This window comes from Myodes glareolus, chromosome 12 (assembly GCF_982192425.1).
Source record: "Myodes glareolus chromosome 12, mMyoGla1.1, whole genome shotgun sequence".
Classification (NCBI taxonomy): Eukaryota; Metazoa; Chordata; class Mammalia; order Rodentia; family Cricetidae; genus Myodes; species Myodes glareolus.
In genome coordinates this window covers 39,643,202-39,715,290 of record NC_142037.1, presented here as the reverse complement: position 1 = coordinate 39,715,290, position 72,089 = coordinate 39,643,202, and the positions used below count along the sequence as shown (strand labels likewise).

The 72,089-nt window shown below is 40.6% G+C and overlaps 1 pseudogene; it reads right to left on the bottom strand.

The window, feature by feature from the left end:
• Positions 1–28,851: 28,851 nt before the first annotated feature.
• Positions 28,852–29,157, bottom strand: LOC125392317 (large ribosomal subunit protein eL29 pseudogene; annotated as a pseudogene).
• Between the last annotated feature and the right edge of the window lie 42,932 nt (positions 29,158–72,089).

Genomic DNA, 72,089 nt, shown 5'->3' with positions numbered 1-72,089 from the left:
GGTGTGCATTTGTGTGTAGGTGTGCATTTGTGTGTAGGTGTGTATTTGTGTATAGCTGTGCATTTGTGTGTAGGTGTGTGCCGGTTCTGGTCACTCTCCTTTTTATGTATTCTCAATATTCAATTGTGGAAACTTCTAAGATCACACTGATTTCTAATCACTATCCCATGGCCTCACCTCTAAAGACTACAGTCAGGTTAAATTTCTACCCTCTCAATACCTTTTAGTGGAGATTAAAATCCAGCATCGGGTTCAGAGGTAAAAAACCATATTCATGCTAGAGCTTGAATGTGTGAAATCTTATCTCCAGTGTGAAGATGAGCCTTGGCTTACAGGTGAGAAACATGAGCAGCCATTACGTTGAGAAAGAGAAGAGATTATCATTCAGGTGCCTTTACACCCTCTTAAAGCCTATGTCGTGTTTCCAGTACGGTCTCCCACACCCAGAGTCAGGTGTGTGGATATCAAGAGAACTCAGGGTTTGTTTCTCCTTCTATGTACCTGGTTCCACAGAGAGGTCATGACTGACCTACGCATAGAACAGCACTGGGACTGGCAGTCACTTTTGGAGTGAATGTGGGACTACTGGTAAGGTCACTTGTAAGCGGGATGTTGGGGGATACTCTAAGAGTGTAGAGTAAGGGAGAGGAATATGAAGCCCTTTGAAGGTGTGGCAAGGCATTTTGCAACTACGTGGGTGGAAGACATTTCTGGCATAAAGAAGATGGCTGACTGAAAGGTTAAAAAGCATCTGGAACCATGCTAGCTAGCACCAGAGAACTTCAATTATATCTACTCCTGAACGTCTCTTAAAATTATTATTATTATTATTATTATTATTATTATTGTATGTGTAGATGAGAAGACAACCCCTACTCCCAGCCCTACCTCCCACCTTCAGTGAGTTCTCTCCTTTTACCCTGGCTTCCAGGAGTAGAGCTGAAGACATCAGGTCTGCCTAGCAAGTTTTTACCTGCCTCTCTGGACGTTTTGTTGGATGGAACATGCTTTTATGTTTTAAGTGTACCTGTTCAATTCTTGAGACACCAATGAATACACCATCCATGGGGCTTGGGACTTGTCAGGTTAAGGATTTGTTTTATCTTGAAGACTGCCCTGGGCCTGATGGCGCTAGCTCAAAGAATATCTCTAATACTCTCTGTGAAGGGTGTCTAACTTACCTGAGGCATCACCTGTCTGGCCCTGCCCTTCCCTCCATTTCAGTGTCTAAGCATCAATGCTTTTCAGCCCTTCAATCTCTTTACATGACCTTTTTTCCACTAGTGTTTTCTTCCCTCTTGGTCTATGATTACTTCTATCTTTAACCTTGGTCATCCTTCATTTCTTACACATGTATCTATTCGGTGATGGCTGTTGATGAATGACTTTGCCCTGGCGGCTTATATGAGAAGGTGAGGACATGACATATGCTAAGTGACAGTGAGGGAGTTGACTACGTTTAACCCTTAAATGAAATTTGTGGAATGAATGCTTTCGCTATTTTCTATCAGAAAAAAATTGCTTGGAATGAGGGAAATTATCCAGAATTGAACCTGTAGAAGCGATGTACTCAGAAGACTAACTCAGTGATTTGGACACTAAATTCCTTGTTTCCTACTATACCTGTATGCATAATAAATCTTGTCTTTATTTTATTCCTCTTAATCTTCTATGACTATTTCTCTTATACTGTTTATGACTACAATTTTTTTCTTCTGAATCTAGACTAGCCGTGAATTACTTCATAGCAAGGATACATACTGAGGCAATTTAATCACTATATGAATACTAAAACTTAAATGGACTAGCCTACTTCATCTTTAGATCATTCATAGACTAAAACCTCATAAAGTCTGCCCTATAAATGAAGCGGAAGGAAATGATAACATACAGCAAACAGTAGACACCTCAGCATAGGAAAGGAAGGACATAGGTGCAGTATGAAAGGTGAGCCATACTGGCACATCTGCCCAGGGTGCCTGCTGTGAATGGAGCTTCTTTAGTGGTGAGTTCTTCTAGGTGAGTCATTGGGTTGGTGGTGAGTAAGTGAGAAGGCAAGACATAACTGTTCCTAACTATACACTTTAAAGCTCTCTCCACTTAGGCTAGACTGAATTTAATACTCTTCTATCTTCAAAAAAAAAAGCAGTTTATTGTAGTAGCCTTTTTTTTAAGATTTTATTTATTTATTATGTCTACAGTATTCTCAGTATTCTGTCTGAATGTATGCCTGCAGGCCAGAAGAGGGCACCAGATCTCATTACAGATGGTTGTGAACCACCATGTGATTGCTGGGAATTGAACTCAGGACCTTTGGAAGAGCAGGCAGTGCTCTTAACCACTGAGCCATCTCTCCAGCCCCTTTTTGTAGTATTCTTACAAACTATTTTTGTCTCTTAATAACAGCTTAAAGCATAAACACAATGTACAACTATACAATGCATTTTCTTTAAAAAAAATTGCTGCTTGTAATCATTAGGAGATGGTCTCATTCTGTAGTTCTGGGTGACCTGGTACTCACTATGCAGTATCTTCCTGCCTTGGACACTCAAATGTTGGGATTACAGGCATGTTATAACACGCCAGGCTTCCTACGTCTACTTTTTAACTCTCTCTTACTTCATTTTCAAACCCTTTTAGTTAAGAACTAAGAGGCAATAATTTCAGTGTAGCCCAGGTCCACACAAGATAACAACTATCAATATCACTGTTTTCTACCTCAGTGTCTTATCTTTCTTAAGTCGTAAAGGGGTGGTAATGGGGGGGAGGGTGTCTTCTGTGATGACATGGATTTTTAGAGTAGTTCCTGAAGGATCTCTAAAGTTACCTTTCCTTTTCTAAGTCTGAAATACCAGTGAATAGTATAGAACTGCCAATACATAAGCCAGTAGTGTAATCTTTTATCCTTATCAGCTAGTGTGCTGGTTGGTCTTTTTTCAGTTTCTACAGGCCAGAGTTATCCGGGAAAAGCAACAACAGTGGAGAAAATGCCTCTATCGGGTGGCCTGTAGGCACGGGTGCAGGGCATTTACATGATTAATGATTGATGTGGGAGGGCCCAGCCCACTAAGGATGATGCTGCCCCTGGGCAGGTGGTTCCGGGCCGTATAAGAAAGCAGACAGAGTAAGCCACGGAGAACAAGCTGGTAAGCAGGATTCCTCCATGATCTCTGCTTCAGTTCCTGCTTCTGAGTTCCTGCCCTGCCTTCTCTTCATGATCGACTTTAACAGTAAGCTAAAATGAACCTTTACTTTCCTCTACAGCTTGATTTGGTCATGGTGTTTACCACAGCAATAGAAAGCAAATTAGGAAAGATCTTGGTTTCAGGATCATGGAGTATTGCTGTAACAGGCCTGAGCATGTTCTGGGGGAGGACTGTGTGAACTGGAAAAGCCACTAGGTGCTCAGAACTTAATGAACTGTTGTGAACAAAACAAACTTGGAAGACAATACTGAAAGCAGTGCGAACTAAGGAGACCCGGATTGTGCCATGTCAGAGTTCATTGAGGCCATCTGGGTGGTACTTTATAGTAAGAACCTGTGGTTTCTAATCAGATGGGGCTGGACCATCTGTGATTCGCCACTACAGGCATGCTTTTACTTTCCGGGGAAGATTGATCATGGTCAGTTGGAGCTATGAAATCAAGTGTTATTAAGAAGAGATAAGAATCATCTGGTAAACTCTGGGAGTACGCCCTCAGGCTCAGCACCCCGAGGCTGTGGTCCAGATGGGTCTTTTGTCTAGTTCATAAATTTCTGTGAAGAGAATCAGTGAGTGTTTTGACTCAAAGACTTGCACTAGGATTGACCACCTGGTTTTTGGCATAAACCGCTGTGTTAATCTAGATTCCTCTTAGAATAGAACACCAGCTTTGTATTTCTTGGATTTACAAACCCACCTAGCGAAACATTTGCTCTTAGCACAACTGGGAATATATGTGGATTACCATATTCCTCATAGTTACTTATAATAATTAAAATATCAGGATACAAGAGTTTACTAATGAAGATGTAGCTAAAGAAATTATTGTATAATAAGGTAGAAATAGAATTTAACTAGCACATTTTATTTTAGGAAATATTTTATAATGCAAAAATATACTGAGATGATACATAAAATATATAACATGTGAGATTTTTAGGCTAGCTATGGTGGCACTCACTTTAATTACAGCATTCAGGAGGCCAGGGCTAGTCTGGTCTTCATAGCAAGTTCCAGGACAGGTGATACTATGTAGACAGACCCTGTTTAAGAATAAATATGCTATGGGAGTTTGTACCTGGATGGTCATGAGTTCATGATGCCAATGTGGAATAAAACATTGCATCAGATAAAAGGATTCTAAATTGCATATTTTAGATAATGAAAATATATTATATACATTTTATAATATATATGTATATGTAATATATATTATTTGTGTATATAGGATGGAAGACCAGGTAAGACAATGCTAGAATATTGTCTGTGACGAGAGGCTGTGTTTTTTTTACATGTACTTTTATCTTTTCTAATAGTCCATAATGAGCAAGGCTTTTTAGTTATCATAACATCTTTATTGAACAGAAAAGTAATTTATAGGTAGCTGGTGTCGTTTCTTACTTTGCAGAAATTAGTAATAGAGTTTAAATATACTGTGGTTTGTAAAAAATAAATATTTACAAGCAAATTTCCAATCATGTATCTATTGCCTAGAGCAAGTACAAGTTTTTAAAAATTTAATAGTCATATGTTAGCTTCCTCTGGCTCATTCCAATTATGCAAGAGTGTCAGGGCTTCGTCAAACCCCGTGGAAATCAATAGAGCTGGGCTGCAACAAGACGAAGCAACAAATGCATCTGTGATACCATTTCATGGGGGCAGTTATCTAGGGAAAGAACGTTCTAGTCTTTGGAGGGTGGCTTGCTAGAAATTTGGTTGGCGGTTAGAACGTGGTAGCCTGACCCTGTTTGCAGAGTCGTGTCCTGAGTCACAGACAAATGAATTATGCAAATGCCTCTTCCAGGCAATGATGTGGAGGCACAGGGTTATAGGAGAGAGAGATGTAGGAACAAGGGCTACCAGGCAGGAAGGGCTTGGTGATGCCAGTGAGTTGCAAGCAGGCGCTGAGCATGTGTGATGCCGAGACGGGAAAGTAGGACAAGCTGAGGGCAGCTTCCACATCATGCGGTGAATGGCAGGGGATTTAAAATTTATGTACAATGCTTCATTTTACACATAACATTTCCCGTTTAAATCAAAGCCACAGTTAAAAAACGTAGCTTGAGTGTTCAGACGAGCCAGAGACTGACAGGCTCAGAGTCTCAAAAGAAACTGAGGGGACAGCAAAACAAAATCAGACTCTATAGAAATGACAGTTTTAATAAAATGTGAATGTATAAATATGAAAGAAAGTTTCATATTCGGTGATGTGCGAGCAAAGGCATGATAAAGATAAGGAACAAAGAAAAAGTTCACGAGCATTTTACATCTGGTAATATTGTTTGAAACTGGATTTTAAGAAAAATGTAACTGCTGCTTCTGGTAACCATGGCTGCAGTGATGACGATAATTCATGCAAAAATGCCATTTCCAGACTTATCAGCACAGACAAAGGATCATTTACTCACATTATATGCGATATTTTGATCAACCTGAATGAATCTTGAATTTTCTTTAAAAGCTTTTTATTCTTGGAGAATTTTATAAAATGTGCTTTGATGATATCTAGCCCTTCCCTTCACTCCCCCTAGATTCACCCTCTTCACAAACCACCCAATTGCTTCCAGATATGTCCCTTTCCCAAATCACCCAAATTTGTGTTCTCTTAAAAAAAAAAATCAAATCCAGTTGGTGCATCCTGGGTGTGGGGCCATGCACCAGAACACGGTCAGCTTACCAGGGGCTACACCTTTGAAGAAAATGGACACTGCCTTTCTCGGCAGCTATCAAATGCCCAAAGCTTCTTTGTTGGGGGTTGGAGTTTGTACCGATCATCCCTTTCCACTCTGAGATTTGGTTGGCTTGAGCCTGCACAAGTCTTGTGTGTGCTGTGACAACTATGAGTTTACAGATGCCACTGCCCGGTGGTGCCCAGAAAGCACTGTTTCCTCGTAGTCCTCCGCTACCTCTGACACTCTTTCTGTCCACCCTCCTGTGTATCCCTGGGGCCCGGCAGGAAGACGTGTGGTGTGGATCTCCTATTCAGGGATGAGCATTCTGCGGTCTCTCTTTCTCTGCTGCACCTTTACTACTTGTGGTTGTCTCTGTTCGTTTCCATCTTCTGCAAATAGATTTTCTGATCAGAGTTGAGAGAAGCATTGATCTGTGGGAATAATGACATGTCTAAAGAATCAGTATAATATGTACATTTAACAGAGTAGAAGTAGTAGGCTCTCTGTTAGGGCCTACATCCTGTCTGGCCATATATTTCTTGGTTGATCATGAAACCCAGGTATGGGCTTGATCATATAGATCAGGACTTAAATCCAAGCATCAAAAAGTGGTTACATCCATGATGTGTATGTCACTATCACACCAGAGTGAGCATGTCTTGCTCCTCCAACTGTTATTGTAGCTTAAGGGGTTCACAGCTGGAAAAGATTCCTTTTTTTCTTCTGGTAGAGTGCATAGCAACTTCCAATACTATGAAAGCTAGTAGGATGAAGCAGTTAGTATGAAAGCAGTTAGGATGAAGCTTCTAGATCAGTATTAGCTTCATATGACCGTTCTGTGATTGGAATATGTGACGTCTCCAGATGTGATTAGAGTATGTGGTATCTGCAGAACATGGTGTGGGAGGTCCTGCTGTCCTTGAGGTTTATCTCACAAACAATTTCCAGGGAAAGTTTTGTGACAGATCAGTAGGTCAGGCATCTGGCTGCTGCAGGTTTGGAGGGGAAATGCATTTGACCTCTAGAGCCAGTACAACTCAAATCATAAGACGAAGGATAAGTTACTAATGAAATCATATCAGTAAACACAAAACTCTGATCAATGCAAAAATATGAAAATGATTCAGGACATATCATCCTATGAGACTTAGGCAACCAGCTGGCCTTTTGTTGGTGACTTTGCTTGTCTTGTGCCTTCTGGAACTTCAGTGTGACTTTCTTGATTTCAGTGGTATTAGTGGCACAGATAAAATGTCTTATATTTTGGGATTTTAACTACTTGATCAGGGATTTGGCAGGAGAAATTCAAATATGGTTGCAATGCAATATTCAGAGGCTTTCTTCATACTCAAGATGTGTGCAGCCTTAGAATTTTTGTCATTGATTTAAATTATAAGAATGCCATTGCTGTGCCGTTGAGATATGTCTTTTCATAAATTAATCCCATTATGTCATGTCTGTTTGTAGAGCATCTTGGCTGTTACCTCCATGGATTTTTAAAAAGAAAGTCTTAAAATGCCTTTAGTATTCAGCTATTAGACTTTATGTTATCAAGATCTGGGATGGTGGGATAGTTGATATGTGCTGGGTTTCTTTGTTCTTTGCAAAGACTGGATTTTTACACCTTAGTTTTCTACTTCAAGAATTCTCATTATCTTAAACACTATAACTAGAAATACAAAATAAAGAGTTACTTTAGAAAGTTACTGCAACTATGCCGTGGGAGAAACTTTTTAAAGTATGCTATATTTTGGGGTCAGTTTTGGTTATACATCCTGGCTTCATCCATCAATTAGCTGAATAATCCTGAATAGCTGAGCTGTCGATGTCTCTATTTCTTCCACTGTGTAACAGCAATAATAATACCTTTCTCATAAGATTGCCATACAAATTAAAACAGTGACTATGCTTGAGAAAACATGAAGCATTGTTTCTGAACAAGTATCCAGTGTATCAATGGCTTATGTGCACAATCTAGATTTAAATTTTCATTGTGCGTGTGTGTTTGTGTAATGTATTGGAGCACTGTAAAGTAAGATTGGGTTCGTGAGGGAGGAAGGAGAGCTCTTAAGAGAAGGGTGAGTAGAGTAATACAATATGTGTGACAGGAAGGCAGAAGAGAGAACTGTTTAAGAGGCAGATCAGCGGGAAAGAGCAGGGTGGGGCATGAGGAAAACTCTGGAAGGGAATGGTCAAGAACAAAGAAAGAGGATGTGAGGAAAATATCATGAGGGAGCCCATTACTTCGCATGTTTATTTAAAATTAAAAATAATAATAAACATCTCAGTGGCAGAACACTGACTGGCCTAGCAAGTGGAATGCCCTTGGTCTCCAGTACTGTTGAAAATTTAGACATTTTAAAAATCAGAAATTAACAAAGTGACAATGTTCTTCAGTATTTGTCCTAATTACTCTCGGCAAGTCAAAAATGGTTTTGATCTGTAATTTGTATGTTGCTTACTGCTTAGAGCGCTTTTAAATTTTAAGCCTAGACTTCAGAGTTTTAAATGATAGATTAAATTATTAATGAGACCGATATACACATGTATGTAATATATGGCTAAAATTGCCATATATGTACTTAGACTCGATGTCTAGATGTCTAACTGCAACCAGTTCTTGCTTCTGGCAATGCTATAAAGTGATTCAAGACTGGATGAGCAAAAATTGAGCTTTTGTCTGCTGAGGAAATGCAGACATTCAGCCTTAACATTGTTGGCAGCTCATCAGCTTATAACCTTGATTTGCATTTCATGTTAAAGAGGATACCTCGTTAGTTGATTAACCTTGAACTCACAGCTAACAGCGCTATAGCTCCTGCTTGAACGTTTGCCTAATATGTGTTTTCTCTATAAAGCAAATCAGAGGCCCCTTGTTCTGAAGAATAGTAGATAGCTCTTGAACACTATGCTTAGAGGAAATGTAAATGAGTGTGATCACCAAGAAAAGGCATCAGATGTAAATACATACAGCTGAGCAGATGAAATAAGTGCATTTGTGTTTAGTATAAAAGTCTAGATGAGGCCAGAGGTGGTGTTGGCCTGGGACTCGGACATTGGAGACGCAGAGTTTTCACTATTCAGCATGTGAACACGTTCACAAAGAACTGCAGAGAGCTGGATGATTTGATTTGGGGGTTACAAATAGATTTCAGTAAAGCACAGATATGCACCCTGTGTACCATGTTATATGATGATTTGTTCTGGTTGCATGGTGGCGTTGTCTGATGAACTCCTACAAATATGAGAATGCCCTCTTACAGTGCAAACTGTTGGGAGCAGCTCTTATGTGTTTGGGAGAACTAAGAGGGGAGACAGAATTCTAGTCTAACCCCCTTTGCCATGGATCATGTACCTACTTTCTGTTCCTTGATACGGTAGAGTCTCTCAGTCTCACATGACATTGAATTCTTGTCTATGGACTTCTCTTCCTTTGATAGGACAGAGTAGATCCTTCCAGTTTGGAGGGTTTGGAGTCCCAGGGCCCACGTGGACCATTTACTTCAGCTATTCATAGTGCATGTGACCCAGAAAATGTCCTAGAACATATCTGGCTGCAAGTTGTTCTTGTTTACAATCATAATAATATTCTTTATCTCAGAACATATTAATGAGTACCTACACAAGTCACTCCACACATTGTGTGACTTGGAGATGCCCCACGCATTTCTCTGCCTGCCAGGATTGCTCCTCAGTCTATGTCAGCACAACTGACCATTCCCCACACGTGGTCCCAAATTGCTTTCGGCTGTGATTGTTGGCACTGAAGGACTTGCACTGCTGACGAAGTTATGCCGTTGCTCCTCTGTGAGCCTCCTGGGGGAAGAGACAGAACTTTGCCGTGTTGACTAGCACTCATCAAGGAGTCAGACACACTGATGTTCAGTTTTATTTGCTGAATGCATGTGTTAATCCATACACATGCATGCAATTTCCACTCATAATGGTTGATGGAATTTATGGAAAGGAAGAAACCTGGGCAAATAAACAATATCAGCTGTTTTATGGATTCAGACCAAAAACATGGTGCAACAGACTCCCTAAATTTAATCATATACAACAAATCCTATGTTGTATACCCTAGTGCTGCACTGTGGGATCGCTCAAGGTATCTTAGAGGTGTCTGGAACATCTACTTTTGTAAATCCTCCTAGTCATGGCAGATCTCCAGGGTACGTGGCATGTTTTCTAGGATTCCCACAGAGCTCTGTCTGTCACTGGGGTCGTGACTGCCAAACTCTTGAGCATGTTTTCCTCCGGAAAACAAGGTGTTATTGCCCTAGTGAGGGCAAAGATTACGTTTTGCTCAGTATGAAACTTTCTCATCTAGAGTAAGGTTTGCTGGTTGCTAGATAAATGGATGGTTCTTCAGATACAAAGTTTGCAGCCCCTAGAGTATCATTTGGAGTATGGCAGTGAAGTAAGAAGCCCCAAACACACCATTTCTCGGGCACGCTCTGGCTAGTAATCACATGTTCAAAATTTTCCAAGACTCAGTTTCTGGAAACTGCCTTAGCTGTGTGAGCCCTGGGGTTGGAAGGGTCCATTTTTAGCAGGGTTTGAGATGGTTTGGTGAATCTGACCCTTCTAGACCCTGAGCACTGCAGTCCCTCAAGCAGTATTCCAACAGCTGAATTAAAGGTAGACCCAGATAAGGCATGTGACTTGGCTGTGAGATGCACGAGAGAGTAACACACAGAAGTGTTCATGTGTAATGTTTAGCATCTCTTTAATCAGACCTGTCAATGGTGCCAGACTCTGTCCAGGCTTCATTTCTGTTGCTGTATAAAATGCCCTGGTAGACATCAGGTAGAGGGAGGGAGGTTACAGCCCATCATGGCGGGGAAGTCCAGGAAAATGCTCAAAGCAGTTACTATCATTGCATCCAAGAGCAGAGAGAATGTTGTTCTTGATAGAACAGAATGCAGGTGTAGGGCTCAGCCAGGCTTCTGTCTTGCACAGTGTTGGGAAAGGATGCTACCCATTTTCAAACTGAATCTTCTCATATCAATGGAAAGCAGTCAAGAAAATTCCACATGCTCATAATACTATTGCTCAGTGAGACCCTCTTCTTAGGTTATTAGAGGCTCTATTAAGTTGATGATTAGAACTGACCACTCCATACCCAGAACATGAGCTGTGCAAATATCTTGAGCAAATATCTCTCGTTTCTGTTCAGAACAAGAGGTTTCATTTAACTTCTCTTGCATTCTCAGTTTTAATTCTCTTCCTGGCAGAGGAGGAGCGTGGCAGGGTCAGTGTGGTTCTTGTGGTTCTGGCTCATCCCCTTATGTCCCTGCTGCCTAACGAGTAAAGAGCAGAATGAAAAGAAGCCTTATCCTCTCCAGCGATGCTCCGTTAATGGTGTCTGCGCTTGTTGGAGGAACTTTGGGTTCCTTAAAGAGAAGTTTGACTTTCCTTATTTGTGTTCAGGTCCTTCCACAAGACCTGCTTCCAAAACGCCTGCCGTCCTTTTTAGTTTAGCATTTCTCATTCCATTTTTGCGCTGTGTCTGACCTCATGTCCTCCCACAACTTGGCAGAGGTGCTTTGCTCATTTTCTTTACATCATTTCTTAGCAGTCTGGCTCCCTTGCTTGCTTCCATCCTTCAAAGAGCTGGTCTGATTTCTTGCCTATAAGCTCAAACTACAGACTTTTATATAAACTTCTACAGATTCCCAAGCTCTCCAGCCTAGTGTGTCTCCAGTTCCCAGAGGGGACACTTGTTGAAGACTCGGCTAGAATAGATGAAGTCCTTTGTGGTCCTGCTGGAAGTCCGTTTGCTGTGGAATCCCTTGTCCTTTCCCCTCCTTGCCCCACCCCCAGCAGTCTCAGGACACACACATCATAACCTTCAGACAACAACATGTGTTTGACACCTCCCTGTTCCTTCTGCTGCTCTGCTGGCTATTTTCCAAGCCTCCTAAGGATGGAAGGCCCCATGGGATGCAAATGGTATGTGGGGAATGTGGAAAACAAAGGGAGGAGAAAGCAGAGCAGCCAGGTGGAGTCTGCTGCCCAGCTGCACTCTCTACAGAGGAGTGGCTCTTTCTGCAGGTTGAGTGTGGGCACTCTTTAAAAATCTCCCAGAAGCTCTTGAGCCTGATAGATGAAAAATATTTACCTATACTTTAGAACATTCCTAACAGGTAGATGGCACAACCACTCCATTTGGCTTGCTGATTTGCAGAGTCATGAATTCTGGCATTAGGACAATGCTGGAAATAATAGTGAGGATAATCACCATGGGGTTTGTCTTCTCCCTTGGAGCTTCCATGACACCAACTGATAACCATGATTGAGTGTGATGCCTTAGGCAGAGAAAGGATAATGGAAACAGCCTGGAACTGGCCTCACAAGTCTGCATTCCCTTTTTCACTTCCCTATTGATCAGAGGGGTGAAAATGACCAAGAGTGACAATTTCAGTGACTGTTTTTTTTTCTTTAACTTTTTTTTTAATAATTTATTCTTGTGTCTTTCCTATCATGCATCTTGATCGGGTTCATTTCCTGTCCCTGCATACCTGCCCTCTGTCCTTACAGCACCTCCCCACCAGATAGAATTTAGGAGAAAAGAAAAAGAATAAAAGGGGGGGAAATCTTGTCATGGAAGCTGTAGTGTGACAGAGTGAGTCATGTAGTAAACTCTCTTGTCCATATGTTTTTACTTGCAAGTGTCCAGTTGAAAGACCTGGATAAATCCAGATCCCCCTAGCAGGAAAATAGAGCCAAAAATCTAGCAGGAAGAGAAGAATCAGAAATTTAGGATTAGCCAGTTTCAGGAACTAGCTGAAGATAAAGGTAGATTGTAATCTTGAGAGTAATCTTGAGAAACAGGGAGATTCCCCCTAGTAGTTATCACCCCCTAGTAATTCTCATTGGTACTTTTAGAATAGGAACTAGCTGATTATGACCTTGAGAATGATTTGAGAGTCAGGAAGTGGCCCCCTTGTAATCATCACTGGAATTTTCGGAATTTTCTGTGACACCCTCCCTGCCCCCCTTTCAGATTACTGGACTGTGTGGTTTCTTCCTTTAAAAACTACTTCTCCCGGTCACTCGAGGTCGAACTCTATCCCCTGCGTGGGTTATGAGTCTCGGCCCCAGTGCACTGGTTCCCGTCTTGTCGTCTTGTCATTAAACCTCGTGTGATTGCAGCAAGGACAGTCTCTCGTGAGTTATTGGGGGGGGGGACGCGTTATCCCAAGGCTTGAGTGAGAGTCTTCCAATATCGGGGGGGGGGGGGGTCTTTCACAGTGACCGTTTTTAAAAGTAGCATCTATGGTAAGAGTTATTTTTCCTGCCTCCATACTGCTAAGGACCAACTGGAATATGTATAAAGGTTTGCATCCAACTGAAGAATTATTAAAGACTTTACTATAATTAGAACAAATATTATTGTTTCTATTGTTCATCAAATGGGTAAAATGAGTCTAGAAAGAACCAACAACAAAACTATCAGTGTGGGTAGAAAAGCTCACACAAGTTGATTAGTTGTCTAGTTTTATTTCCTTTTGTCCCCTGCTTTTAAATTAATTAATTAGTTTCAGACAGTCTCATGTAGCCTGTGATTTCTTTCACTCACAATATCCCTGATCCTCCCAATTCTTCTAATTCTACCTTCTGTGTTGCAGGGGGCTGCCTATTGGTTCTCGGCCACACGCACAGCTGACTTAGATCCGAAATAATCACACAGGAACTGTATTAATTAAGTCACTGCTTGGCTCATTAGCTCTAGCTTCTTACTGGCTAACTCAAACATCTTAATTTAATCCATTTCTATTAATCTGTGTATCATCATGTCAAACATCTTAATTTAATCCATTTCTATTAATCTGTGTATCATCATGTGGCAGTGGCTTACCAGCGAAGTTTCAGCATGTCTGACTCTGGTGGCAGCTCCATTGCTTCTCTCTCTCTCTCTCTCTTTCTCTCTCTCTCTCTCTCCCTCTCTCCCTCCCTTCCTTCTCTTAGCATTCCATTTAGTCCATCCCTCTATCCTCGCACCTACCCAAGTTCTGCCCTATCAACAGGCCAAAGCACTTTCTTTATTCATTAATGGTAATCATAGCATACAGAGGGAACTCCCACATCAGATTAGAGTCAGCATTCCTCAGAAACCTTGGGAAGTGGGTTTCTGTCTATCAGGAAAAGCCATTATTTCCCTTATCCACCCCCCCTCCTCATACTACCTCAGAAAAGGGCATTTAATTCTTATAAACTCAAACAAGCCTCCAACAGATCAGAGCCCCTGTGCTAATTCCCAGGTTATTCCCGATAACTCATCTTCTTGTGGCCATCTAACCCCTTATAATTGGCAAGACTCTCTCTGCCATTTTGCTTCTCTATGTTTCCTGAGAGACAACCTTGGTAGCTGGAATAAACTTTTCTATGCCACTGAGTGACCTAATTTGGTGGTTTCACTGTGCCTTTCCTTACATATGCCAACATATGTGGCATATACTACTTTGATATTAACTTTAAAATTTTATTTGCATTTATTTATTTGTATGTTTGTGTACATATGCTTTTATATGTGGTGCACATGTATGTAGTATGTGCATGGACAGGTATTCATGCAGACATAAAAAAGGGAGCCTACCAGAGAAGATCACTTAAACACAGTCTATAGTCAATTGAAAGTCTTTATTCAAGCTGTTTGAGACTACCCTCAAGCATTTAGATCCCAAGTGTAGCCCTGACCGTTTAAATCAAGGGCTTTTAAAGGCCGAAACTACATCCTGTTATCTTGCTCAGCAGCTGCGGGGTGGGGTGGGGGTGATTGGCCCAAGCAAGTTATTTTAACCGAAGCTAAGTGAGCTGGGGCATCTTGACTTCGGTTCCTAGAATGCAACCCAGTGATTTTCCACAACACTTCCCATCAAGGAGATCAAATTCTAGTTACATCTAAAATGACCTCAGCAAGGACACAAGATGGAGAAACTTTGGCACAGCTTTTCCTGTCACACACAGAGACTAGAGGAAGTCACAGGGGTCCTGTTCTACCACTCTCCAGGTTCTTCCCTTTGAGACAGTGTCTCTCATAGAAGATCAAAATAGGCTGTTTTGTCCCCATTGACAAGAGCTCTGAGGTTACGGGGCATGCACAACCATGCCTAGTTGTGTGTGTGGTGGGGGGGCAGATGAGGGGTATGGCATGGAGCGGGGGCGGAGGCATTTACACTTAGGTTTTCAGGCTTGCATAGCAAGCAGTCTTATCTACTGTACCATAATCCCTAGTTGTCCTTTTGAAAAATTAATCTTTTAAACCAGTATATGATGGAGGAGGGTTATCTGTCTATTGTGTTACTTTCATTGGTCAATAAAGAGACTGCCTTGGCCCCTTGATAGGACAGAAAATTAGGTAGGCAGAGTAAACAGAACAAAATGCTGGGAAGAGGGCTATGAGCCAGATGCCATGGAGCCAGCCACCAGGTCAGACATGCTGAATCTTTTCTGGTAAGCCACTACCTCGTGGTGCTACCACGAGATTATTAGAAATGGGTTAATATCAAGATATGAGAGTTAGTCAGTAACTAACTCTCTAGAGATAATGGGCCAGGCAGTGTTTAAATGAATATAACTTGTGTGTTATTATTTCTGGGGCTAAGCTAGCTGTGCGGGAGCTGGGCAGGATGAAAAGCAGGCCTGCCCGCAACTCCTCACTACAGATGGCGCCAACGTGGATAACTGAATCCACAGAAAGCTTAAGAAAGTTTGGGAAAGAATAGAGTAAAGCATGTTTTCTTGGTGGCAGCAATTTCTCGGGTCTGTTCTGCTTGCTAGAGGCAAGCAATGCTCTCATTTAAGAGAGGCTTCCTGACTCAGCTTTAGCTGCAAAACTTTGTAGCTCATTAAGAGGTCCTGCCGCGAAACACTTAAATGGTATTGATGAAAAGCTGAACGCATGCTTTTCGGTTTTCAGTCGTAGCAGGAAAAACGCTGCGCTGTTTTAAAATGCCGTCTTTCTGGGCCGTCCTGCCAGGGCAAACTCTGACTCTTTCAGGCAGGCAGTCTGACTGAGTGTGGTCTGTGAGCAGAATGCTGCAGCTTGCTGGCAAGGACCTTGAAGCGCCATAGAGTTGTGGCAGTGAACACAGCTCTGGCTGGTACCTCTACCATGAGTCTGGAAAGCTAAGAAATGGACTGGGTCTAGCCATCAAAGCCACGGTTTTAGACTCATGTGGTCAGAAAAAAGGAGAGATATACAGTAAAGAGAGATTCAAAGACAAAAAAAAAACCTCTAAATGGTTTATAGTGTGTTACAAATAAATGCAGGATAAAAGTTAAAGTTCTTAAAGTAAAAAGAGAGTAGTTATGTGTGGTGGTACACACCTTTAATCCCAATGCCCGGAAGGTAGAGGCATATTGACCTCTGTGACTTCAAGGGGTAGAGGTAGATTGACCTCTGTGACTTCAAGGTGTGGTAGCACACACCTTTAATCCCAATGCCTGGGAGGTAGAGACAGAAGGATCTCTGAGTTCAAGGTGTGGTAGCACACGCCTTTAATCCCAGCACTGGGGAGCAGAGACAGACAGATCTCTGTGAGTTCAAGGACAGCCTGGTCTACAGAGTTATTCCAGGACAAAGATATACAGAGAACCTGTGTCAAAAAGTAAAAGTAAAAATAAAATAGAGGTTAAAAATAAAGCTGCATAAAGATGAAAAATACACAGAGAATCTTAATACTGTATGCTATTATGCTCTCTTTGAATTGTTTGAATGCTGAGGAAGGAGCAACAGCTGCTAAAAGATATTTGTTTATAAATGCTGCTGAACTAATCCAAGATAGATATGTTGAAAATACCTTGACTTCTGAATTTGGATCTAAGGATATGATACTTTGGAAAGGAGGTTCTTCTTTTGTTTTCACAGAGGATGAGACCCTGTGGATTGCGTCTATCCCAATATGGTATGATAGACCACGCCCTCCTGAAAGGTTTCTGTGAACACCCTCAAAAAATTACTTCACTCAACTGCCGACTGAGATGAACCTGGCAGACAGGTTATACCATGAAAGACCTGATTAACAGCGCCCCTATACAGCAGGAAGAAGTTTGGAGAGAAATAACTACGTCCATATTCCCAAATATTGTTTATAAATGTTCTTTTACATTTAAAGGGGGATATGATATGGATATAAATAATTTCACTGGTATGGATTTTAAGGTCAATTTTGTTATATGTATATATATTTTTGTTCTTGATTGAGGTATTGTGATTGTGTAGTTCATTTAAAAATGCAATGTATAATTAAAAACATAGGTTGTTAATGGATAATCATCGATAATAGTCAAGCTTGTAGTAATGTTAGTTTGATTTTCTAGATGTGCATAGATGTACATAGACTATAGAACATGGCATTTAATGTTTTAATAACTTAGGACTTTTCATGACAATGAGACACGTCTGCTCCTGGCAGCACCAATCTACTTCAAGAGGAAGAAGGGCATCGAAGAGGCTCCTTATGGAGTTGGTTAGCCATTTGGGCAAGAAACTGTTCTTGCCTGGACTGTTGTATAAACTGGACACAGAGAACCCACAGAGAGAGGACTGCTGAACTTGCCTAAAGGTGAGATGATATTTCGGGGTTCCTGATTCATGAAAGAGTCTGCGAGACATTCTGCAGGACACAGCAGATAGTGACTGAATTGCCTTTGAAATTTCCTGCTTCATGAAAATGTCTCTGGATATTATGGGCCTGAAGGCTGAAGATGGGTGCCCCAACGATACAGAGGAACTTTGGGTAACTGTCCAGGCAGCGAGATGTCTCTGTCATTTCTAGAGTTTTGGAAGTTGCTCACTTCATGCTTACTTAGGTAATATTATATCCTTCTAGAGTCTTTGATGGAGTTGAAGAATGGATAGTCATAGTTATAGTTTTCCATTATTATGATAAAGATATAGTTATAAATATTGTAACTGTAATTCTTACTTGATAACTGTTTTGTTATGTGTAATTTTACTATGTTAAAATGAAAGCCTTTCTTTTTTGTTTAAACAGAAAAAAGGGAAATGATGGAGGAGGGTTATCTGTCTATTGTGTTACTTTCATTGGTCAATAAAGAGACTGCCTTGGCCCCTTGATAGGACAGAAAATTAGGTAGGCAGAGTAAACAGAACAAAATGCTGGGAAGAGGGCTATGAGCCAGATGCCATGGAGCCAGCCACCAGGTCAGACATGCTGAATCTTTTCTGGTAAGCCACTACCTCGTGGTGCTACCACGAGATTATTAGAAATGGGTTAATATCAAGATATGAGAGTTAGTCAGTAACTAACTCTCTAGAGATAATGGGCCAGGCAGTGTTTAAATGAATATAACTTGTGTGTTATTATTTCTGGGGCTAAGCTAGCTGTGCGGGAGCTGGGCAGGATGAAAAGCAGGCCTGCCCGCAACTCCTCACTACAAGTATACGAGGTAATGGGATTCATTATGGCATCTCCATACAGCTGTCAATATTTTTTTTTGCTTCTTCCGTCGTGGGTTGGCTGGAAGCATCTAAACAATATTTTGTCATCCACATACCAATCAATAGGTTTCTGAAATTTTGACTCAAGGTCAAACATCGCATTTTCCACTCCTGAGCAGAGACAGAGTTTAAAACTGTCTTTAGATAGCTAAAGGAAGAACTTGCCACACTTTTTAAATGGTGGAGTTTTGTTGTCAAGTTAAAACCACGACCTCTTTTTCTTACGCTTTCCTATTACAATGAAACAGGGACTAATTAAGCTTTGCTCATACAGTGGCCAACACACCATAGCCATCTTCCGGCTCATTAGTGAGAACTTGAAGCTGGCAGTGCCAGTTGTTGCGGTGGCAGAATTATAACCATTTCACCACACTGATATAAATGTTCTCTGAATGAAAAGAGTACTTTATTATGCTTAAATTATGCGTGCAAACAATATGGTTTTTTACAGAACACCTGTTTCCTCTTTAAGAAATCTGGAACTTTGGTATGTGCCAGGCAGAGGGTCCCCAGTTTAGATAATCAAACCAATGTGGGCATCATATCTCTAATGAGCTTTGCTGGTAGATGGCATTTCACGCCTGATAGCATGGCTCCTTGCTGCAGAGTCAAGCTGCCATCTGGGCCTCCAAGGGGAGGGAACGAACTCCAGGAAGTCTGGGTCTATGAACTCCAGAACTTCACCCAACCATCCCTTTCCATTTGCTGATTCTGCTGTGTGCCTGTTCTGCTGTAAATAATAAACCACAACAGCGAAAGCAGTTCTATTACTGATCTTCTAGGAGATCATCAGACCCAGGGGTAACCTGAAAGATGCAGTCAGTGGTCAGATGTTGCCCCCCCTAGACTGGACTGGCCAGTTTCTTTGCACTTGACCTTTAGTAGGTAGAGGAGCAAGAAGTGAACCTCCCTTCCCACCCCTTCACACAAGCATGCATCTCCACTCCCTTCCAAATCTTTCCTTTGTCCTCAGCACAACGGAATTGTGAATGGTCCATAGAGAGTTTGTCTCCTCCATTGGTCTCTAAGAATTCTTTGTGTCTAGAAAGTTCTGCCATCAATTCTTAGGAAACACACAGAAAATTGTTTCTGTTTTCTTTGTTCTCCACCTGGGTTTCTTTTATGGGAATATTAGGCTTCTTAGTCTACCAATGGTTTTTTTCCTCATCTTTTAAAACATATTCCGCCATTTTCCATCTATTCTCTATTGTCTTCATTTTTATATGTAAGAGCTCTCCTTTGTTTTTTGGATGCTCTTTTTAAAGACTTCTTATTTGTCCTCTCTTTTTCCTGTGAGCTTATTAGTTATGGTTGTTCTGAAATTATTCCCTCCAGAAGAATCTTTGCCAGTCACATGGTAACTTCATAATTCCTTGGGCTCTTTCCATGTTGGTGACTTTGCTGGTGTTTACCAATCTTGGCTACCTATTTATAATTAAGTATAATTGTTTTGGAAAGTTGCCAGTTATGGACTTTCCTGGAGACTAATCATTGTCACTGTGAGGTCTCTGACCAGGGATTATCTAGGAATGCTAAGAGTGGAAGCTATTTTAGCCCTTTAGGGTACCTGGAGACCCGGAAAGATCTGAGAGGGAAAGAAAATGCATCTCTTTCTCTCTTCTTGATGTCAGCATTAGTCTCTCTTGGTTGGAATATATTTTCTCAGTCAGTTTTGTTTGGTGACTGTGGCAGTTTGAATGTAATTGGCCCTCATAAGCTCATAAGGAGGGTGTGGCTTTTTTGGAGTAGGTATGACCTCATCAGCAAGGTCTAGGTTCAAGTGAGAGACTCCGCCAAAATCAATCATAGAAGAAGACATCTGATATTTACTTCTTACCTACACACCTGTGGATACTTACCTAAGTAAACATGTGTCAGCTCACTATTAGGAGGTGTGGCTTTTTTGGAATAGGTATGACCTTGTTGGAAGAAGTATGGCACTGTGGGGAATGGACTTTGAGGTCTCCTATGCTCAAGCTACACTGTGTAGATATAGACTCCTTCCTGCTGCCTGTGGATCAAGATGCGTAAGTCTCAGCTCCTTCTCGAGCACTATGTCTGCCTGCATTCTACCATGCCCTGCCATGATGATGATGGATTAAACTTCTGAACTGTAAATTAGCCTCAGTTAAATGTTTTCCTTTTAACAGTTGCTATTGCCATTGTGTCTCTTCACAGCAACAGAAACCCTAAGACCCATTGTAACAGGTATGTCAGAAATGAAGATATTCTAAAGAGACAACTGCGTCTCTCAATCTGACTACGAGACTGTTGAAAATAAATACCAGAAAGAAATGGAAATTGTCCTCGAAAATCTAATGAAGGGAGAAGGAAAGGGCACCAAACAGAATGGAGACTTACATATTAACCAGGATTACTTGGACATGAATATTCTTGGTCCTCTATTTAAACTTTAATCTCACCTTAGAACCCTGAAAAGAGACTTGAAGTGTATGCTGGATTTCCTTGTTCTTCTTCCCAGTGTGACTACATTGAATACATCTCCCTTTTCTGCTTTCCATTATTAATTTGGCTTGTTTTATTGGTTTATTGAGGATTTATGGCTGGATCTGATTTGGGGCACAGGTTGTAACCACCAAAGTCAATAACACTGTTATCAAATATCCCATGTTTACCCTTCCCAAAAGTACCAGGTACTTCTATTATTGAGGAAGGAGTTGAGGGCCTGATTTTTATTTTATTTTATTTTATTTTATTTTATTTTTGTGTGTATTTGTATGTGTATGTGAATGTTCATATGTATTTGGGCACATGCTTACTTGGATAAGTGTGCACAGATGTGTGTGTGTGTGTGTGTGTGTAAATATGTATTTGGGCAATGCTTACTTGGATAAGTATGCACAGGTATATGTGCATGAGTGTGTGTGAGAATGTTCACATGTATTTGGACACATGCTTATTTGGATTAGTGCACAGGTATATGTGTTTGAGTGTGAATGTGTGTGTGTGTGTGTGTGTGTGTGTGTGTGTGAATGTTCACATGTATTTGAGCACATGTTTACTTAGGTAAGTATCCCACAGGTGTGTAGGTAAGAAGTAAATATCAGATGTCTTCTTCTATGATTGATTGTGGCGGAGTCTCTCACTTGAACCTAGACCTTGCTGATGTGGCTGGTTAAGCAAGCAGGCTTGCTCCAAGGATCCCTTATCTCTATCTCCATTGCTCTGCGAGGCAGGATAAGGGCCTTCACACCTGACTGGTATTTACATAGGTTTGGGGATCTCAACTGTGGGGTGGAAAATATGCAAACTTATTTTGGGATGTCTGATACCAAAAAGAAAAGCAGCTTACAAAGAATAATAGTGTTTTCACCTGAACATGGGTACCACTTCAGCATACCTAAGCATTCTTGGCTGAGGTGTGACTCCATCTGTCATTACCACATTCCTGTCTGGGCTTCAATCTCTCCTACAAGGAAGGCTAACAGGTTGTCAGAACTCTGCTAAATCTAAGCTAGGAAACAGTTTGCTCTTCTGGCTGCCTGGCACCAGGCCTTAACGTTTTTTTCTCCACTCCATGTGGGACACGCAAGAAAGCTTGGGAGTCCTTGAGAGTATTGTATTGATAGTCTGGTAGCCAGAAGGATAGGTTTTCAAGATTTCTTTAGAGTGTCACGGTAGTGCACACATCCTTGTGCTAAAACTTATATGTTGAAAGTCTAAGCCCTCAAAGTGACTGCGTCAGAAGTTTGGGGTTTTATGTGGTTACTAGATTCTGAGGGCAGAGATTGTGTGTGTAGGGTTAGTTTCCTTACAAATGATAGGCTTTTAAAGGCCTGCCCTGTAAGATACAGGGACTGCAAGAAATAAATTTCTGTGGTTTCCATGTACCCTTACTATGACGGACTTTTTCTTCTTTTCTGTTTTCTTTCTTTCTTTCTTTCTTGCTTTCTTTCTTTCTTTCTTTCTTTCTTTTTTCCTTTCTGACTTATAACAGAAATTTATTTCCTACGATTTTGGAGGTTAAATCCCAGATTAAGGTTTGTCAAGGATTGTTTTTCTTGAGGGCTGTCCTCTTGGCTTCAAAGCTCCATGTTGTCTTTAAAGTATAAAAAAGAGAGAAGGAGCGTTGCTTGCTATCCCTTCCCACCAGTAATCTGCATGACCGACTCCTTACAGCAGTCTAGACTATGTTAGTCATCAAATTCAACAGAAAAAAAAGTCAGAAATTTGAATAAAGTGAATGTTGCTGCTTGCTGGGCCAACACATTGCATCAGATGGAAACATTGCCTCGTTGAGGTTCCTGGCCCTTTGAAGAAGCACACAGGATTCCCAGGCTCAGATGTACTTTTATTTGGTCACTGATGTGTTTTTCTTTCACATGTATCTCGTGCTCTCCCCAGTTTAGAAGCTATAACACAAAATCTGAAATATGAATAAATATCTTGCTTAAGAGAATCCAAGCCATAAATATAACAGGTAAATGTGTATGCAAAAGAGGAACTTGAAAAACCTGTTTTGAGATGAACAAGAGAAGGTGCTACTATCGAAATGACAGATATACAGGACTCCACCCGATGCGCTGTGAGAAAGAATGCTGCAAACTGAAGGAAAAAAATAGATCTGAACACAGCACAGTCACTGTCCCCTTCCCTGGGATTGGTGCTTTTGCTGGGAACTATGTCACCTGGTCTTTGGGTCTGATTAAAGCTACTGCTTTGTGAAAGTGGGAAAAAAAAATCTGATAAGAACCAAGTTGGTATTTTTACCTGATATAGCAAAGCAACAAGCAGGTTTAGGAGCTGTAAGCTCATGCCTCATTACTTTTTATATTAAAAATTACATCCTCTATGACTTTTTCTTCCAAAATGAACATTGAAGCCACTTTCACACACACACACACACTTCTGCCAAACAAAGGTCATGTCTAATACCTTCGCCAAGTTCATGACTTCCTGTAATAATTCTTTCTTTAGTAAAGACTTCACGTTTTAAATTATGTGTTGGGTTTAATGAGTTTTACATACTTATATTACATTGACTATAAAATTACCCAAGCTTCTGTTCAGTTTCATCATAGAAATCCATTATGTTTATTAGACAAAATCTGAATGCATTCATTTTAGGAATGCCCGTATCAATTGTCGAAGCAATAACTGTGGGTGGTGTATAAAGGTGCTCGTTAGAGAAGGATTCCAGCTAATAATGGAGAGGACATGGTGGCACAAGAAAACCTGTTCCTGGGGCTAAGAAAAGAGTACTTTCAGGTAGTCACTAACAGTCACCCGAGCCACTTGACGGGAGACAGAGGAGAGCTTGAAAATGAGGGGTTCCACTGACATGACGTGAATTATTAACCAATTTTGGAGTCACACAAGAAGCAGTATGTGTTTGCCAATGAGACATAGATGTGAAATGCTTATCCTAAAATAACCTGGGATTAGTCAAGCCTCCCTCTAGGGTTTACGGTTTTCAGTGCCTATGCTTGGGAAGAAGAAAGATACTGTCACAAGAGGGGAAACATAATAATCTGGAATTAGAAACCCACTTCCTTCAGCAGACAAATGGTATGTAAAAATAAAAAGGGGAAAAAGAATTGTCCATTCTTAGGAAACATTAAAATAGATTGTTGTGTTCTTTTTTCCTGGAATGACGTGAATAAATCTCTTCTCATATAGGGCACCCATGACACACTTGTCAAAGCAAAGAGGTTCACCAAAGTCTAGCTGAGGAACTAATAATTTTATTTGGCTTACATATAAAGCATGCATGAAGGGTTACCTACAGGAGTATGGGTGATTCCTCCAAACAGTTGAATCAGCACAAAGACAGTGACCTCGTGGAAGCTGCACCATGGATTTCTGTTTCAGCTGACCTTCTATTTCCCTCATACTCTGGTGTCTCCCAAGACCACTTGTAGTTAGGAAAGGCAGGAGGGCGTGATGATGGGCTGGTGACCCTCCCTTCCTGTTTAGGGAGCTTTGGGAACATTTAGGAGGTCTAACTTTGGTGGAGGAAGTATGTCACTGAGTAGGCAAGCTTTGAGATTTCAAAGTCTCATTACACGTCCAGTTCAATTTCTATTTCATGTTTGCTGTGGAGATCTGTTAGCATCCTGCCTTGGTGTCTGCTGCCCTGGCTCTCCCACCATTTCAGAGGGGCACTCCCTGTAAAACCATAAGCCAAAATAAAGCTACTTTCAGTTATGGCATTTTGTTACACACACACCCCAATATAAGATGTTGCTACTACACATTTTTGTTAATATGAAATTTTGTGAAGAATAAATTCGACTTTTGTGTCAGGAACCCTAACTTGTCTTGGGGAAAATGATATTTGTGATAACTTTATCTACAATCGAATAAATAATTAAAATGCAACCAAACTAAAATGCTAAGACACTTCACCAAGGATATGTATTGGCTGGCCAGTACCTGAAGGAAAACAAAAAACAAAAAGTAAACATGTATTACAATCAATGCCACCAAACCACTCAAATGAGTAACATTTAAAAAGCCTAAGAGGACAGGGGACTTGGAGGTGCTGGGAACTGAATCTCTTCTGTGATCCTGGGAGAGGTATAAAGTCGTTTGACCACTGCCACACTCACTGTGTTTATGCAGCTGTCTTAAGAGTCATCTGCTCCTTTCTCAGGAGCTGAAATTTTATGAAAATGTTCACACGTAAGCTCTGAGTGTGGTTTCTCTCATGATAACAAAATCTTGGAAACAGCTCAAATTTTTATAAGCAGAAAAATGTATAAAATTGCATGCTATTTAGGTAACAGGACATTACTCAACAATGGAAGAACAAGCTGTCAATGTGCACGGCAGCATGGGGTAATCTCAAATTTACACTTAGCAAAAAAAGTCAAATTATACATTGTTACAGCATTCAAGGACAGGCCAGTTTTTCCAGGAAGACAGAAATCAGCTTGGTTGCCCATGGGTGGAGGGTTTGTGTAAATGACTTTATTAGAATACAGTCTTATTATTTTTTTACATATTGCCTATGATTGACCTCACATGATGACTCCCGAGCCTTTATATTGTGACAGGGACCAGGTGGTCATCTAAGTTGAAAATATCTGCTATCCAACCCATTATAGGAAGCACTTGCAGACTAAGTACAAGTTACTAAGGTAATGGACCAAGATTCACAATGTGTTGACAGTTCTAGAGGCTGGGCTATGTAACTAATCAGTCTACTTCCATGTGGTTGAAACTTTCTTTCCACTACAAAATGTTAGAAATTGAGGAACATCACCACTGAGAATTCCAATATATTTTCCTGGTTGAACTATTTTTTCTGCTCAAAGAAAGTTTGAGGAAAGAATATAGATTCTATGATGAAAAATAAAGGTACCATTGAGATACCCCCATTTGTTTATGGAATACAGGGGTAATGTTCAAATAGATTCCAGATCTCAGATTGAAGTACTAAATATTCATTTGCTAGAAATGAATTTGTCCTAGTCATGGGTTTTTGTTTTGTTTTGTTTTTTTGCTCAAATTGACACAAACTAAAGTCATCTAACAAGGGAGAGCCAAAATTGAGAAAATGCCTCCATAAGACTGGCCTGTGTGCACACCTGTGATTAGTGATTGATGGGGCAGGCCCAACCCACTGTGGGTGATGTCATCTCTGGGCTGGTGGTCCTGGAGTGTATAAGAAAGTAGGTTGAGCAAATTATGGTGAGCAAGCCAGTCAAAAGCACTCCTCCATTGCCTTTGCTTCAGCTACTGCACCAAGTTCCTGCCCTGATACCCCTTGATGACGGACTGTGATGTGGAAGTATAAGATGGAGTAAACCTTCCCTTTCCAAGTTGGTTTGGGTTATAGTGTTTTAGCACAGCAGTAGAAACCCCGATTAAGACAACAGCTTTTTACCAGCCTCCTGAAGCTGTGCTAAGAACAGTAAGTGGTGTGGAAGAATTGTCTGTATTCTGTCAATCATGTATTTTAATAAAATGTTGATTGGCCAGGCAGGAAGTATAGGTGGGTCAACCAGACAGGAAGTAGAGGCGCGGCAATGAGAACAGGAATATTCTGGGAAGCAGGGAGCTCCCTCTGCCATTCCTGCCCAGACCACCAAAGAGGCAGCATGTAACCTGCCCAGCTGAGAAAGGTACTGAGCCATGTGGCTAACATAGATAAGGATAATGGGGTAACAAAAGTTATAAGAGCTAATAAGTAGCCTGACCTAATGGGCCAATCAGTTTATAACCTAATGTAGACTCTATGATTTTCTTTGGGACTTGCTGGTTGTGGGGTACCGGGCAGGACAGAAACTCCAACAAGCCGGCCCTCATGTTACAAGTGAGCTCCTTGAAGATTCAGCTATTTGGGATCTCGTCCACCTTGGCACTGTTCTCCTGAGACCTAACTTAGGTTTTGTGGTAATGGATACTGTCGCCCCTGAGTGTGATCTATGGAACTAGCGAATGAAGAGTTGGTAGCACTCAGACAGACTTACTTCACTAGTGACTGGGAGGTGAAGGGTGTGTGATACTCAGGCTCAACTGCTCCACCAATGAATGCTTCCCATTGTAGGGTATTGTTAGTTCTCAGATCTAAGGCATCAATCTGAAAATTAACTGAGTGTGAGTTTGGATTAAGTTTCAAATTATGCTGGGAATATGGCTTATTCATACCTTCAAGAATTGACACCTGGATATTTCAGTGTGTATTTAACTGTATCTCTCAGTGACAGCTTTGAAATATTAGGGTCTCAGGAAATTTGGTAGCCTTGAACTAAATTTAAACATAATTTTTGAAGTGAATCATTTTATCCATTTCCTCCCTTTATCATCTGGTCCTGCTATTTGCATGTAATTAATAGTTCACTGACGCTTCAGTTTCCTCAGTCCTCTATAAAGGGATTGGAATCCAGAGGCATTGTGAACCAAGTTTACATATGGAAGTCGTCTGATCATGCCACTAGTAGATTTTAACACTAATTTTAAAGGCCATAACGGTTGGCGTCATACTTGAGAATTTCCAGTTGCAAGCGCTAGTTTTCAACGCTACATTCTTGTTTCTAAAATACTGTCTGATAAGCCTCTTGTTGGAGGTTCCCTTCGCAGGTGAGCATCTTATGCTATCCCCCGCCCTGGTCTAGTGATGATGAAGGGAAGGGTATGTAACCTTTTCCAGCCTTTGTGCCTTAGATAAGAACTAACATCTGGGTCATGCTTCATCACTCTCTGCTCCCATTTCTAAATCTTTCCTCTTTGTAAGAAATTACAAACAGAAAAAAACCTCGTGATAATCTGGCTGATTTAGCCTGAAGAAGGGCTGCACCATTGTGGGGGCAGCAGCGTGTGGCAGACAGGGAGGGGGGCCTGTGATGATGGGCTTTCTCCTGCCTCTGTACTCTCCAGATGTGGATGGAGCAGCTCACATTGAAGGCTCTTAGTTGCTTTTCCACTTGACAGATGTCTCTGGGCAATGCCTCCCACACACACCCAGGAGCATGGTTTAGCATTGTCCTTGGCAACTCTCAGTTCCTAGTCAGTTTCTCAAGATCAACTAGCACTGTGAGTAAGCGAATGAGTCAAATAAGTCAGTGCCAGCCTGTAGCTCCTGCTAGCTCTATTGTGATGTAATATCTGATATGCAGAATATCTGATAGGCAACCCCAAAGGGGTTGCAACCCATAGGTTGAGAACCACTGCTCTAGAGTCTAGCCTCTATTTGTGGGTCATTAGCCATCCTTTTCTGAGGGTTCCAACTTCTTAACACATTGATAGCTTCTCTCTCTCCAAAACAGAGGTTTTGTTCACATCTGTCCCCATGGTTTTTGTTTTACCTTTTCTGGCAGGGTTGGTGAGTTAGGGCTGTCCTTGGGAGGGGCAACTACCTTAATTTTATTAGGCAGAAAGCCCTAGTACATTCCCTTTCTCTTCACTCAGGTACTCTGGCATATAGAAGGATTCCCATATGTATTAAAGGGAGGGTCTTTAAATTATCCTAACACTGTATGATTGAAGGAGGTTTTAAAATTGGGAAGTGACTCCTACTTTGTTCTATTTCTATGGTTTTGGTTATTTTAAGTGTGTATGCATTTTAGGATCAGCTTGCGAAATGGTAGCCTAGAGGATTTTAAGATTGTCTTAAATCTGTACATTAATTTGGAGACCTTTTTCATACTTAATGACATTCTATTTCCAACCCAGAAACATGACATCTTTTCATTTATTGAGGTTTTCTTTGCTTTCCCTCAATAATATTTTGTCTTTTTCAGAGTGATGGTTTGGAGCTTTTTGGTTAAGCCAATTTCTGCTTTATTGTGTTGAGTACAATGTGAAAAGAATTGACTTTTAAATTTCATTTTTTTTAAAGCATGAATCACAATCATATAAAAATGTCATCAAATTTTGTGTATTGGTTTTCTTTTCTTTCTTTTCTTTTTTTTTTTTTTTAGCAGATCTTGCCTCAAGTTTATTTGTAAAAACAACATAAGGTCCTGATCATCTGCAAATACTGTATAGATGTTCACACCAGTCCATCTGTCTTCACATTGGCAGACTGAGACCTTTCTTACGAGGCCTTCACAGGGGCCTGGGCACCTTTGGGAGCCTGAGCTGCAGCTGAGGCCTCTGCCTTGGCTTGAACCTTGGGCTTTGTTTTTTTGTAGCCTACGACCCCTGGCCATGTAGCTTCTAATCTGCTTCCCAAGCTTGGGGTGAGCAATGAAAGCGAGCTGGGGCCCTTTGGCCTCTTGGGCTTCACCACCTGGGGCTTCACCAGGGCCTTGACGGCCTCTGCACATGCGCTCATGGCCTTTGCGTTATTTGCCTGCATCTTCTTCAGGCCTTCCTTGTTATGCTTCTGGGCAAAGCACATGTTTCTCAGGAACTTGGGGTCGATCCCCTTGAGAGATTCCTATCTTTGGGACCGGGATTTCTTGATGCCATTTCTGTGCCATTTTCGGGATTGGTTGTGTGTGGTGTGGTTCTTGGACTTGCCCGTGGCTGGACAGTAACTGGCGGCTCCCGAAACGCTTGCGACCGAAAGAGCATATATTGCGTTTCTAACTGGCAACTTTGCTGAAGTCATTTGTTAGTTTGATTAATCTTATAGGTGTACTCCCTGATGACTTTCCATGAATTATGCTCAATGAGGGTAGCATAGTATCATCTTTTCCTTTCTAGGGTAGATGCTTTCTATTTTCATGTCCTGGTCTAACTTCTGCTGCTAGACTTTCCAGTATAGTGTTGAATAGTAGTATCAAGTGCAGATGTTCTTTCTTCTTCTCGGTCTTAAGGAAAAAGCATCAAAGGTTCACCAGTGACATTCAGTTTGGGTTTTGTACGGATAACCGTCCTAAGTCAAGGAAATAGCCCTATATTTCAGTTAACTGTGTGATTATTTATTATTGGAGGGTATAGAATTTTGATTAATGATTTTTGTGCAGCTATTGAGATCACGGTTTGCTTTTCTCCTTTATTCTACTGTTATGACATTTTCCACTAATTATCTTCAGACATTAAAATATACTTGGCATTATTTGGTTAATTCCTAGTTGTCATATTGCATAATCTTTTTTTAAGGTTCTTGTGCTCATTTTGCTGGTACATAGTTGAGTATTTTCACATGCATAAGAGATGTTGATCTTTTTCCTGATTTATGCAAAGTTGTTCTCAGAAGTTGTCAGAGTCAAGGAGAGAACTGAGAGCTTTTGGACACCTACCTGCTAGTTTGTTGAGTCCTAACCTGTGTACATATTCAATTCATTGTGTAGCCACTACCTGGACCTCTGTTATAATTAACACTCGAGTTCGGGACCACCATGGTCAACAGGTTAACAATTCATGGAACAAGAGAAGGCAATTCAGTTCCACACAATTCCATAACAAGTGTTAGCTCAAATTTTGGTAGTCTGACCGCCAGTAGTTTATTTTAGGCACATTTAAGCCCAGCACAATTTGGTGAAAAGTATCCTGGTGATAATTTACTCTGTGCCGTGTGTACAACAAAGCTTAGGACATGACTACATCAAAACTCTTTGTAATGTACAAGTGACATCGTCCATAAAGATAGGCTCTATATCTTAACCGAGAAAACAAGCTCAAGATAAAGGCCTAGAGGAGAATCCGCTGTGGTCTCAGCCACACAGACAATACAAAGGCCATCAGCCTATTAACCAACTGTGTTCACTCCCAGCCTTCTGGAGGAAAACAGGTTAAACACTCTCCTCTTTGAAGATACAACCCTGTGTATGTCTGTGCTTATCTTGTGCTTACTGTGAGCACAAGGACCTCCATGCCTCCTACAGGTTCAGGGATGGAAGATCCCTGGTTTGGGGAATAATTCAATGACCAATTTAAGGATTTTGTGTTTAAGTTTCTTCACAAATAAACAAATCTAATATAAACTATCCAAATAAGTCTTTTACGTCAAAGCTAATAATTGATTAGAAACAAAGAGCAGACCATGCTATGGAGAATATGTTTAAAATGAGGGAGGTAGACTGTGTGACTATCAAGTAAGCTTTATGACGTTATCTGAGTAGAGACCTGCATGACATGAAGTTGCAGGTCTTGTGGGCATAGGGGAAAAAGTTCCAGACAGCGGAACACCAAGTGCAAAATCTGAGGTGGAAGTGTGCTTGGTGTATTTAAGGATTAAAAGAGAGCCCTGGAGGCTGGAGTAGGGAAAATAAATTGTTATTCATTAGAATTACGTCCAGCTGTGCATAACAGAACACACATTTACAGTGCCTTAATAAATGAACTCTTAATTGCCACCACATAAAAAAGAAAAGAAGCCTGGAAGCTCCATGATGCCACAGGGAAACCATTTCCTTCTCCCTTTTCTTTCTATTCACTTTACCCTAAATCTTCAATACACAGAGCGTGTGTTCAAGATGAATGACCAATGTCCATTTTCCTCTCAACCTTTCAAGCTGGAAGAAGGATGAAGCTCAAAAAGTTATATGGCAACGAAATTGGTTCCTATGAAGGTGATTTCTCCCTTCTGGGAAGCTATCAATCAACTTTCTCTTACTGGCCACCACGGAGGCCTACAGACACCCCTCCATTCCGAGAAGGCTATGTGTGACAGGTGACCAATTGTAGTTCTGCGGATTGTCTTTCCTGCTAGCACTATGGGGTTCCTTCAGAAGAAAAAAAATGTGATGAAAATATTTATGATGTTGGGAACTGAAGGTTAGTGTCTCAAATGTTCCTTAAATATTAAAAGTAGAAGTGATGCACACACCCTAAGATGGATATGCTTAGTATATCTACACTCAACACTCATTGCAATGTTACACTAGCTAAGATGGAAAATCCAACTCTATTAGTTACATTGCTATTGCTGTAACCAAATTACCTGCAATAGGCCTCTCACAAGAGGCAAGATTTTCTGTCATACAGTTTGAGAAGGTTTCACATCATTAAGGCAAGGAAGGCATGACAGACAGGCCATGGCAGTGGGCATCTGTGACAAAGGCTGTTTATATCACAGCAGAGTAGGAAGCAGTGAAAGCTGCAAGAGAAGGGGCTGGGCAGAATCTCCAGAGGCCTACTGACTTACTTCTGCCTGACAGGAAGTACCTCCTCAAGTCCCCAGAGCATCCAAATACAGAGCCACTATGTCATGCATTAATGAATGAAAAATAAGTATACCTATCAATGGATGAATGGAAAGATAAAAAAGTGGCCAGTAACCACCGTGGGAGGGAATCTGCATTTGTGACCACATGGGTGACCCCAGAGAATATCGTATTGTGTGAAATCTACTAGGCAGAGAGGTATAAGTACAACATGATCTCGTAGTGGTGGAGTCTGAAAATATTCAACTCGCAGGCAAAGAGCAAAGTGGTGGTTACCCTGGGGGGGAACTTAGAAGCACACACATAGATGCATACGATTTCAGGCAGACAGGGGAGATGCCCAAGAGTTCTATTGTGCAACATGGTTGATACTACATGCACTGTATACATGCAAGTGACAAAGAGGACAGATTTGAAGTATTCCCCACCGCTGATAAATTATAGGGGAGAATGTTGCATTAACTAGCTCAACTTAGCAATTTAGAGGTACTTATTCGTAATAAATGCATGCTTAGTTTAAAACATTATATAGCATAAATATATATATATATATATCTGTTTTTATTGACTAATTAAAGTACTTTTAAATGAATCAGAATAAACTATGAATGCAAGGGGACAGTGCATAAAGTAAGAAGCTGAATAAAAAAGAGGGGGAAAATAAGTATCAGGCCTAGACAGTGCAATTTTAAGGCGGGTCTAGGTCTTGGGTTGAGATGAAGCATTTTAGAGCATTTCAGGCTTGGGCATCACATACCAAGACATGGATGAAGCACTAAGCTCTAACCCTGGGTTGCCTAGAAGCAGGATTTTATCCAAAGGTTTGCATGTATAGAGACTCTTTGAGAAGTAGGCAGAATTGTGGATCCATAGAAAGTCAACAAGAAAGATGTCTTCACAACCATTACTGAAAGCCTTTGGTGCCTTGAAGATGTGAGGGTGCATCAGAGATGCATAGCAGATAGCAGAACACCCCATCCCCACCCTCCACTCCCTTCCCCCACCACACACACATTTAGATCTCACTTTCCACCAAGTTCAACCATCGCAGAGGTATTGGGGCCAGAGGAGTAGCAAACATCTATTGATAAAGCTATGAAAAACTATAACTAAACCAACTCCAATCTCCTTATAGTCATAGTGGTTTCTAAGGCTAAAATTGGTATTCATCACTTCCCCAATTAAGACCCCTCTTATGGATTCTCTTATCATTAATTACTCGAGATTACCTGGATACTCCCCTCAAGGCACCCAGTCTTAACTTGCCTGTCTCTGAACTTGAGTGCTACAGTTGCTGCTTGCTAGTGTCCTGACTATCCAAGCAGGAAGTGATATATCACTGAATAGTCTGGCTTTCCTACATGCCCTTCCTGCCCTGATTGTGTGGCAGCAATACCATCTTTTCATAATTAAGGCTTATTAACTTTCTAAAGCCCTCCTCAGCCTGCTGATTCCCTGGCATGGTCATAGCTTCCAGAGTATTGTAGTCATTACTCTCTCCCCTGGAGAAGAAAGTAGTCCCCTCTTGGACTCCGGCCCTCCAACCAGCAGGGTATGTTTGAGGACACAAAGAGCACACAGTATTCCATCGGGTCACTCGCATGATGCTAAGTGGGGTTCAATACTACTTAGTGCGTTTTATTCTTGGATCTAGACATCGGATACCCTGGGGATGCCATCCCAGTTTATTAAGTGAGTACAACAGCATCCTAGAAGACAGCATCACAGGCCTTTATGGTCCTTTTAGCTAGGCTACTTTAACCAGGCTATTTACAGCTCTTTTTTTTTTTTTTAAAAAAAAAATTCTATCAGGCTGGCAGCTTTTGGATGGATATTATAGACAGGTACTCCGTTGCTAGTTATTTATGTTGTTGCTATGCTGGAATACTCACCAAAGGTCATGCAAGGAAGGGAAAGTTTATTTTGGCTCACTGTTTGGGGGATATGTGTTCTGTGAGAGCAGCTGAAGCTGCAGAGAAAAGAACACCACAGCACATCCATGGGCGGGAAGCACACAGAGGTGGATGCTGGTCCTCGTTGGATTTTCTTTGCTCCCCTTTCCTCGTTTATCCAATCTGGGCACAGACCGCTCATTTCTGGATAGTCTTTCCTTCTCTGTTAAACGTCACCAAAAATACACTTACAGATATGCCCAGAAGTGGGTCTCTTTATTTGAAAATCCAGTGATATTGAAGACCAAGCACCGTGCAGCTCCTGCGACACCTCTTTTGCTATAAAATAGGCTCTTTCAGCAGATGCAGTGTTATATAAATTTATATGGAAATTAACTGTCAAAATTATTCAAGCAGACATTGCAGGTGGGGAAGTCAGACTAATAAGCATCAAATTTGGTCACTCAGGATAACTGTCTGTACAGAGAGGTTTATCATATAATCTACTTAAAACCACGTACCTGTTGAACATCCTCGGGGGACAGCATTGTACTGGTAGAACCAGCATACATCCTGCATATCAGGTAGCAGAGGGAGAAATGAGATTAGCCCTGTCGCTTTCATTCCTGCCATCATGCCCTGCATTCATGTCATTGTATAAGGATATGGGTGACTGAGGAGAGACTGCTGGCATCCACAGAATAAATGATGCCTTTCTAATTTTATAGAGATGCTTGTCTATCTTGGATGCATTTAGTTACTTTTCAGTTGCTAGGAAAACACACACACACACACACACATACACATTCAAAAGTAACTTAAAGTAGTTTACTTTGGTTATGGTTTCAGAGAGGGAATCCATAATGGCAGTGGAGGCATGGCAGCTAGGCAAACTTTAAGTTCTGTAACTCCATGTCTGATGTTAAAAGATTTATTAGATGGCTCTTATTTTTCAGCTTTCTTGACTGCAATACACTTATCTCCCTTAGACTGTTACACACCCTGCTAGTTTCCCTTGGAAAGTATTCCATGACTCTGGAATGCAATCCAGGCTTCACCTTCCCAACTTCACCCAGTGCTCTGGTATCCATGCAGGAATTTGCCTACCACACACCTGACCTTGACAGCTTTCCTTACCTGTGGAGGAAGATTCCATAATCTCTTTTCTGTATCTTACTGACTCTAACTCCAGAACCAAGTGGCAAAGTTATCAAGTTCTTCTACTTGCTGGAGCTAGTATCTCCCCCCCCCCCCCCCCCGTCTCAGTGAATACATTGGCATAATCTTTCACTTGTTGATGATATCCTTTGCTATGTAAGGTTTCCTTTAATTCCTTTTCACAAATAGGAAGTCTAGCTGGATGCCATTTTACAGGAAGGGTACCACTCCCTTTATTCCATTCTGAATCAGGATGTTCTTTAAGCTTTTTATCCACTCGAGCACAGGACTTGGCTCTAACATTACATTTTGTGGTGCTCTTTTTCTCCTAAAATTGTACATTCTGTATTTTTATTTTCCCTGCTCACTCCTTTTCATTGTGGATCTGCGTAAGAGTAATCACTAATAACCACATGACACAATAAATACTAGGCTGTCTTGAAATTTCCTCTGCCAATTGACATTAGTCCAAAACTCCTCAATTTAGTCTTTAGCAGATTTTTTGGGCAAGGGCAGAAAGTAACTATAGTCTTTGCCGAAGTATCACAAGAATGATCTCTAGCTACTTACTAATACTCTTCTCTGAAACCTCTTGAGCCAGGTCTTCATGGTCCACATTGCCCTCAGCACTACTGTCTTCCACGCTGTTGCTATAATGGCCTATTAAGTCCCACTTAAAGGATTCAACTACTTTTGTAGTCCGAAAGTCCCAAAGTCATCAATATTTCTCAAAAAAAGCATGGTCAGGCCTTTCATGGCAATACCCCGTCCCCGGTACCAAATTCTGCCTTAGTTACTGTTCTGTTGCTGTGAAAAGACAGCATAACCAAGACACTTTCTTGAAGAACACATTTAACTGGCGCCTGGCTTTCAGCTTCAGAAAGTTAGTTCATCATCATGAAGGCAGGGAGCATGGCAGCAGGCAGGCAGGGCAGACACGGTGCTGGAGAAGTCGCTGACAGCTACGTCTACAAATGCCATACATATTATAAATCATCATTCAAGGCTTCCTGACTGCCACTCTAGATTGTTGTACAGGTCAGTATCATGTGATGGGTAAATGTACCACATGTCCCGTACCACCTCGGATTCTCATTTAAAACAGGGAGAAAGTTCTAATGTGGGCCCTTCTGTCAGTGTTATCTGTCATCTGGGTGATCCTCCTGACCTTCTCAGATAGGCCAATGCGTTTGTTAGCAGTCAATTTCTTATTGCCATAGTGAACTGAGTATGTTGTGGGAAGTCCCAGGATGAATTCTTTGGTTTCACATAATAAAATATTTAGCACTCCTACCCTGAAGCTTGTTTTGACCTCATTTCAATATTCTGCTATGATAATTTCAGAAAGCTATATCACTTTACGCATTTGGAGTATCCTTGATAAAATATTAAAATCTTAGTCATGGGAAAGTCCTCAATTAGTGACCTCTCTTCTATTCAATATATAGTCTGCCTATTATGTTCAAAACCCTCAAGATCACCCCGTCTTTGCAAGATTGAAGACTCCCTATAGGAAGAGAGTGGGAAGTCTTGTTGTATAGCCCCTTTGCCCTATAAGAGGGCCAGACAGTTGTTTTCTGGCTGTGCTGAGATCTGATCTAATGACTGGTTTGGAAATAATGACAGGAGAAGAAATTCAGTAGCTAAGGGAGCAGCTATTATGCAAAATTCCTGCCTTGGTATGAGTTAGTATGGTCTCTACAGAAGGGAAGGGGCCTGCTTCTGCTGTTCTGTATGCAAGTCAGCAGTGAAAATGGTCAGCTTCATCCACTGGTGTATTCCATTTCTCAGTGTCCCCTTCTCTAATTTCACATAGGAAATGTGATGTGGTTACGGATTTTGTCCTTTGCTTTTTTTTTTTTTTGACACACTTACAAATGAAATTAGGCCTTTGCTCACCTTGATGCTCTAAAGGATTGAGAATCTTTCTGGGTCCTGCCATGGAAGTGTTTTGGCCTTCACAGAGTGACTTGCCTTTCTGGTTGGCTGACTGAAGCGTCTCATTATCCCTTCCCAAAACTTCAAAGGCGTTCCATGAGGTCATCAAGTCTATCACGCTTAAAGATCCCACAGTTCTCACATTCCATAAAGGTCCCAGGTGGCACAACCCCAAACGCTGTCTTCCCTTTAGACTTCTTCCCAGTCCGCGTCAGGTAAGAACTACTAAGTGTGATGTCACCAACTCACCACCATCAGTGCAGTCACGGTTACCGTCTAGCTGCTGGGTGATCCCATCGGTAGAATCTTAGCTTGAATTGTCTGAGCCTGAGACAAAGGGTTAAGGGTATTAAGAAAGAAGTGGAACCCACACATGAGTGAGAATTAAAAAGAATAAGCCACTACTCAAATACATTATACAATTGGTTATCTTAAGAGCAGAAAAATTGATACCCAATACCTCTGCTATCTATAGGGCAATAAAGAGTGTGCCTCCGAACTGTGGATGAGAAACGTACACATATTCACTGGTTCCTAGCTCACTGGTTAAGGGTTGGTTGCTGGTATATTACCACCCTTCAACTATTGAGTTTCTTATAGTTGGTGATCAAGGAGGACCCTGCATTCTTAGTAGGCCAAAGTAGCTGAGATATCTGGGAGAAGAAACAAAGATAGAGGAAATGTACTGAGGCATACAGGGACAGGACAAGATCCATACACAGACAGAACTCCAAGCTGATAATGGGAATAGTTCGTATATGTTGTCTTTAGTACCTACCTTGCTTTGATGAAATTTCAACAACCTAGGAAATTTTTCCAATAGCCTTCTATAGATACTTTTTTTTTTCCTCTTGTGAGTCAGCGATCCAGATCTGATTTTTCTTTAACCAACCAGGGAAGGACTTTCCAGAGATCGGTAATCTGTGCTCAGTCCTTTCCCGCACAGTATTTCTAATAAAATATTTTGGTTTATGTAGAACAGACCTATAGTGGTGCCACAGGGACAGTTCCTTCCATCTGTTCTGTGAGCAGCACCATGGAAGGGTACTTAATTTGCTACTAGTTCATGTCAGGGTAGCAGCAAAAGTAGTGGATTATGGTTTGAGTATGAAATTTTTCCCATAGGCTAGAACACGCAGTGCCCAGCTGGTAGCTTTTTTTTTTTTTTTTTGGAGGATTATGGAGCTTGATGTCATTGGGGCTAGCTGGTGTATGCAGGCCACTAGGAGTGGGCCTCTGGGGGTTATACCCTCCTCTACCTCTGGTAGACCTCTCAGTGTCTTAATTTGCTACCAAGATGTGGAGAACTCCAGATGTCCGTTTTCACCACCACAGCCACCACCATGCCTTCCCTGAGGTGAGGAATTATACCTTTTGAAGCCATGAGCTAAAGTAAGCCTCTTTCCTCTGGTTACTTCTATCAGACAGTCTGTATCAAAGATAAGGAAAGTAAATCGGTAAGGAAACTCTTGACTCAAAATTTTGAGTTCACCAAAAGCAGTCTTGTGAAAACCAAACTCATTCTGGTTACGTAAGCTGCATGAGTGAGACAAGGCATCACCCAGTGGCAAAGGAGCCAAAGGTAAGATTACTGGCAAGCTAAGGGATGGAGGGTTCTCAAGCGAGTGACAGGTTCCTGTGCTGTATCATGAAATGTTTTCCTTTCCTTTGGCTACTGGAACTAAACATCACTTCTGAGGAAACCCTTACCCACCAGGTGAAAAGGCGAGTGTATTATTAGATGATAGCAAGCAGGTAAAGCCAAAATCCTAGTTTTGTTCATCATAGTGGATTTTATGTTGTCGTTGTTGTTGTTGTTATATTGATATTAAATACCAATATCCTGTTCTCAGGCCCTAACCGTGGGAGGAAATAAAAAGATCAAAAATGACCTCTGAAGGGACTCTTGCCAACTCGAATATGGCAGGCCTACCTCTGGCAGGCCTTCCCCTCCCCCCATTCCCTCTGCCTTCCTCAAAACCATTAGATTATAGCCCTAAAGCTAACCCTGAAAATCTATTCCTTTATTTGACCACTTCCTCCTCCAGAAGATGACTACAAAGTACTGAAGTTCAGTAACCAAAAACCCTCTTTGACCCACCTAATCAGCATGCCCAATTAAAATTAAACACCTCTCTCTAAAACAGGGTTTCCCCTTTACAAACTGCAATTTGCCTATGGTCCATGTTTGTCTCCTCTCTATTCAGAGGCAGTCCATTGTCCTCTGAGACAAAGACCCCTGTCTCCTTTCTCTTGTTCCCTTCCCCTTCTCCCTTGTCCTCTATCTCCCATTTTTATCTCTTATTCCATGCTTTCTGTCCCTCGAGGGCAAATAAACCTCCTTGTGGAGAGCTTGGTCTTGGGGGTTCCTGAGCCAGTAAATTTCTTTTCAACCTCTTCCTCCATATCCCAGTGCCAGAAACCTAAAGCTTCATGACCTTTCACATCCAAGCAGCCTATGTCCATATAAAAGTTAAAATATTGGTTAGTTTAGAAAAAGGTTTGTCTTATTTTGTTGATTTTTCTGGAAGAACAAGTTCTTTGTCTCATTGATTCTTTGTATTGTTTTCTTTGTTTCTATTCTGTTGATTTCAGCTCTCACTTTGATTATTTCCTGCGGTCTAGTTCTCACAAAGGTGAGTTTGTTTCTTTTTGTTCTAAAGTTTTCAAATGTTCTGTTAATTCACTAGTGTGGGATTTTTTCCAGCTTCTTTATGTGGGAAGTTAGTGCTATGAACTTTCCTCTTAATACTGCTTTCATTTTATCCCATAAATTTGGGTATATTGTGTGGTCATTTTCATTGAATTTTAGGAAGTCTTTAATTTCTCCCTTTATTTCTTCCTTGACCCTTTGATGATTCAGGTGAGCACTGCTTAATTTCCATGTGCTTGTGGGTTTTCTGGAATTAGTATTGCTGTAGACTTCTAGTTTTAAACCATGGTGATCTGATAAGGTACATTGGGTTATTCCAATATTTTTTTGTATTTGTTGAGGCTTGTTTGTTACTGAGTATGTGGTCAGTTTTTGAGAAGGTTCCACGAGGTGCTTGGAAGAAGAGGGTATATTCTTTTCTGTTTGGATGGAATATGATAATCATGAAAGGGGCTAATCATTTTCAATGACCAGGTAATTGTGGGGATACCTAAAGAGAAACAGGGGTTTTGGAAATATTTTTTAAAAAGCAGGGAATCAGTCAGGGTAGGTCTTGTGCAACCATAAAAATACAGGTTTGATCCCCATCATCCATGTAAAGAAGCATGTTTCTGTAGTCCCCACTCTGGGGAGACAGAGACAGTAGGATTTCTGGGGCTTGCTGGACAGCCAGCCTAGCTGAACCAGTTATACCCAGATTCAGCAGGAGACCTTGTCTCAAAAAACAAGATGAAAATGATGACTTTTGGTCTAAGAACATATATGTGCATGCACAAATACACACACACACACACACACACACACACACACACACTTGGTGAACCAGTTAGTTTTATTGAGGTTAATAATAGAATGGATGAGGGATTACGGACAGGAGCAGAAATAACGTAGAGACAGCTGCATCACCCAAACCTACCCTATCATAGGTGGAAGCTCATAAAGCTGGGAACTTGGAGCACACCGCACAGTCTGCACAGCTCAACAGGCTGGAGAGTGCTTTTTCCAGGGGTCTCAATTGATCTAATCCCCTCCTAGGCAGTTGGCTGGTTTCTCTTTCCAAGTAGCTTGGGTCAGAGTCATCTTTGTTACAACTTGATTTGCCTAAGAGACTTCTTTGAAGCTTTGCTTGTCTATTCTGGGAGAGAGGGGTCAATTAAATCTTCTCAGTTTCAGGGAATTCCTGAAGCTATTTTGAGCTGTTTATCTTTCTGCTTAAGAAGCTTCCCTGTAGGATGGAATATTTCAATCTTGAAGGAAACTGTTACACAATACCTCCACTCTGTTCTCTCTCTCTCTCTCTCTCTCTCTCTCTCTCTCTCTCTCTCTCTCCCCTTCCTCCCTCCCTCCCTCCCTTCCTTCTCCCCCCTCTGTGTATGTGTGTTTGTGTGTGCGTCACAGCAACATTACCTTTCCACTGTGTATAAAATAGACTCTGGTTTACTACCACATATTCAAGGATACTAAGTCTGTGAGATTCTGGGGATTCTTCTGTCTCTACCTTGCATCTTAATATAGGAGAATTAGATTATAGACAGATGTCAACTGCATTTGGCTATTTACATGTATTCCTTGAGCTCACATGGTACTTCATCTACTGAACCTTCTCTTCATTCCTTTGCAATGTTTTCCTCTGGCTATAGCTATAGAGATAGAAATCAACTTTCTTCATGGGATAAGCATTTAGTTTTCTCAGAAGTCAGTGGTACCAGCTACTGGTCCGAACACAGGTCCCAAATCAAAGTCTTGGAAATATCATCCCTAGGACACAGTGTTGGGAGAGGCCTAGTGATTTGGACAGAGATGTTAGGAATTGGTTAATGACTTTAGGAAAACAGCTTCTGGAAGTAGATTTTCCCTCTTTATTCTGTCTCTAAAAGATAAAGCATTCCTTTTTTCTAGAGAATGCAAAAATGAGTTTCCATCTTGCAACCAGAGACTGTACCAGCTGCACCATGCTCTTGGTCTTTCTAACCTCTACGACTACAGAAATAATTTCCTTTCAAAGTACCCAATATGATGTAAGCCACCATCAATGTTGGTGGCTTCTGCAGAAATAAGACAGGCTAATCAACATTCAATTATGCAACAGGTCATCAGCACTCTCAGATCTCATGTCGCCTATAGGAAAAGATAGTGTTCAACTTCAGTTGGATGTCTCCTAGAGGGAAATATTTCCCTGACCTTTCCCCTGTTTAGCTTCTCTCAAGGGAATGAGGCTTCCATTCCTCCTGCCAAAACTTTATCCTCTAGCCCAATGCCATTCTGTAGCCATCCTTTAAGAAATGGGAAAGAGGACCTTCCGGCTTCATTGAGGACAGGTACTACATTATTTATTTTGTGTTTTCAGTGTTGGCAAAGAAAACACATTTAATAAATATGGATTGACCAAGTGCCAAAATTCCACTTCTGTAAATGTATTCATTGGTGCCTTGAAGTTTTGTAATTCTGCAGAGCCCTATGCCAGGCTGCAAACATTCATCAGGGCAATGAGTCTGTATGTCTTATCTTGAAGGAGGCTCTTCCTCTTGAAGGATCTTCTGACTAAATGCACTGGCATTTAATAAGGCTCTTTAACATCTGATTTATATTACTTAAACCTCACCACATCCCTGCATGTAACAATTCTCTCCATTTTACAGATAAAGAAGTGCAGTTCACTATCTGCTATGGGTTGCATGGGAAATGCCTCTGTGGGTATGTATACACAGGGGAGCTTGGTTGTTTGTCATTAAGCTTTAGGGGACTGATTGAATCATGGTAACTCTGGGTTCACAAGTAGGTTAATCCAGTGATGGGTTTATTATGTTATGGTGTTACTGGGAGTTAATGGAAGGTTAGAAGTTGGGGCTTGGTTGGAGAAAGAAGGTCACCAAAAGGATGCCTTTGAAAGGTAAGTCTTTTCTTCTGTTCATCACCCCTCTCTGCTTCCCAGTCACCATGAGGTGTTTAATTTTGCTCCATCACACACTCTGACTACCGTGATGTTCTGCCTCACCCAGAACCATGGCAATGGAGCAAAAGTATGGACTGAAACCATGGACCAGAACAAAACACTTTTCTCCTTCTGTCTGTTTCACTTCTTTTTCACAGCAACACAATGCCTGACTCCTACACTGTCCAGGCCAATCATAGAGAAGGCAGCTGTGTTCTGTTCTGCTGGACTAAGCATGAGGAGTTGAGCTGAGGGGTAAAGGGTTATGACATAGCCCTGTTGTGTTGGCAGTTAAAAGTAGGTCATGAATCCAGGCAGACACACAGTTCCCTGTGGAAGTGTCCTAGGAACTTAGTGTCATCCCAAAGCTGATATTTTACCAGGATTGTGAGGACGATCTGAACGAGGTGTAAAGAGAATGGTACTTTTTGAGGTCACAGGTTCAGGTGAGAGCTTCTTACTCCATCTCCTTCTTAGGCAATGCCTGTGCATAGTTCTTTCAAATGTGGCTTGCTGCCTTAAAGGTGAAAAGTTCAGTGCTCCCTTATTCCATAGTATTTTCTTCATAACAGAGGTCACACAATCTTTGTGAGCAAGGCACATGAGAGTACAGTTAGTACGGCGGGACCTTTTCTGTTGTTCTGATTATCTCCTTTTCAGTTTTATTTTAGTACTCTGAGTATTTGAAAGGGTTCTCCAATCTTTCTTATACTAAGGTCACACCTAGCAGTTGATCTCATACTTCTCTTATTTACCTTTAGACTATGACAGCTTTGTTTTATGAGGCCTGTGATTTTAAGTCTACAAGGGTTCAGACAAGCCCTGCTTGACTTACAGCAGAAGTGTGACCCAGGCTTTACAACTCTTTTGTCAGAGTCAAGAGACAATGACTCTTAGTGTTCCACTTGTGTCTTGTCAAAAAGTACAGGACTGGTTTCTGGCTTACGATGGTTGTTAGCTGGTGACTTCCAGCGCTCGGGTAGTACTGAAGTGAAACATGCAGAAGAAACTGATCTTTGACACTGGATCTTTCCTGGGCATAGTGGTACATGCTTTGATACTATCTAATGACCTTAGGCAGTCATAGTGAGTCACAGTGTCTGCTCAGCCATGATGGCAGGTGGAGCAGCCCATTCTTCCCAAGGAGTGCGAGATGCTCTACCCAGGTGTTTAGCTGATTAGGTGGATTTTGCCCATTGTCGTCTCCAGATGTTTTATATTTTCAGTGGATTTGTCAAGACACAGCTGTGTGTGTGTGTGTGCGAAGAGGTATTTGTATTATGAAAACACATTAACTAACGTTTTATGAAAACATGATGATACAGAAATTTTCTCTCCAAAGGGAGAGTTCCTAGTGACCAATACCCAGTAGCAACAGAAACAAGTGGTCTGCTTGTGGGGAAATATGAGATTTTAAATGATAGTATGGCTTTCACTTTAAATATCTTTTCCCTTAACACTTTAACTTTTTAAAATAGAATTTTTAGGACAGTCCTTGCAACAGAGCACTATAAGTTTTCAGAGATATGTTTTGTCCTGTGTTCTAGGACTATATTTGAATAGGAAAAGAGCCAGTTTAAGACCTTGTTTGACATTTGGGACATTTGTGATTATTCAGCAGTTTTAATCAACTAGTTCTCACTTTGCTGGATGATAAAATAGATACACTAATGCTAAATGCCGGTAAATATTTAAGCTCAGTGCTGGAGAGAAGCAGAGCAGATGCGGTGCCTGCTCAACAATTTCCAGACCAGACTCTGATCACTACGTCTTCGTCATTGGTTAGTGGGGACCAGACATTGATCACTATGCCCGCAATATCATTGGTTAGTGGGAACCAGACCCTGATCACTATGCCCTCATCATTGGTTAGTGGGGACCAGACTCTGATCACTATGCCCTCATCATTGGTTAGTGGGGACCAGACCCTGATCACTATGCCCTCATCATTGGTTAGTGGGGACCAGACTCTGATCACTATGCCCTCATCATTGGTTAGTGGGGACCAGACCCTGATCACTATGCCCTCATCATTGGTTAGTGGGGACCACTAAGGATCAAAAATGGACATTAACTATCATAACTAGTTTTAAAAAGAAAAAAAGACAAAAATGAAAAGAAAGGTTTTGCTAACACTCAAAAAAATCGATTCGTTATTTGTAAATGGTATAATGCTACCAGTCTCAGGTTTTCACTGTGTTTCATGCTTTTCATGTGCAGCTCTGAGGTTTTCAAATTCAGTTTTGAACAGAGCAGTGCTGGTGTAAGATTGAAGGTGAATGAGTATGCCAGGTGTGCATAAAATGGCTTGGAGGAAGTGGTGCAGGCAAAGAGAAGGTCACTTAGGAAGGTCGTGAGTTGTTCGGGACAGAAATAGTGAGTGAGACTGTGGTTGGTGCCACAGTGGAAAGCACAGAGGATGGGCAGAAGCAGGGATCTTGTGCTAGTAGAACCCATGGCTGATGGCTGGGCTTTCAGTGGCCAGACAGGAAGTGATATAGATACAATCTGCTCTTCTCAGAAATTCAGGACAGTAAATATATATATATATATAAATAAATATATTTATAAATATATATATATATATACGTATGTATGTATATGTATGTATGTACTGGGACGCTGAAGCCAAACTAGCATACCCTGGTTAACCACTTGAGGTTTCAGATTAGCTAGAACGTGGCAGCAGTAATATTTCTTCAGGAATTGAAAAGAACTCTGGCTGTAAAATATTGATTGCAGTGTGTGGCAACTTTTGCCTGTGTTCTGAGGAGCTTGTCGGTGTTAGTCACCACAGGATGAGAGATATACAGTGCTTATTTATCAAGTTTATTTCCTAAGCTCACTGATTTGCCATAAAGCAAAATGTAGTGGGCCTTTCGCCTTCAAGATGCCATTTCATTTTCTGACATGTCTCACTATGCAGCCTGGGCTGGCCTGGAATTAGCATTCCTCCTACCTCCCCCACCCCAAGTACAAATATAATAACATTCTTAATGTTGTTGCTCTCCTAGTACTGGGATAACTGAAATCTCCCAAACTCTTTGGTGTGAAGCTCAATTGCAGGGGAAGGTAATACATGTAGGATACCGACTGCAGTTAAAGGCTGTAGACTCAGGGAGCAGAGCGACTTCTATTTTAGACTGCTCAGCCTAGTAAGTAGACTCCAGCAAATGCAGTGCAGGCACAGCTTTCAGAAGGCTTGCTTGCCTTTCCTATCATGGCTATCACCATCCACATGGAGTCAGCAGAACTTTAAGGGGCCCCATTCTAAGAGCAAATCCACAATCTGTATCCGGGGCCATATTAACATCATGAATGAAGCAAATTATTTGAGCCATGGTGTTCTACAGAAGTGAAAATCCTTTTAAATAATGCTTTGGGACTCAACCTCAGTAAAGGAGACATGATTCTAGGTTACCAGTGGCAAACTTTTGTTTGCTAAATGGAATTGAACAATTCACAGCATCAGGCAAGCCGAACTCCTCCCTGAGTTCAAGGGAGCAGAGGCAAAGCATACTATATATTGATGTTAAAAGGGAGCTTTGGGGTGTGGTGGTCCATCCTACAATGCAAGAAGCGGGGCTTAGTTTTCACAAAGTTTGCAGCAAGGTCCTTTGTCTGTGGTCTAAGAACCACAAAGCAAAGCCAAGACTTGGTAAAATGTGAAGGAAGACGCAGCTCACAGAGAACGCTGTCTTTGTGCATAATTAGATGAGGTCATTCTAGGATGCTATCAGAGTTCATCCTGGAGTAACTAAAATGAAGCGATTGCGTGATGCTGAGTTGTCCTCCAGAATTGCAACCTGAGAGTCTTAGTCTCCTGGGCCATCTCTCTCTCTCTGAGTGTGCAAATACACACACACACACACACCTGAAGACAGGTGATGCTTTCATTTAATTATTAACTTTGATGGTAGCAAAATTGCCTACATGACAAAGGGCTTTCAGCCAGGTTTTCTTTGTAGAAAATATGTTGCCATTTCTTCCATGGGAGGATAAAGCAAGGCACGGAGAGATCACTGGCAAGATAAATCTCAAATTATCTTTTTTTAAAGGCAAGAAACAGGAATGCCCTCCATTCTAAAAGGATTCATTGATAAGCCAAAAGGAGAAAAGAACACGGTAGAGAAGAAAGTAAAGATTCTGCTTCATCCAAGAAAGAAAGAAAAAGAAAGGAAGGAAGGAATTAACTGTGATTTAAATGTAACACCTTGGTCACTTGCTTTCTGTTACTAGAATGAATGTTTTGAGTTGAAACAGTCTTCTATGCTTTAGGATCCAGGAATCCTGGAATCCAGGAGTAGTTCCTGCATACACTGACTATAAGGTTTGGGGTAAATCCCTTTAATTCCTTCCTGTCCTCATCTATGAAAGTGGGGATGACTTGACTTGTTTCACCCACAACAGAGAACTCTGGATCATTGCACATTGGATGTGAATGCACCAAGAACGGCAACAGTGCATTAATGAAGCATGCACATGAGATCATTTGCAGATGTTGAATAAAGGTCCACCTGGGAAGAACCATTACGACAAGTTTCTGGACCCTCCCAGATATGCATGATTGTTGCCCAAAGAGTACAGGCCACATCAGAGTTATTTTGAATGTTTATTTACAACACAGAGTTACAAAACGAGGCCTTTTGGACAGTGGACTAAGCCTTAAGCAATATACTTGATCAATTTTCAGTGAGTTCAGATGGCTATGGGATTTTCATCTGGTATTTTCCTTCTTTCCCTGTGAAACTCTTTTTGCAGGCATTTACAGTCATGGTCTGTGATTCATGCACCAGAGGTCTTAAGAGGAAAAAAAATAAAAGTAATTCTTTCTAAAATGAAATGATAAAATCTCAGTAGGAACTTAGGGAGGAGGTACTTTGTTTGATGGTTTTTGTATGGCCTTTAGTGTCTCAAGAAATGGCCACAACTTTGTGGCTGTAATGAATCCGCATTCTAACCTCTAGATTCCTAGCTAATGATATTATACTCAGTCAGTTACTCTCTAATTGATGTCTATAAATTGTGCAATCAAGTAGTTCTTTAATTGGTATTAAAGATACTTGGTAATATACAGTCTTATTAAAAGAATCTCTACTTAGGGAAACAAGATTAAATTCCACCAAAAAAATAGAAACAAGCCTTGGACAATTGAGCAGTGCACTGCAGAGGGTAAACAATAAGTGTGAGGACAATGTGGGCTTGGAACATCTGATGGGGATCATACTGGGGCCTGAGAAAACTCTGCGGTCTGCGCATGTAGACGCCCAGGTTACAGCAGAGCAACCGCTCATCTATTTGACAGATACTTCATCGTGACAGCATTTGCTGCTATCATCTTGATGTCTTTTCTTGATGAGAGAAATTCTCCTCTGCTGGTGAGGACATTTCTAACTATATTTACAGCCCACCGTGACCTGAGCAGCGTAACCCCCAACTCAAGAACCTTCATCACATCTGTATTCTGGGATTTCAGAGATTAGGAGATAGACATGTCGATGAGGACACAGTCATGCTTGAGCTCCACTGCTCAGACCATGAGAGCGTTCTTTGTGCATTAACAGTAAAGTATGAAGGGGCTACTCCCTCTACATATGTATGACATAAAAAAACCCTGGTTTTGTTGAGAAAGCTAATAAAGAGATTAGTAAGCCACTCTGAAATGAAGGAAGTAGAAGTTCTTCAGGGTGCAAAATAACGATAAATATCCCTTGCAGTCATTGGTCAGCATGAAGCAGCAACACAGTAATCATTGGATTTTTACTTTTAAAGAAGCATTATAATACTCCCCCACTGATGTCACCCAGGGGATTTATCGTATCATATAAGCTTATGGACTTTTAAGCGTGGATTAACGGTCTTCAAATTATATATTTTCTTTTATTTCATAACCTCTCTATTTTTGTTATAACACATAAAATGGTGCATTTCACAAAGTAACATTAGTAAACTACCATAGGCTGTAAGGTCTGGATGTGTGGAAGGCATATGGTCCAATGTCTGTATTTATATAAAGTAGAGGCAAATAGCTGCCCTTCTTTGTTATACAGTATCTCACAGGGAGTGGAATGATGGGAGCAGGGGAATGGAAGACCCTGGAGCCTCTCCTAGACCGTGGCAAGTGACTGAAAATGCTAGGACCCAAGAAGGTGTCCAAAGTACTAGCAATCATGTTCTACAGCCACCAGCTTGGTTGCCTTCATCGTCCTTTCCTTCTCTTGGTCGCCTTTGACCTGCCTTCCTTCTGGCTGCTGTGCCCAGTTCCACAGCACTCCACTGCAGTGATGAGGGGAAACAGGGGTTTGAAAGTCCCTTTTGGTAGTTTTCAGCAGATGGCTCATGAGAGATACACAAGAGTCACAGACCTAAACAGCTTTGGAATGCTGGGAAGTGAATTCACCCAGAGAAACCGTATTCATTGAGAGCTAAATGGTTAGGTTCTTCTTCATTGACCACTCACTTTTCCTCTGGGAGTAGAAACTTCAGTGACTTCTATGTGTTTTCTATAAATGGACAGGAGAGGAGAGGAGGAAGGAACCCAAATGCTTCTGACTTCTCTGCATTCTTAGTGGTGTGGTTAACTCTTTCCCTTAGGCCCTTGTATAGATGTGTTTGCTTTCCGTTTATTTTGGGGTAGGGTGCTGTCACATGGTGGCAACGTGACAGGAATCTCTGGCTGTTCAGTTTGCTTCTCCTCGAGGCGCCTCTCTTAACTATGACTTTTCCCCTTAGAATCTCCTGAAGGTCAGCTATGACGACTTGATCCCTAATATCCTACACTCTCAGTATGGATACTGGAGGCCAAAATTAGATATTTGCCTGACTGAATTGGAAATACTTTTTTTCTGGCACATTTCCAGACTTTGTTTCTGGAGAACTGAGTAGGGCCAATGGAGTGGACATTACAGGTTAGATACTGGCTTGTTGCAAGCCATGGTCTTCTAATGGCTAGAACTGTTCAGCCATACAGTGGGAGGAACGAGATTAAACATGTCAAATCCATTTCCTCAGAATGCCATGGACAACACTCGTAAGAATGGTAAGCATTAGACCCAAAGAAATGCTTGTATCTAACTGAGATTATTATACTTTGATTTAATGTATTACTTTAATTGGCTTTAATATGCTAATATGCAACATTCAGCTATTCTTATAACCTGTAATACCTCTTCCCTTCATTCATCCATGGTTCCAGCCATCCTCATTCTTTGCTCTGTGCATGTGCACGTGCGTGTGTGTGTGTGTGTGTGTGTGTGTATGTGTGTGTGTGTGTGTGTGTGTGTATGTGTGTGTGTGCCCATGTGTATAATGTCCACAAAACAACATTCAAGTGTCCTTCCTCAGGTGCTGCCCACTTTGCTTCATGAAGTGGGTGCTTTCTCTGGGACCTGGGGCTTCCTAATATGAGTACCCTAGCTCCAACTCCACCATGCTTGGGTCACAACTGCACATTCATGTCTGGCTTTTTTAAACTCAGGTTTTGGGAATCCATCTTGGCTCTTCCTGCTCCCAAGGCAAGTGCATCACCAACAGAGTATCCCACAGCCCATGGTACCTCTTCTTTAAAGACTGAAATTTTTTTTGCTTAGCCTTTACTAAGCGATCTCATTTTCCCTGTTTATAACTTCCAGTGGCTTCATCCAATGACTGGATCTGTCATCAACACTGAATTACACATTTTCTTGTTTTGCTGTCTAGCTCCTCCACAGCTGCACATCTTATCTCCTGCATGAAATTGGCATCTGTTGAGAGAAGTGAACGATACAAGGTCAGCTATGCACTGCTTTTCCTTTATCCTGTTTCAATAGTTTAATTCAGTTGTCCTTGTTAGTAATGAAGAACCTGAGACATTCAGTGGAAGTGTCCTTCTCATCACTGTAGTAACCTATGAAATGCATCACCTTGACAATTTCAAATTGTGAGCATATGGTGACTGCTTCAGTTACAAAATGTATTGTCTGGCTCTCTTTCTAAAGTCAGGATATGGGAACATTTAGATGTTTCTTTGAGCTTCTTAAGCCCTGCACATTGGTGTCTCTGATCTTTTGTAAATGCCATTTCAGGGCAAAACAGAATGATGATACAAACACTTTCACAAGGGTTCAGGAAGACAAGAGTTTAAACATCTGGGAAAAATGGATTTCTTGATACTTGAAAGAACAGACGTGTACTTTTGAGATGCTTTCTTGATATGTTCATTTTCCTCAGATTGGCTTTCCGTTATACCAATTGAAGATATTGTGTGTGTGTGTGTGTGTGTGTGTGTGTGTGTATCTATTCCAGTCATCATCGTTCCCAGGGGAACTACAAACATGTACAGTTATGTACAGTTTATTATATGACCACCCAAACCCTTTGTGCACTGTAAGAAAGATGAACATCTTGAATTCACTTAGCCAGCACATCAGATGACTGATTTATTCTTCTTTCTTTAATTGACTTTAAAGTAAATCTAATAGCTGCTCTACTCAGCTCACTCTTGTGTGTGGAAAGGAAAAACATAGATGGACAGACTTGAGGACATTTCCATCCTACTACCTGCCCTCATCCTGGGATAGAACTGGTCATATAAGGGACACTCCATGACACGTCCTTCAATCCTTTCAGACTCCCCTGAGCGTCTCTACCCTTCCACCTTATAGAAAAAAATATACATTTTCAGAACAGGGTATGAGTCTTCAGAATGGACACTTTGTGTCTAAGCTGTATAGAGATACTTCTTTAATTTCACTACTTTGCTTCAAATTGTGAGTTATTTGTGAATGCATAGGGTACATTGGAATATGATCTTTCACTGGAAATGCAATTTTGAATATGGCTGGCAGTATGAGATAGTGTGTGAGTGAGGTAGGAACATTCCTATTGCTTCATAGCAGGGCACCCAGACTGGAAGGAAGCCATGCCATCTGATTTGACTAGTTCACCGGGTTTCAGAGGGACCAAGTCTCAAGCTTCCCAAGAGGAGGTACAATTGCCTTCTATAGTCAAATTTTGTTTGTTTCATGAAATACTAGATATATTTTTCCTCAAATAATACCCATACTGTAAACTTACTCCTATGATCTCTTAAATTCTATTGCTTTTATTTTAAACATTAGAAGGCTTAAGGTTTCCATTTTTCTGTGCAGCGACATTTTCATAAGTTTTATTAATTTTTGAGTATTACGAGTCTCCCTTCTCGCTGGATGAGGGTATATTTCATCTGAGAATAAATAGCCACTCGGCGCAAGTGTGGCACCAGTCCTGGACACTTATAATAAATCCAGCTTGGTCATGGATGAAATCCCCACTTGTTGAATTTGACCTGAGCAGGTTTCCATCCAGGCTAATAAGGAGCGACTGTACCTTTCCTTTCTTGTGATGTGTCTGGCTGGTTTCAGCGTATGGCAAATATACATTGGTCCCCCAGGATACACTAGAGAGAGATATCTCTCTAATCTGTAAGAGACCCAGATAACTGTTACTTTATTGTTTAAATGTTATTAGAATTGACAAGTGAAAGTATCTGGTTCATCATTTCTCCTTTATCAGCCCTTGCCTGTGCACTGTGTGTAGCCATAGACCTGTACAAGTTGCGTTTGGAATCAGGCGTAGCACACAGTGCTTTTCAAGGAGCGGGAATGTTTTCTACCTAGGTTATCCAATAGGACCTCTACTGACCTTTGCATGTCCCTGGGTTCAGTGGGCATTGTCCCTCTTCATTTACTACACTGCCCTTTGTGTCATTTCTCTCTTCTTAGCTGCCCGTTTGGTGAGCCTTTATCGATTCTATTGGTCTTCTCTGAGAACCATCTGTTACTCTCATTGATTTTTCCCTATGCTCTTCTCATTGGAATTCCATGGATGTCTAATTCACATTTTCTATTTCAACTTTATGAATGTAGCCTGCCTGCTGGTCTTTTGGTGCTTTAGGTGGAATCTCATTATTGGTTTTAGATCTTCCTTCCTCATATGCATATTCAGTGCTATCAATTTCCTCCGCCTTCCACTGTGACCTCTGGGACAATAGTCAATGTCTGTTGTCTCAGTCACCCAATCCATGGCATTCTTTTTCTCCAGTTTCCTTGATGCATTCCAGAAGTATCTTTTAGAGTCCTCCATGTCATTACACAGAGAGCCTTAAATATTCTCCCTTATAGCTGGTGAATGACGATTATACATATTTTGGAGTAGAAAGTAATGGTTTAATATGTGCTTCTACTGTTATGTTATTAAGTCAGAATAATTGGCAAACCCATTATTTCACATATTCATCTCTTTTGAGGTGGAAGCATTGGAAGTCAGCTCTTCAGTAGTTTTGAAAGGTCAGGCTTTGTGGCTCACACCTTTAGTCTCATGTTGTTGGGTTGGCAAACTGGGTGAACTTCTGTGAGATGGAGGCCTGGAATGGAGAGAGAGAGAGAGAGAAAGAGAGAGAGAGAGAGAGAGAGAGAGAGAGAGAGAGAGAGAGAGAGAATAAAAAGGTTTTAAACATAATGCACTATGATTTATTATAGTGAACAGTGGAGAAAGAATTAGGTCTCATGTCTCACAGAAAACATGCTTTCTTTGATCAACATCTTTTTTTTCCACATTCAGAGAATCTGGCCAAATTCCGAGAATCTGGTTAGATCACGTCCTCGTTCAGTCCCAGTCCAACTGGCCTTGGTAAACTCTCATTAGATCCGTTCCCTTGTATCAGTGGGTGATAGCATCCTTCGCAGTCCTGATTTCCTTTTTCATGTTCTTCCTCCTTCTGCTCCTCATTTGGACCTTGGGGGGCTCAGTCCGGTGCTCCAATGTGGGTCTCCGTCTGTATCGCCGTCCTTCGCCAGATGAAGGATCTATGGTGATAAGCAAAATATACATCAGTATTGTTATGGGCCACGGCCGGTTCAGGCACCCTCTCCTCTGTCCAGAGAACAATCTGGGGGATCTCTCCTTGGACCTGGGATCCCATATATAATCAAGTCTCCTGTAAACCCTAAAATGACTCCCTTAGTTGAAATATATTCTTCCCTGATCCCATATTCATCCTTCCTCCCTCCCCCCCCATCCCAGGCCACCGAGCTTTCCCCATTCCTCCCCTACTCCCTTCTCTCTAACCCTCTCCCCTTCCATCAACCCTCCCACCCCCCCATGCACCCGAGGTTACCTGGGACTCTTGTCTATTTCCTACCTCCTGGCGGATAGCTAAATAATCTTCATCAGGTTCATCTTCTTATTTAGCTTCCTTTTCCTTCTTTCTCCACATCTATTCTCTACTTCCTTTTAAAACTGTAAAAATTATTTTGCATTTCTCAGTCTTTATAGTGTGTATGTATACATGTGTGGGTGTGAGTATGCCAACGATATCACCTGTATGGAAATCAGAGGACAACTTGTAACAGTCGATTTTCTCCTTCCAACATATAGGCTCTGAAGATTTAACTCAGGTTGTTAGGCTTGAAGGAATTGCCTTTACTCATTAAACCATCTCACTGTGCCTCAATTTTCTACTTTTCTACTTCTATGGGGCCAACTTTTTGATTTCACTTATAAATGAGACCTTGTGGCATTGTCTTTCTATGAGTGGCTTATTACACCTAGCATAATGTTCTTCATAATATTCTTACTCCATCCTTCTTCAAATGGCAGAATTTCCTTCTCTATGTGTTGACTGACATTCCAACATATACATATACAGAAACACACACATAGACAGACAGAAACATATACAGAGAGAGAGAGAGAGAGATGAAAGAGAAAGGATTATTTATTTTCCTATTGCCTTGATATTGTTGATCAAGGCAACAATAGAAGGAAGCCCTTTAAATTCTCATCAGTGTGGATGTGGGGTAAAGGAAACACTCCTTCCTTGCTGGTGGGAGTACAAACTGGTACAGCCACTTTAGATATCAGTATGGCAATATCTCAGAAAATTAGGGAACAACCTACCTCAAGACCCAGCAATTCCACTTTGGGGTATAAACTCAAACAATGTTCAATCATACCACAAGGACTATGTTCATAGCGGCATTATTTGTCATAGCCAGAACCTAGAAATAACCTAAATGCCCCTTGACCAAAGACTGGATAAGGAAAATGTGGTACATTTACACAATGGAGTACTACACATCAGAAAAAAATAACAACATCTTGAAATTTGGTGAGAAATGGATGGATCTAGAAAACATCATATAGAGTGAGGCCAAGAAAGACAAATATCATATGTACTCACTCATAAGTGGCTTTTAGACATAAAGCAAAGAAAAACCAGCCTAAAATTCACAATCCCAGAGAACCTAGACAACAAAGAGCACCTTAAGGAGGCATATATGGATTTAATCTACATAGGAAGTAGAAAGAGACAAGATCTCCAGAGTAAATTGGGAGCATGGAGATTATGGTAGAGGGTGGAAGGGGAGGGGAGAGCGCAAGGAAGGGGAGTAGAGAAAAAAATATAGCTCAATAAAAACAATTTAAAAAGAAGAAGGAAGCATTTAATTGGGGTTACAGTTCAAGAGGGTTAAGGACTATGATGGCAGAGTGGTGGTATGACTCCAGGAACATCTGAGAGCTCACAACTCTGACTGGAAGCCAGAGGCAGAGAGCACACATTGAGAATGGCATGATAATTTTGAAACCTCAAAGGCTGACCCCAGTGATATTATTTCTCCAACAAGGCCACACCTTCTAATCCTTCCCAATGAGTTCCATTAACTAGGGGCCAAGTCTTCAAACCTGTGAGCCAATGGGGACCCTTCTCATTAAACTACTATAAACCTCTGTGTTACTCACTCATTTCGTGATGAATGCCCAGGTTGTTCCACACCTCAGGTGTTGCTGAAAATGGAACAATCAGCGTAGAATGCAAAGGCCTCTCAGTCACACTGATTTAAATTCGTTTGGGTATATACTCAGGGGTGGAATTCCTGAATCATGTGGTGATTCTATTTTTAGCTTTTTAGGGATCTTCCATACTATTTCCCACAATGGTTGTGATAATTTCAATTCTATCAGTTTGTGTCCTGAGATTGCATTTTGTCTCTGTGCTCACCTTTAGTTATTTCCTTTTCAGATAACTCATTCTAACATGGGGTGATGTTTCATTTTTACTTAAATTTGTTTTTATCTCATAACTAGTGATGTTGAACATTTATTCATATACCTGTCATCTGTGTATATTCTTTTGAGAAATGTCTACTTAGCTTCTTTTCCCACTTGCTTATGTTATTTTTCCTTATTTTTAATTTATGTTCCCAATATGATTTCTTAGCCCAGGTACAGTTTGAAAATATTTTTCTGAGCTTGGGTTGCTTTTTCCATCTAATAATTATATTTAAAATAGAAAAACTTTTTATATTGAAGTAATAATTGTTTTTTGTTTTGTTTTACTTTGTCCCCACGTTTCTAGTATCAAATTTAAATTTCTTGCTGAGACTTAGGTTTTAGACTACTTCTAGTATTTTTTGTTAGGGTAGTTTTAGAATTTCAGGCCTTACATTCAATCCATTTTGAGTTAGATTTTGTATGGTATGTGAGGCTTCAGTATCATTCCTGTGTTTGTAGAAAATTTTAACACTGTTAAAGACATTTTCCATTTTGTGTCCTTGCAAACCTGTTGGGAGCTAAGTGACAATAAACAGTTCATTTTCAAGCTCTCTATTGTAGTCTAACGTTTGATGTGTCTGCATGTCCGTGCCATACTGCTTTAATGGCTGCATTTGTAATAGGCTTTGAAGTCAGATTATGGGCTGTCCAGCTTTGCTCATTATAGTCTCCCTCAGGAATACATTCCTGTCCAATGTTTCTATTGTGGAGTATGAATTACAGGATTATATTTTTTTATTGTTAATAAATTCCAGTAGGATTACATTCATTCTGTTGATTACTTGGGATTTGTACAGATATTTTAAACAATATTCACCCAATCTAGGGCACTTTCTGTCTGCCATTTATAATTTCTCGTATCAGGGTTTTATCGTTAATATATACCTCTTTCACTAAATTCTGACTCTCTCATATTTTATACTTTTGTGAAAGGGGAATTTCTGAAAAGACTTTTTAAGTTCTCTGTTAAAGAAATGCTGCTACTTTTGCTCATTGATTTAGTAGTCAAAAACCTGACTTTACTTTTTAGTTTTAAAAGTTTTTTTTTGAAAGATTATGTCAGTATCAAACATGTACAATTTTATTTTTTTTTTCTACTCAGGTGCCTTTTATTTCTCTGTGTTCTCTGGCCAAAACTCCCAGTACATACCTACATTAGATAGACACAAGGTAGTGTGTGTTGTCTAGTTCCTGGTACTAAGAGGAATTGTCTACTGTTCACTAGGAGGCGTGATGTTAGTCATGAGGTTTCCATATACAGCTTTTATTGTGCTGAGTTCCCTGCTTCTGGCCTTTATCACATCCCCTTTTCTACTGATTTTGACTTTAGTTTGTTCTTCTTTTTCTAGAGCCATGAGTTGTAAGGTTAAATTTGTTTTTGAGAATTTCTCTTTCAGATGGAGGCATTTACTTTTAGAAATTTCTCTTTTATATAAATTTCATATATCTTGTAAGTTTTGTTACATTTTTACCTCCATTTTTATTTATTTGTCAAGTTTCTTTTGATTTCTCTCTTAGTTTTCATTTTAGCTCCTTGGCTGTTCAGGTTCATATTAATTTCCGTGACACAGTAAGTGGCCATGACCCTCTAAGTGGTCATCTGATTGTTTTTGTTTTTACAAAATTTCTAAGCCTGACTCTATATTTCCAAGAATCATACAATATAGTAGATTCCTTTTCTACTCAAATTTGAACATGCTTGTTTTCATATAAAAACCATGACTGGCTTTTAATGTCCTCTGAGTCCATATACAGAGTCAATCTTGCCATTGTTTACCGAGTATCCATAGCTTCCTTTCGTTGTGTAAAGTTCTTACACATCAACTCTGGACTAAGCATAGAGTTGCAATAACTTGCTTACAGTTCTGTGTTCTTGCAGCTGGGAATGTTGACTAATTTACCTTTGCTCTCAGTTACTAGCACTAAGCTCAGAGTAAAGAAAATGAAAAACAAATACTAGGTGGTTGTTGATTCTTTCAAAGGGTAGCTAAGAGGGTAGTGGTGACAACTTTAGATATATTCTATAAAGCATAGGATCACCAATTCTGAAATAACCCACTTTGTCACTATGATTTTGAGAATGCAGGTAGAGATCTAAAATTTAAATTCTTTGTCTACTGAGTTGATGCTGTGTGACAGACACTTCATGGAACAGGGAAAAAGAGAAGATATTGCGATATTATTCAGAACCTGGTAGGTAAAGCAAACTAAGCCTTCTACTCAGGTTAGAAATGTATGGTGAACAAAGCAAAAAGAGAGAGAAGATTCAGAGATTAATGTGGATTTGGAGCTAGGGGCATGGTTCAGTGGTTAAAAGCACTTGTTGCTCTTACAGAAGATCTGGTTTGGTTCCCATTACCCCTGTGATCCGATGTCTTATTTTAACCTCCATGTGTACCAGGCTTGCATGTGGTACACATACCTACACACAGCCAAATCACTTATAAAATAAATAAATCTAAAAATTAAAAATATTATAAAATACTGAAGTATATAGGCTTGAAATTGAAAGCATAAAAAATGGCTGAAAAACTGACTAAAGAAAATTATTCATGGAGGGAAAAACTTAAGAAGAAAATATGCAGAAAGGCTAAAATAGACATCTGAACAGGTGGCCCAAGTGCAGAGGCCATTCTGAGAAGGGATGTTTTTATTTTCAGATTTGTGAAGAATTTCACGGGCTGCCCTTCAGTCTCACACATTGTTGTTAGCAGTAAGGCAAAGAGGCGGAGTTCTTTGATTGTATTTGTAATGCAAATTAGAGACCTTGCTACGAGTGCACACTTCAATATAATGTGGTTTGATATGGTTTTAATTGGAACAATAAATTGCACAGTGGGTGTAATGATTTATGTAAATGTAAATCCAAAATTACAATGTGATATGATCAGTCTACAATTACTTTTGAAGCCAACATATGAACTGCATTGTCGAGGGAATAAGGCTAATGAAAAAGCTGCAGGAAAAATGGCTTATGATGTTCATAACAGATAAAGGAATCAATATAAGGCCGATTTGTTACATGGGTTTATATAAAGCTTATTAACTGAACAAAAAAGGCAAAGGTTTTTCCAAATAGTTTTCTCTGAGTTAATAAATAAGAATGTTATAAAGGACTAGATGACATGACAGGGCAAAAATCCTAAGTATTAGCCGATTTCAAAAAATATTAAAATGGATGGGGTCCAAATTTTTCCTACCTGAACTGTTGCCTCAACTATGTATTCTTCATATTATCAATGTGTCTTTTTAAAATTTTTATATAATTTGTATTTTATTATATTCCTCTACTTATTTATATATAAGCAGTCTGTAATTTTAATTTAGAATAGGTCTAGACAGTATTTATCGCAATCACATAAAGGCTAGCCTCATACTTGAATCACATGCTGTGTCCCATGGCCTGCATTCCCTGCTCATTTAATCTGTTTCTTACAAGTGAGCCTTGGGAAGAGTTCCAATCAGAGTGAGAATAATAGGTGTGTGATGCGGGAATGGCATAGCTATATTAGCTTTTATGAATTAAAAGGTAAATCCACTTAAATTAATATTTCCAAAGTATCCATCAAAATCTAGAATTGAATATAGGAATTAGAGTAAGCTATAGTTATAAAATATTGAGTTTTCCTCCCATCTGCTATAAATGTAAAGGAATATTCTCTGGTGATAGAATCAAAACAATGCTCTAATTTCTTTTCCAAAATAATATTTTACATAAGACTTGCTTGATTTTAAAACGCCATTTTTGTTATATGTTGAATTTCCATGAAAACTGAATTAGTTTCAAATGTGTCTGTTAAACATATCATGATGACAATTCATTTTCTCTTCTGTGAAGGTATTTTTCTTTCTCTTGGGAGGGGCCATAGCTATGGCAGACAGTCTCTAGGGCAGTCATGGCATGGGCTCTGTTAAGGCAGTTTCAACTGTGTATATCAAGGGAGAAACATAATGAAGTGAAACAAAATGAATGAAAGAGAAGGCATTTATTACATATTTTAGGAAGGTTAGGGGTACGATCAGGAGGTCTGGAGGCGGTGGAAAACTCAGCTGGTGTGTAGAAGGAAGGATGGAGGGGAGAAGTCGAGGGTGACACATATGTACTGCGTGTGTGTACATGAATATATAGCCACACTTGTATGAAGGCTCATGAACATTATCTGCAAAGGTTTTCTGCATAAGGTATGGGTTGGCTGATTGAAAGATTCTGTGCATGAAGAGAACGTAATTAAGACTTAGGTCATTTAAGGGAATCACAGTAAACAACTGTGCTGCGTGTTCAGTTTTTGAGTGGTGACAAGAAGAACAAGTGTGTCTTACAGCCATCACCCATGAGTGGAAGCTGTAACGAACCTAGAGGTGACAGAGTATGACTGGGTTTCATAGAACTTAGATTACTATTAAGACAGCAGTTGCATTAAGCATATGTATGGCACATGCTTTAGAAACTTGATTTAGGGTTTCTCTGTATTTTAAGAACTCTCATATCTGAGTTTGCATCTCAATCACACCTCAGCTACAAACACATGACAATCACAGATAAATATAAAAATGGAAACATATGGGTGTATAAAAATATTGTATGTATATTTTGGTTAAACAGTGTTGAAATAGAAAGGCAAGATAGTGAGGCTGACTAAAGCTATTGTTCTCTGAATCATGGAATGAGGTATGTGGTCAGGGTCCTGGACGTTTAAAGAAGAGAAGTATGGCCATTGTAAAATGAAGAATTTAAGGTAAACTGACTACTATGGGCAGAGAAGTGCTGAAGTATGCCATTCTCAACATCAGTTTGAAAGGTAACAACAAAACCTGAGTCAAGTTCAAGCCTGGGACATGGAGGCAGGATTAATGTCATACCCAATGAGGAAAAGGCAGAAAAGAAAACTAGAGACAAATATCCTTTGTGAATGTAGATGCCTAAATCTCAGGGGTACACGAGAAAACTGGATCTAGCTGTTGCTCTGAGATATTCTGTTTGGAGTCATCAGTGTAATCTAGCATTGAATAAGATAAAGAAAAGCCACACAATCATTTTAGTTGATGCAGGAAACGTGTGCAACAAACTCAATGTATAATGAATTAAATTCTAACAAAGGCAAAGGGAACTTCTCAACATGATGAAAGGTATTAACAAAACCCACAGCTAACATTGTCCCAAGCAGCAAATGTTGTCCCCAAATTGTCCCAAACAGGACTAATGTTTTCTCCTTATCTGGAGCCTGGCTTCAGTTCTTCTACTTAGCATTGTACTAGTAATTCTAGCCAGAGTAATTAGATATGAAAATTAAATAAAAGTCATAAAATTTTAAAGAAAAAGATAAAGTCATAAAAAATGTGAATATTGGAAATTATAGAACATTGCTGGGAGAAGTTAAAGAAGGAAAATGAATAGAAAACATCCCCACTTTGGTTAGAATACTTATTCTTAAGATTAATTAAGATTATATTGTTTCCAAAGTTACCTACAGATGCATTGTAACTGCTATCTAACTGAAATACATAATTTTACCCAAAGAGTAAAGTCAATTCTAAAAGTATAAGAAAAACAAACAAGCAAAAACAAATCCCTTATTATCATATGGTTCAAATTATTTTTGATGTTTTCAGTAAGGATAAAGACAACATCATCTCTTTTTGGAAATGTCAGCTTCTCTTCTATTAGTGTGCTTGTCCATCCTCGGGGCAGGGCCCTCTAGGTAAGGGGATACTAATGTTTGGTAATATTTTCTAAGGTTAACTCAGAATCACCAGCTTTTCTCCCCCAAGTCTGTTTTCTTTCTCCTATTTTAGGTGGGAATGCTGCAACGTGGACCACTGTAGTGATATTTCATTTGTATTTTAATAAATTAAGCTTGCCTGAAGATCAGAGAGTAAAACTAATCAGCCTGACAGGCCAGGCAGTGGTGACACACACCTTTAATCCCAGTAGCCACACTAGTTTGTCATAGAAACCGGGCAGTGGTGGTACAAGCCTTTAATCCAGCCCTAGAGAGGATTATAAAACAGGATGAGACAGCTCTCAGATATAGTCTCATTCTGAGAGTTCTGGAGGCAAGATCACTTCAGATTGAGGTAGAGGTAAGAGTCAGTGGCTGGCTTCTGCTTTTCTGACCTTCAGGTTGAACCCAATATCTGTTGCTGGGTTTTTATTAATTGTGCTACAGACCGCCCCTTCTACAGAGAGAAATGCATGAGGATAAGGACGGTGTGACAGGGCTTCTATCCAGTTTTCCTTCCTCATTCCTCTGCCATTGGCAGAGTTTGTTAGCTAGTGTGATACAATCTAATGCTCAACACAGAGTGTTGTTAAGCAAAAGTGGGTGAAAATGGTCTTCCTTGCTTTAGGGGGCCTTAGCTTTTGACTCCACTATCCAAATGCTCTAAAGCTTTGCAATGTGGCAGACCTGGATATTATGAAAACTGAGAATTGCTTTATAGCCTGGCCAATGCCAGTCCATATTTTCTCCTCTAGCACTTTGCAAAAAGTGTGATAAGTTCACAGATGGCTTCTATTATTTCTACTTTTCTTAGCTTGAAATAGCTCCTTAATCCAATCTTAGTCATACTACTATGAAGACAATGTTTATCAAGCTAATGATAACAAACTGGGCATTGATTGCACATCTGTTTTCCCACTACTGTAATACCACTGACTTGTACATGCTAACTGCTTAGTAAGTAATGGTCAATGATTGTTGGGGGTTCATTCCTAGTCACTTAGACCCAAAATAATCACTCAGAAACTATATTATTTGCAATACTGTTTGTCCAATAGCTTAAATGTATTGCTAACTAGCTCTTATGTCCTAAACTAACCCATCTCCATTAATCTGTTCATTACCATGAGGTCGTGACCTACTGGCAAAATTTTGTCAGACTCCAGTGGAGGCATCTGTCTCCGGTGGCTGCTACATGGCTTCTCACTGACTCCACCTACTCTCTCTATATATATCTCTCCCAGCCTGGCTATATTCTGTTAAGGCATTGGCCAAAAGCAGCTTCTTTATTAACCAATAAAAGCAACACACATACAGAAGGACTTCCCATACCAGTTTCCCTTTTCTATTCAAATAAAAAGGAAGATTTTAACTTCAACACAGTAAAATTACATATAACAAAACAGGTATCAAGCCAAAATTATAGTTACAATATTTATATCGGCTTTATCTTTTGTCATAACTAAGGAAAACTATAATTATAACTATCATTTTTCAACTCCATCAAGGATTCCAGAAGGATATAATATTACCTAAGTAAGCAGGAAGTGCATTGTAAGCAACTTCCAAAAGTCTAGAATTGACAGAGGTAACTCGCTGTCTGTACAGTCCTGTAACATTGGAGCATCCATCTTCAGTCTACTGGCCCACAGTATCCAGAAGATTTTTCCGTTAAGCAGGAAGTTTCAAAGACGGTTTTACCTATGTTGGCAGTTTGGGAGTCATTTTCTCCTGTGTCCTGCAGAACGTCTGCCTGACTCTTTCATGAAGCAGGAACCCAGAAAGACTGTCTCACTTTCTTTAGGCAGCTTTAGCAGTCATTTTTCTGTGGGTCTTGCAAGTTCATTCAAGCAGTTCAGGCAACAACAGTTACTTGCCCAAATGGCTAACAAACTCCATGAGGAGCCTCTCGGATGCCCACCTTCCTCTTGAAGTAGATTGGTGCTGCCAAGAGCAGATGTGCCTCATTGTTGTTAAGTCTTTAAGTTCTTAAAACATTTTAAATTCCATATTCTACTAGTCTTTGTGAGGTTTGAAGATTAACTATCCATCTGAAATATATCTTTGTACATCCAGAAAACCTAACTCACATGACTACAAGCTTGACTATTAGAGATAACTATTAGCCTGTTTTTAATTATATATTGCATTTTAAAATGAGCTTCACAGATACAATACCTTAATCAAGAGCAAAAATATACATATAACAAAATTGACCTTAAATTTGTGTCAATAGACCAAGATCCATACCAATGCAAAGTATCCATCTCTATAGCATATCCCCCTTTAAATGTAAACAAACATTTATAAGAGCTATTTGGGAATTTGGGCGTAGTTTTCCACACCAAATGATAATACTGAATCCTTAGGAAACTTGCTAACTTTTCTGTTGCCATGATGATGATGACAACGACGATGATGGTGATGATGGTGGTGGGAGTGGTAGTGATGATGATGAAGATGGTGATGGTGATGGTGGTTATGACAATGATGTGGAGGAGGAAGGTGTGAGGCTATGGCATTGAACTTTTGGTAACATCTCTACCCACTTCCTTACATATTCAACAGCTAGCTGGTAGATAAGAACTCTAAGGATTTTATAGCCTAAACCATCAAAAAGACAGGTGTTTACATTGAGTCCTAAATGCTTTTTTTTTTTTTTTTAGAATCCCAGGCATCTTTATTCTGTACTTACTTAACTCCTAGAGGAGTATGGTAAATCATTTCTGAACATGTATCATACCATTATGACCCCATAAAGTTTAAAATTGCTGTGTTTTGTAAGCAAGTTGTCATTTGATACCACGAAGACACCTTAGCATGTCTTCACTGCATATGAAACAACCAAGAAGGAGAATGCATTCTGTTTTATTTTTAGTATGATTGTCAAATTTAGAGTTGTGGCCCAATGTATGGTAGCATCGTTTCCTTTGCTTTTTTTTTTTCCTTTTCTGGCAGTTGAATATTTATTCACATTAGTGGACCCTACTTCATGGAAGTTTGTCCTTTAGTAGGCATGTCTAACTACTTTATATTAAGACATTAAAATCTCATCTACAAAAGTCAAGCTTGAAGACCACATGATATAGTTACAAAAACATCACAAAAATCTCATGTTTTGAATAAGTTTATGGTTTGCACTGAGCTGTGCTCACTGCTGTCTGAGCTGCATGAGGCCGGTGGCCAATGGATGGGTATACCTGCTTTTCAGCATCTCAGACTCTTCCTCGTCTACCTTCCTCATTATAATTTTCTGTCTGGAATTTAATAAACACTGACACATTGTGCTGGAAATATATCCCGTTAAAGCTTAATGTGATGCTCGCCCCACAATTCTTTTTGTGCTACATGGCTAGCTTTCAACTGAGGAAATAATTTAGTGGAATTACTTGAGTCAGCGGTGTGGTGAAAGTTCACGGGGTGCAGAGTCTAGAGCAATGAATGGTGGCTTTGTATTGTATGTAAGGTGATGCCCACACACAATATCATCCATACAGGTAGGCCAGACTTACAGTGCTGTTCCTGGCCTAAGTCACCCTGGAGCTTGCATGCCCTGTGCTTTATCTGGAACTTTACCTTTGTGAACCAGTTCACAGAACCATTACATGGGTAGCCTTCAAAAATATGAGACTTTAGGGCTTAAATATGAGCCTATATATTCTAGCTCTTTAGGCGGGTAACAGAAATTCTCCTTATGCTCACATTTCCTCTGTAAAATATCATCCATCGTCAGTGAGGATGTGCATATTCACAGGCACAAAATGACATGCTCACGAGTCTCAGCTCTGTAACTTCAGTGTTGTAGGATAGCCCAAGGAATAAACCCAGGGAAACTCTGAGCTTATAGATCAGAGATAAAGAGATCTGAGGTAGGATGTGGTGGATGGTGCTGTCACAAGATGAATGGGTACCAGGAATTGAAGTGAACTGAACTCCTCACACTTGAGGTGGACTCAAAGGAAAAGAACAGATGGTACTCATACTGCCTGTGGCTTCCATTCAAACTTCCGACTCAGCGGTTTATCTTCTTAGGTGTTCGGATTACAGAAGCGGCAGAAACACTGTCATTAAGCAGAGGAAGTTATATTGGAAATTAAGTGTCTCCACTCGTAACATTTCTGAGCTATTTGCAGTTGGCAGACACTAAAATAAGATATCCACCTTTCTGTGGATTCTGTCTCCTCCCGTGACTTTAATTGGATTTTCAGGACACGCATCATCTTGAAATTTATTTAGCCCATCCTAAATCAAGAAAGTGAGTTTCTAGAGGCATTGGGGACAACTTAAGCAAGCAAGTTTGCCCCAGAATTGCACTGTATTGATTTGGTGCTAAAACAGAAGGAAAGAACCCTCCAGAAATACTGCTGTTTAACGACAACTGAAAAATGGAATAGGTCTGTGGAGCTGTTCTCTTTAAATCAAAGAACTCTATTTGCAGTTTGAAGTACTCTGGTGCATAGTAAAATCTTGATTAGCTGAGATTCCTTGTTCCCATCCCTTGATCTCTTGCAGAACAATCACAGGAGAGAAGTAGGGCACAGAAAGTGCCCCCAGAAAGCCCAGAAGCAATGCAAACGATGTATATCCTTCTCTACATCTCCAGGGTTTGCCACAGAGAACTGTAGAGCCTGAAGGTTAGACGAATCCCCAGGGATCGTGCAAATGATCCACAAGGAAAGAGAATTCACTCTCTTTTTTTAATGCTCTCTGAGACAAAAACAGTAGACCAGTAAATTAGGGGATGTTTTTTCCCAACGTGCTGAAATTACTTTTTCTAGTCGAATCTGTCTATCTAGTTTATTAATACCTCTACTCTGAGTATTCTGATTGCCTATTTCACTCTTCCACAAGAAATGAAGGAAGCATGCAGGCATTCAATAGGGCTAGCCTTAGAAAGCTTTCATGAGAGACACTGGTACGCAATTATTTGGTATTCTGTTTGACCATGGTTATTTCTAGTGGTTGTTATTTGGAGGATTTCCAGGGCAGCTTTATTTGCAGTATGATATACCTACAGTACTACACATGACAAAACTGAGCCTGTGGGAAATGGGGCACCTCCTCTTGGAGGCTAGGGAGAAAGGACAGGTCAAAGCACTGTTTTAGAAGTGTGTACAGAATTATCACTCATTTCCAGTGATTTGATTTGGAAAGGCAGATTTGGGATACTTCTGGATATATGTTCTCCTCTTAGTGAATGAGGAAGGCTAAGACAGGAGGCCGAGGCAGGGAAATCTAGCAACTCAGGCTTGGCATACAACATGGTAATGAAGAATCTTGAAATTGGCACAGGAACAAACCAAGATTATTAGTTGAGAAAACTCAAGGCAAAGATCATATTCGCCTGTGTCCTCGGTTTCATGACTTGTCTGGTGATGAAGTTCAATTTCTCTGCCATCAATCTCTAAGTTTGCTTATTCCTTCTTTAGTCTCATGGTGTCAATCTCCCTAGCAGATGCAAAAGACCCAAACAAGCAGATACCCCTAAAGGAAATAGAATATCCAAAAACATTCATGGTGAGGCCCTGGGGATGGGTGGTAGGGATCCAATATTTAGCACTGACTTCTGATTTTCGAGTGTGTAGCTTTGGGATCAGACTAATTGTAAACCAGATTGCAACGAACTGGCTATCTTATATGCATAAAGGAAATGTTTCTATGTCTACACATCTCCTGGAGTCCTTCTTTCTAGTACCGATGCCTTCACCTTTAGGAGAAGATTAGCTTTTCCTCATTTCGTTCTGTTCGTTTTGATTGCTGCTTGCCTGACTCAGAACTATCTTAGGAGATGTATGGCAACATTACCCATCTCAACACAGAGGATTGTGTCTGTATCTCAGTTGATGGTTATTGTTCGCACTCAGTTGAAACTTCCTGTCCCACCCAGTCTTACACTGGACCTTATTGTAGTAGGTATACTTGTACACAAAGAATTCAGACCAAACAAATTAATTGGCTTAGCCAGCATGACTTTTATTTTGGGGTATTATTATTAATTTAAACTCTTGCTCTTTGACCAGAAAAGAACTTTGAAGATATTTTGCAAAATTACTTCTATTCATAGATAAAAAAAAAGCTAAAAGTTGCTGAGTGGTGGAGGCCCACACCTTTAATCCCAGCACGCTGGAGGTAGAGACAAATGGATCTCCTTGAGTTCAAGGTCAGCCTGGTCTACACAGAGTCCGAGGGTAGCCAAGGTGGTTACACAGAGCAACCATCAAAAAACACTAAAAGAAAAGCTAAAGGTTAAGTGGTTAAGTGTCCTGTTTGAGATCACACAGATAATTGATGACCAGGTTAAGACTAAGAACCATAGACACACAGTTCATAGTTCTTTACACAGAATACATACATACATATATATGTGTGTGTTGTATATATATATATATATTTCACATCTGTATATTTTATAATACTTCTAATAAAGTTCTTTTATTAACATTTTACTTTAAGTGTACAAATGATGGGTTTTAATGACATTTTTATAGTATACGTAGTTATATTTGTACACATTCACCCCACCACCACCTTCTCATGTCTCCCACCCCTACCCCACTGTCTCTTTCCTATCCCTAAACAGGCTCCTTTCTGCTTTTGTGTCACATATGGGAGAAGACATGCAATGTGTTTCCTCCAGATTCTAACTGAGAAGAGAACTTCATTGACTCTTCTTCCAGGGTAGAGGGAAAAGCAGGGTGGCAGACTGAGAGAAATTATCCAGACACTGCTATGGGGACCTGTCTTTGCTATGTTTTGATTTGATTGTGCAGGACTTGCTGCCTAGAAAGTTGCTAACAGGGAGTGGAATCAGCCCATGAGAAAGAAGTGTGTTGCGGTCAATGAAACTGAAAGGGGTTGGAGATCTGAAGAGTGTGTATCAGAAATGAAGATGCAGAATTTAGAGTTTGCCCAGCTGTGTTTTTGGTCTTGTTTTGGATCAGTGTGATGGTTTGAATGAAAATGACCCCCACAGGAAGTGGCACAATTAGGAGGTATGGCCTTGTTGGAATAAGTGTGGCCTTGTTGGAGGAAGTGTGTCACTAGGGACAGGCTTGAGGTTTCAGAATCTCAAGCCAAGCCCACTGTTGTTATCTCTTCCTGCTGCCTGCTCATTCTGATATGGAACTCTTAGCTAACCTCTCCAGCACTATGTCTGACTTGTGCTGCCATGCTTCCCACCATGATAATGAACCAAACCTCTGAACTGTTAGCCAGCCCCAATTAAATGCTTTCCTTCATAAAAGTTACTGTGGTCATGACATCTATTCACAGCAATGAAACCCTAATATTTCCTCATTATGCTCCTTTTCCTTCCTTTAGGGATGGTAATGCATATCCTGTGCCATTCCTTTATATAGTATGTGACCTCTTTCTTATTTTGGTTTTATGGGGGATTACAGTTAAGAGATTCCCTTAAGTCTTTGAACAGGCTTTGGACTTTGACATTTGAAACAGGATCAAGAACTATTGTAGACTATGGTGACTTTTGAATAATGACTAAAAGCATTATTGTATTATGATATAACCTCAAGTCTGTGAGGGCCAGAGAGTGAAATGTGGAGGCTTGAATGAAAATGGCCACCATAGGCTCACAGGGAATTGCACTATCGGGAGGTATGGACTTGTTGGAGTAGGTGTGTTACTGTGGGTAGCCTTTTCAGTTTCAGAAGCCCAAACCAGGCCTAGTGCCATCTCTCTTGCTGCTGTCTGCTGATCAATGCATAGAACTCTCATCTACCTCTCCAGCATCACGTCTGCCTGCATTCTGCCATGTTTCCTGCCATGATAGTAATGGACTGAACCTATAAGTCAGCCCCAGTTTAATAGATTGCATGGTATTTTCTAGCTGCTAAGCTAACTTCTGATGTGTGATGTCCTATCCAACACCTGTACTGGTGTTGGCGATTGTGATGAGAATTGATTGTCTCTCCCCATTTCTATTTAGTAATTGTTAAGAGCTTTTAATTATCCACAATGGATATATATATATATATATATATATATATATATATATATATATATACTTATTGGAAATGATAAATGTTACATGTACCAGTGTCTTAGGGTTTGTATTGCTGTGAAGAGACACCACGGCCATGACAACTCTTATAAAGGACAAACATTTAATTGGAGTGGCTTATACTTCAGAGGTTTGGTCCATTTTATCATGGTGGGTCAAATCAGTATGCAGGCAGACACAGCTCTGGAGAAGGATCTAAGAGTCCTACATCTTGACTTGAAAGCAAGAGTGATATTTCTCACTGGGAGTGGCTTAAACATATATGAGACCTCAAAACCCACCTCCACAGTGACACACTTCCTTCAATAAGACCACACTACTCCAACCAGGCCATCCCTCCCAATCGTGCCACTCCTTTGGGGGCGGCATTTTCTTTCAAACCACCACAACTAGTGTTCAACTGGGTAGAGCTCATTCTTAAGATGAAGGCCCATTGACTTGCATGGCCTCATACTTGCAGTTGTGAGCATTCATTGCTACCGTAACCTGGCCTTGGTGTAGTAAAATACTGTAGCTAACTCCAGCTCAAAAAGCTGCATAAAGAGAGTCACACTGAAACTCTAGGTGGATGCTGCTAGGGAACACATTTTAAAGAAGAGCGTGTCTCATATTGCTGTCAGAGGAAACATGCACAGCAGTCTGTCCATGGGGACCTGCCACTCTCTACTGCCCTGACGGCTTCAGATTTGGGGAACAGATCTTTTGGCATATGTCCCATTATGTCTTTGGTGCATGCATAACAAGATAACAAGAGAAAGGAACACTGTTGGAAAGAGCTCTTCAGGCCTGGGGCCATGCAGGGGGCAGGGTTTCTAGAAGGTACAACGCTGAGGAAGAGAAAGTTCAAGGGTCGTCAGTTCTCAGAATAAAAAGTCAAAGCATCCTAAGAGTTTCTTGTGGCTGCGCCAATGGAAAGCTCACACTGGCTTTTGGCTCCCAGTGCACAGCCTGCATTGGGCTTCTCTCATTCCAGGAGGTTTGTGAATGACCGTGAATACAGGATGGGGCATGGGAAGTGAAGCAGAGACAGGGTAAGAGTGAGACACAGCTTCGGTGAAGAATTCTCCCAATTATCTTGCCTCATGTGACTCATTTCGGTTCCTGGTTTGTTTCCTGTATTTTAAAATAAAAGTGGTAGACTAGCATCAAAAATAATCCCTTCATTTGTGAGGCTGTGTCACAGAGACAATATTCCTGGGATTCCATACAGAAATTTGTTCAGTCATTGCTCCAGTGTGTATGTAGTGACTATGTTGATTGCATGATATATGTCCTGACTTAGACATGTCAAAGATATGTGATCATGAGAACAACACTGACCAACCAAGTATCTGTGACCTCACTTGGTCATAGTAATATAGAAAATTGAGCGAGTGATGAGATTGTTCCTCATATTTTAGTTACAGAAACCTATAAAGGGAATTGTTAAGAATATTACTGCAAGGACCCATGGAGATTATCAGTCATTTGGGGGATATTGTCTATATTTATCCCTCATATTTTATGTAAAGCTTATTCCTTACCTTCTGGCAAGAACTCTCCATTGCATGTGTTACTAAATGAATGGTAGTTAGTGTAGGTGCCAGCTAAAGACCACTGTTTCATCCTTCTGCCTTGCTTGTGGAATCTGATGGAGCCTGGATGGCCAAATAAACCATTCATAGCGGTCTGAATATTTAGACATTGACTCAAGGGAGTTGTATTCATTACGTTGGTGCTGCTGTGACTGACAGCAACATCTTAATGGAAGAAATCTTTATTATGACTTATGGATTCAGAGGGGGTTCAGTCCATCATGGTAGGGTAAGCATGGTGGTGGAAGTGTGTGGCGGAAGAGTCTCACAGCACCACAGCAGTGCACCAGGGAACAAGAATGAAAGGAACCAGGGACACATAGAACCTTCAAAGGCCCACCCCAAGCACCTCCCTTTTACTGTTAGGACCAGCCCTCCAGAGGCTCCATGATCTCCAAAGCATTGCCAGCAGTGAGAAACTGTTTCATGATTCAGAGGGAGGCATTTCAGATTCAAAGCACAACAGAAGCAGTGGATGTTTGGAGGTGAGGCCCTGGGGCATCCACAGGATATCATTTCTGTCCTGCACCTAAAACTGTGGTTTCTCATGTTTGCTATCTAAAGCTCTTTGGATTTTCCTCAGTTACAGTTTGTGTCAGCTCAAGAGATAAAAGGTTTGTAGGCTCCCATGACTGTTTCCTTCCCAACCCAGCTATATCACCCTGCCTTGAAATTTTATGTCTACTTAACTTTAGAAATAAAATAGATAATGCAAAAAAGACAATCATGAAATTGCTGGGGATGGTCAGTGGGGCTAATAATAAAATCTGAAGACAGCTTAGGACAGATGTTAAGCTCAGTGCTAAGAAGTACATTAGCACTTACTCTGGCCAGGTTCTGTGAGTCACTCAGGAGAGTCTGGAGGCCCAGGCATTCATGGATACGCTAAGACGGCAAGAGAATAGTTCTGCATACACCACAAGTGCATGGTGCTTCTGTTTATAAAACAAGTGGGGGAAGGTGGAAGACAAGCTGCCTTCGCCATGGCCCACTCTAGGCATTACCAATAGGTCATGGTAGGCATGAGGTTTTATAAGAAACTTAGGACACCTAAGTACAAAGTTTGAATTCTGATCTGGGATTCTTGTAGAGGAGACTTTTGTCCTGTCCTTTAGCTGCCAAATGACTCATCTGTCTTCCTAAGCATGTTTGATTCATTGGTTGTTAATATCATTTTCTAAAAAGCAAATTGTTCTAGAATAGCATTTTGTATTGATTTTTCAGTACAAAAGACGTAGTACTATTTATTCATAGATAGTAT